Here is a 72,089-nt window from a genome sequence, read left to right as displayed (position 1 = left end):
TTAAATATGGGCTATACATGCATGTGTGCGTATTTATATATGCATAAATATATACAGCACACACACATATATTACGTACACAAAGACTTTTATTTTGGATGCGATTAATGATTGCAAAGCACTAATTATATTATATTATATTATATTATGTAGCTACTATAAGGCCTACGTTTCAAATGAAAAAAAAAAAATCGCACTTTCCAGCAGAAATGTTCGCATATTCTTCACACTCGTAGCAATGGCAACAGTGTGTTGCTCGAACAAGTTCATTTCGGATCAGTATCGAGCGTTATGTCGACAAAACATATCGGCTATTGCCATTATGTATCACTTTATTAGATATTCAGATATGAGATAAACTGTAGTAAATTCACTTTAAGGATAGAGGTGTTGCTTTGCGCAGGAAAAACTTAAACTCCAAGACCTACCATTAGAAATTCCCCCCAAAGACACTGTAGCCTATAACTTTAATATTTTTCTTGTTATTTTGGTTTGTTTTCCTGTTATTTGCATGTTTAAAGATAATCTGCATTGCAAGAGTATTGAGGAATGTGGAAATAATTGTAATGTGTGTGTGTGACATAGTAATATTAATATATTCTATTATTCTATTAATATTAATATAATATTACTATTATATAATTAATAGTAATATTACATATTACATAGGTATTACAATGTGAAGGTGGTTTATGAGGACACTGCCTGTTTCCCCCTAATTCAGAAGGTTAAAAAAACATAGTAAATGGTGTTATTTTGTTTGTTTTTTTGTTTTTAGTATCAAGGGTTAGTTGTGGCAGGTCACATTAGTCAATCTTTCATCAGCTGACTCTCAGCTGATCCACGTCTGCCTATAGGAATACGATGCCCATCTCAGCATTCATAAATAAGGTCCTCCAGTCTTATCAGCAGCTATTTCGTTGCTCAATTGCTAATTACCCTCCTCCATCCCCGGCTACTCCTCTAGTCCAGTCAGGATTCTGCCTTATGATTCTCCTTTGAATCAGACCACTTTCTAAAATGTGTACATTAAATTATTGAACTAATGATATCTGAAATATATTTATCACTACTGATTTATCACTGCTTTCCCTGCTCTGATCCATAGGCTGCATGAATGCACAGGGAGTTCTTGTCCAGAACAGAACCATACCGCCAATTCAAACTGTATGCTATTGTGAATCATCTTTGACGATAGTGGTCTTGTTCTTATTGTGAATTACATGTTTTATTATTATTCATTGGTATATATTATTCAGAAGAAACATTTTTTTTTGTCTGTAATCTTCTTATTTTTCAATTCTTTCCCTGCAATAATCAGCCAAAATGTTCCAAATCTAATCCCTAATGTAAAAGAATAAAGTTCCACCTTATGCTTTGTCTCACACTTTTGGTTTATGACTTTTACTGCCTCCGTCAGATGCTGAAACAGCTTCTGCTACTGTACAATGTTCATGAATATTTTACAAAGTATTGTTTTGTTTGTCTGTTACAAAACAGCTCACCAGAACATTGTGGAGTCACATTATTTCTCATTGCACTGACAGCAATTCAGGGTCAGCTCACCCCCTTTGAAAATTACACGCTTCCTAACTCAAGTTGCTTTTACTCAGGGTTAAAAAACCAGCTAAACCCAGAATTATGCACAGCATGAAAACCCCTATGCAGTTTCAGAGAAAAGGGCACTAAAGTTGTCACTGAAGTAGGCTATAGTATCTTTTCAAAAGGTACTAAAATGTACCATATATAGTTTAAGGTACTAAAACGTACTGTTTAGGGGTAAATACCTTTTTGCTTAGCGCATGGAGTCTTTGATAGTGACATTGTACATCGCTTAAGTGTAAATGATGAGTTGTGCCCTCTGTAACACCCTCTTCAGCTGACCAACACTCTCTTAAACACCTCGAAAGAAACAGTAGCGTTAGTTGATCTGGTGCTGCAGTTCATGGAGGTTTAGAGCATCAGAATGTGAAGCAGAGAACTTAATTTTAAGAAATGTAATTTCTTGCTGCATTACTATCGACATGACAGCACTTCCACTCAAGCCAAGGCTCATAAATGTTTTAACAAACCAATAAAAGTTGGAGTTTTACAGAGTCTCCTCGTTGTAATGTAGAAAATGTTTTAAACTCTATTTTTATATACCTTTTGTCCCCAAGGGCATTAGTTTTCACATTTATTTGTGATTGTAGATCAAATTCGGAGCAGACAGCAACCAGACTTCACTATCAAATAATTACTTTGAAAGGTCATAAAAGGTGAAAGGAGTTTCAAATGCGGCTGTTGGGTGTAAGAGAATTTCCCGAATTGTGTGTGTTTGGCTCATGTCTTTTGAATTATAGACTTAAACTCACAATTGCTTACCTATTTTTAAACAAACTAACACATTCATACATCAAAATGAGTGATGACTCCCATTTGGAACTCGTTCAGTCAGGAACACAGAGTCCTTAAAGTGTGTTCAGGTCAAAACGGTGAAGCTGATAGTTTATCAATTTGAGACATAAATGTCTACTTCTGAAGAACAACTAGAGAAATGTATAACCTTACAGCAGCCGTGTGCATGTTTCTCAATTCCCTCACCCAAACACACAGTCCAATCACAGGAGGTGATGTTTACGGTGCTCCAAAAATATCAGTGCATTTCCCAGTACAACCTCCTCTACGGGAAAACAATAGGCATGTTCAAGATCCATGGGACTTTTAGAACGTGTTTCTCTCTGCTGACTAGCTCCAGAAGAGATGTACCGTCATCAGAGTAACAGACAGGCATTTTGGTTTAGACTATTTCTTTAAAGATACCAAAGTACCAAAGCTCATTAGATGAAAATAATAGTCAAAAACTAGTCTGTGAAATGTATTTACAGTAGGTTTATATTAACTTGTCAAGTTGCCAAAAGTTATAAAAGGGTGTTTTCGAGGTGATGCCGTTTTTGGCTCCCCATGAAAATTTCAGAGAACAGTTCTTAAAAGAACCATTTTTTTTATCAGTGTGAAGAACCTAATTAAACCTTTTTCCACTGTAAAGAAGCTTTTGTGCAATGGAAGATTCTATGGATGTTAAAGGGTCTTCATGGAATCAATGCCAATAAGGACCTTTATTTTTAAGAGTGCATATAGTTTTGAATTTTGTATTGTTTGTTTGTTTTGAATGAAAAATTATTTAAAATGATGCACAATTATATTATGCAGAAGAAATAAATGCATACAGCAGGGCTATTACATTTAACTAAATAAAAAAAATTACTGAAATGAAATATCAACTTTCTCATTTTCATGCTTATATACTGTATATACACACACACACACACACACACACTCAAAAACACAACAAAATATATAAAAATAAAGACTAAATATATTAATATTAATAATAATACTCATAATCATAAATTAAAATATGAATAGAAACTAATAGTATCTCAGTGATAAAATAACACTGGGATACAGGTTTGTAACAAAATAATGGCAAAAAATTGGGGTGAACTGTTCATTTAGGGGTTTGTTAAAATCTCCAGGCATAAATACTGTATGAGTCATAATGAACTTTATAAAGCTCCATTTGATTAAGTAATCCACCACCTTCAAACGCATTTTTTAAATCGCTGTCACGGTTATAATAAGCAGCTCGTCACCTGCACCACCGCCTGTCATCTAATGCAGCCAAGCATAAAACCTTCTACCGAGGACGACGGCTGAAAATGCTAAACAGCATCACTCAGTGGGTAGAAGCCCAGTATGGCGCCAGGTTCGGTCTCAGAGGGCGATGTGATTATTATATACGGTTACACAGACAGATATTGGGACTATAAAAGTGGTTCATAAAAACATGGTTTGTAGGACAAGCAGATGGACAGGCAGGAAGTGAGAGGAGAAAGAAGAGGAACTAGAGGGACATGCTCTCTGTGTCTTCTTTGAGCGCCGCTCATTAGTCTTTTTCAAGCTTGGCGTTTAGCCCAGGCACGCTGAGACACGCTCACGTCTTACCTGTAGATTCGTTTAAATGATCTGCTTACTCGTTCGCACACTTGGCAGCATTCTGAGGGAGCAGGAACAGAGGGAAAGAGAGGGGGAAGAGAGTTTGATGTACTTGCTCAGTACACTTCCTTGATCTGCAGAAGAACTTCTTGGCCATGACAGGTTTTAGGTGTGTATACAGATAGATTTCAGGGGGGTGGGGAAGGGGGATGGACATTTTACAAAGACATCAGGACTTCTGAAGGATGGATATGAAAGGCTTGATGCCATGAGAATCTTCAAAGTGCCTTTCCCAGGAGAATGCGTGACTGTAGATTAAGAGTTAAACCAACCAACTCACATCAAGAAAGTGCTGTGAGGGTTGGAGGAAGTAGAAAGGGAAGGAGTGAAGGAATAAAGGATGGGAAGCAATGGATTGACAGACTGGTGGGAAAACTGATGTACAGATAAAGATAAAGTAAGTAACCAAGTCAGAGAGACATTAAAGTTTGGGGTCAGTAAGATTTTTTTAAATTACTTTTATTCAGAAAATATATATATATACTGTGTGTATGTGTGTATATATATATATATATATATATATATATATATATATTATACAGTGGGGGGGGGGGGGGGGGTTATTTGATCCCCTGCTGATTTTGTACATTTGCCCACTGCCAAAGAAATTATCAGTCTATAATTTAAATGGTAGGTTTATTTGAATAGTGAGAGACAGAATAACAAAAAAAAAAAAAAAAATCCAGAGAAATGCATTTCAAAAAAGTTATAAATTGATTTGCATGTTAAAGAGTCAAATAAGTATTTCATCCCCTATCAATCAGCGAGATTTCTGGCTCCCAGGTGTCTTTTATACAGGTAAGGAGTGCTCTTAAAGGGAGTGCTCCTCCTAATCTCAGTTTGTTACCTGTATGAAAGACATCCTTGTCCACAGAAGCAATCAATCAATCAGATTCCAAACTCTCCACCATTTCCAAGAACAAAGACCTGTCCAAGGATATCAGGGACAAGATTGTAGACCTACACAAGGCTGGAATGGGCTACAGGACCGTCGCCAAGCAGCTTGGTGAGAGGGTGACAACAGCTGGTGCGGTTATTCGCAAATGGAAGAAACACAAAATAACTGTCAATCTCCCTCGGGCCTCGGCCTGGGGCTCCATGCAAGATCTCACCTCGTGGAGTTTCAGTGATCATGAGAACGGTGAGGAATCAGCCCAGAAGTACACAGGAGGATCTTGTCAATGATCTCAAGGCAGCTGGGACCATAGTCACCAAGAAAACAATTGGTAATACATTACGCTGTGAAGGACTGAAACCCTGCAGTGCCCGCAAGGTCCCCCTGCTCAAGAAAGCACATGTACAGGCCTGTCTGAAGTTTGCCAGTGATTCAAAGGAGAACTGGGTGAAAGTGTTGTGGTCAGATGAGACCAAAATCGAGCTTTGGCATCAACTCAACTCGCCATGTTTGGAGGAGGAGGAATGCTGCCTAGGACCCCAAGAACACCATCCCCACCGTCAAACATGGAGGTGGAAACATTATGCTTTGGGGGTGTTTTTCTGCTAAGGGGACAGGACAACTGTACCGCATCAAAGGGACTATGAACGGGGCCATGTACAGTCAGAGCCAGGGCATTGAAAATGGGTCGTGGATGGGTATTTAAGCATGACATTGACCCAAGGGGTCAAATACTTATTTGACTCATTAAAATGCAAATCAATTTATAACTTTTTTTAAATGTGTTTTTCTGGATTTTTTGTTGTTATTCTGTCTCTCACTGTTAAAATAAACCTACCATTAAAATTATAGACTAATCATTTCTTTGTTAGTGGGAAAATGTACAAAATCAGATCAAATAATTTTTTTCCACACTGTGTGTGTGTGTGTGTATATATATATATCTTGTTTTCACTATATGATTAAAATAATAATAATAATAATAATAATAAAGGTAATTTTTTATCTCACAATTCTTACTTTTTCCCTCATAGTTCTGAGTTTATATCTCACAATTGTGAGAAACAAAGTCTAGATTGTGAGATAAAACCCCCGAATTCTGACTTTTTTTTCTCACAATTCCATGTTTAAATCTTACAGTTTTGAGTATATATCACAATTCATTTTTCACAGTTCTGCTTTTTGTTTCCACCACAATAATTGTGACCTTTTTATCTCAGAATTCGAATTTTTGTAGCATATTTCTAAGTTTATATTCTGATTATTGTTAGGTATTCTGATACCTACCAATTCTGAGTTTACATCTCGCAGTTGCGAGTAAAAACTCAAAATTGTGGGAAAAAAGTCATAAAACTTTATAAAAAAAAGTCATGGAAATCAAAAAGATGGATAATACTTATCTATCTTTTTTAAAGTAACGTTTTAAACAAAATTAACAATACTTCTGTATTTTTCCTTCCAGTTTGTCCTTCCACTTTACAGATGTCAAGGTTTGATGTCAAATATTAGATTTGAGGAGCTGAGGGGGCTATTTTCAGCATATAAGAACTTAAATTTCAGTCTGTTCATCACACAGAGCTGTTGTATGACTTTAGAAGACTTGGAATATGGCGCATGAGTCATATGGGCTTCATTTACAATACCTTATGGTGCTTTTTTAATTATTAATTTATTTATTTTCTTTTGGAGCTTGACAGCCCCAGCTCTCGTTATATTGCCCTTGACGGATATAAAACGTTTCTGGCCTTAAAAGTTATGAAGCTGCACTGTGATTTAGAAAGCACTGAACAGACATAGAATTTGAGATGGCATTTTCTATATCATTTTGTCATTTTATATATATAGCATTATATCATGTGCATTGTCCAAGGTGCTTTACAGTTGTAAAGTTAAACTAAATAAAAAAAGAGATAAGAGAACAAGACAATGTAACAGCACAAGAAACTAAAAAAATAAAATAAAACAGAGAGAGAGAAATGGTTATGAGATGGTTGTCAGACATTGCTTTTTGTCCATGTGTCTATAGATCTTTCCATGTAATGTTAAAATGCAAGATTTATTATGTATTGATTTACAATAAGCTCTCTTTTGCTCTAGGCTACAACAATATGCTATTTTAGCTAAGCTGCAGTACAGCTTCTAACTGCCCTCATTCGCTTTCTCCATCTCTGATAACACACACACACAAGTTAGACACTGGAATGCTGATAAACAAATGTGTATTGTAGATTACAAATACAAAATATAAATGTGTTGGCTTTGATTTTAATTGATTTGGGAACAATAACTAAAAATAACAAAATAGATCTTTGTAATATTGCAGTTGTTTCTCATGGAAGTCAATGAGATTAAATGGAGAGCAAATGGAGATTTTTCTGAAGTGCGTAAGTGTTTGTCTGAATATTACTTTTGAGAAATAAAATATTCTCTAGAAATCTCAACAATGTTGTAAACAGTGCTTTTCCAAGATACCAAAATCTGAGATCTCAATATGAACTTCTTATCATATTCTCCCAAAGCTAAATTATCTATGGAAACTGTTTTCCTCCTGTTTTTTTTTTTTTCTTAACAAAATAACGAGATATACATTCAGAAATCTGAGAAAAAATGTCTGAATTAGGAGGTATAAATTTGGAAATCTGAGAAAAAAGTCAGAATAGTGAGGTATAAAATCAGAATTCTTAGAAAAAATCTGAATTTTGAGACAAAAAAAAGGCACAATTGCCAGATACAAAGTTAAGATTTCACAATTCAGAATTTTTTCTCAGGATTTCCCAGGATTGCAACTTTTAACGTCACAATTTTGTGCCGTTTATATCTCTTTTTATAATACTTCTTGAATAAGACTGTATAAGTGCTCGTCTATTCATATCCACACATGCACACAGTCTCAGCTAAATATGAATGAACAAAGATGTTTGTGTGTGTGCATGTGTGTGCTGCTGCTGGTTATTTGTCTGTGTCTGGTCTCTTCTCTGATCTTGGGCCATATGGCTATAATACAAAGCTTTCACTGCATTTCAAAGGAAATTTATGCAGGACACCGGCTGGCCAGTCCAAAAACCATACTCATGCATATTTGCATTTTTATTTTTAATTCTTTCATACACTTTCTTTCATGGTCACTGATGGGTTGCCATCTTCATATCCCAACAGTGACTCCACATATATATCGATGAGTTCTCACAACATGTGCTAATATTACACTGTATGTGAATTTGCAAAGCGAGGTATAGGAAAGTATAAACTTATAGATACTGTAAGACAGTGGTTCCCAACCACGTTCCTGGAGGCCCCCCAACACTCACATTTTGCATCTCTCCTTTGTCTAACACACCCATTTCAGGTCTTGGAGTCTCTACTAATGAGCTAATGAACTGAATCAGGTGTGTTTGATTAACGAGAGATGGAAAACATGCAGTGTTGGGGGGCCTCCAGGATCATGGTTGGGAACCAATTGCTGTACTGGTTCCACCAGTTTTTTTTAAATAATTTTTAATCACTTTTTGTAGTTCGCATGAATAGTCCAATAGTCCAAGTTTCTCCAATTTATTTATAATTTTTTAAGTCGTAAAAACCGCATGAATTATAATTATATAAGATTAAACAATAATCACAGTTTCCACCAAAATATTAAGCAGCACAACTGTTTTCAACATTGATAATTATAAGAAATGTTTCTTTAGTAGCAAATCAACATATTAAAATGATTTCTGAAGGATCATGTGACATTGAAAACTGGAGTAATGACTGCTGAAAATTCAGCTTTAATATCACAGGGATAGATTAGATTTAGAATTTTTTTAAAGCAGAATAAGGTTATTTTAAATTGTAATAATATTTCACAAATAAAATTTTTTTTACTGTATTTTTAGGTTTCTTTCAAAAATGGTAGTGAATGGGAATGTCTTGAATGGCAGTGTATAAATGATTAAATTAATAAATATTAAAATGATTAAATTATTAAATATCACATTTTTTAATAATTAATACATATATAATATTACATAATTTAACTCTGAGTGTCAAGGTCTCCATATGAGAGTGGAAGCCTAATACATTAAAACAAGCAACTACAGATTTAAATTTGATATAGACAGACAAATAGAGTTTGAAATTTGTGTGCCTTGACTATTGTCACAATGTGAAACGAGCTACGAAATGAGAGCCGTTATCTGTTCCTGGCCCTTCCTCAGCACTGACAGTGCCCTCTCAACACTTTATTGCAGTTGTGATGCTGTGTACTTTTTTGTATGCATGGTGTGTTCATTCTTGTAATTGCATTTTTTATCACACAGTTGTGATTTTATTTTTCATATTTGCAATGTAATATCCTATCATTTGGACATTTCACAGTTTTGACAAGAGCCAAAGAATCTGGTGCCCAAGGCCTTGCAGCAACATAATCCATCCTTGATGTCACCCTGAATTTTATTCTGTATGGTGTTGAAATCAGAAAGGTTTACTATATTAATGTTTGTTAAGATGGCCACTCATGGCTCTCAAAGACAGGCTTTAGGGTCATTTTAGACTGTAATAAATTAAAGTTGCACAAATGTATCTCAAACTGTTATTCGAGAGAGAGAGAGAGAGAGAGAGAGAGAGAGAGAGAGAAAGACATTTGAAATTATATGAGCCAATGAAAGGAAGTATGGATGAAATGTTCCCCAACTGCAGTTAATTAATTTCCTTCGCTCTTCCAGTTTTCATTCAATGCCATGTAGTGCATGTGCGTGTTTAGTGCTCCAGAAAGTTCTTTTTCTGGCAGACTGGCAGTGAATTTAATGAATAAATGTTTAATTTCATTCCTGGGTAGAGAATGAATAAATGTGACTTGAGGTTACTTTGCGAGAACACGCGCACACTCTTTCATATCTGACCTGTGCCAGAGTGTATCGGCGTGTTGGATTGCCAGTGACACCTAGCTAATTTAAAAAAAGAACACTTGAAAACAAACCCCTAACTTTAAACTTCATTATACATTTCAAAGGATTACGGCATGCTTTACCTTTTGGCAATAACACAGGATACTTTCTCTCCTCACACACACATTGATAGATGCAGTTTTTCTATCTCTTATAGAGTGGATCCTGCTGTATGAGCACATTTTTTGTCTTGGGGTGGATAGCATTTTTCCAGCTCAGTGCCCGATGCTGTGAATGCCCATGTCTCAGCACTGTAGCACGTTTGCAGCCACTATCGGCCAAGGTCAAACTGATTATTCCCACTGGGAAGCAGCTGTCCCATCTGAGACCAACCGTGTGCATGTGTGTACAACATTAAGAGCAGAGAGAACAATGAGAGAATATGAAGGAGGCTCAGATGCTGGTGGCTCTTAAATCATGTCTTTATTAGTGGGATTTGAACATATAGCCCTAAGAATTCAAATCTACCTCTGTGCTAAGAACGTGAATTAATGGTACATTCAAGTCCTCTTGGGAAGTTCATGAGTTGGGAAATCATAATTTCGACATTAGGTGCATTCAAATCACTTTGTGTCAAATTTAACAAGATTTTTAACTCCACATATAAACAATGAAGCACATCAGGTGTGTTTTTCCATTATATTTTATTCAATTCATGCATTACTTACATTGAAGGAGGGATGCAATACTAGAATAGATCAGTATATCAGTCAGCAGCCAACCAGTATCCCAGCTAACAGGGAATCTTCGTTCTGGAAGGGTTCTCTTATCAGCAAATGTTCTTCCAGTAACATTAATGTTGGTTCAAAGTTATTTAAGTCTTTAATAATGTTCTAAAAACATTTGCACAAAAACATTATTTCTGCATTGTTCATGGAAGGTTTTCTCCTGAAACATTTTAGGATGTTCGTTTTTAACTACTTAGCCTACTATTAGTTTCAGAATGTTCAGAGGACATTGAAAAGTAGCATTCGATGTTTGCAAAATGATACAATGGAATGTTTGCAAGAACCAGCATTTCTAAAACAATTAAAAAACTGGATGTTTTGAGCATTCACAGAACATTTAGAAGACAAACGATTTTACAACTTAAAAGGAACGTTAAAAAGTTCTTAGAACATGTTTTTGTTAGCTGGAATAGCATAGCAATCGCATAACAAATGTTATAAAGGCTGGTGAAAATTCTGCAAAATTTTGCAGACAAAGACAATTGTCAATAGAGCACTTTCAATAATGCACTTTCAAACCAAGCAGCTTTCTGTTGTTCAGCACAACGAATTCGCACAACCAACTTAAATATGAGCGAAATCTGCATTTGGAAATTTTTTCGCCTGCATGTGAACCCTTGACCGCGCACATTCCTATCAAAAAGACTGGATTTCATTTCACCAAGCAATGGGCAGGTGATAGCACTTGTGTGCAAGTGATTGAACCAAGCAGATTTATATTGGACGAATTTGAGTGTTGACAGTTCAACAAAAATAAAATGCTTATGTGAAATTTTTTTTCATGATTGCCTGCCGAATTTCCCTGTACAAAGGTGGGCTCTAAATGGGACCAAACCGTAACCACCCCACAGAAACGGCATAGAAACACCACCCACAAGCATCGTTGCCTTAGAATTTAGATTAGATTTGAATCAAGAGGCCTACCATTCAGAACAGCCTTTGGAAAATGCCCATGATGACTGCTTAACCACTGTCACACTATGAGGTTTGGAGCACAGCATATATATATATATATATATATATATATAATGAGCCGGTGTATGTCACATCATACTAGGCCCTTGAGATCACCTTGTGCATGCCTGGGGGAAACTGTTCCGGCTAAAGATGAACATACTGTATTTACGATAGGAACACGGCTCTATAAGCACTATATAGGTGTTCTCATCGCACAGTGCCAGTGGTACTCTGTCGTGGCACTTGTCATCTTGACCTCAAGCTACTGTATAAGCATTTAATGACTGTGGTGGTCAGAGGCCTGCTCTAGGATTTATAGCTAAGAATTATTCAAGTGGGAGAAAAGAACCAAATGATGAAATCGCTTCAAGCATATTATTTCTGTAAAATACTAACAACTTAAGGCTTGCTTGGAAGATGAGCTGGTTTGACAGCTCAAGTTCCTTTTTAATAAAAATAATGAACTTGTTACCATCATTTCTAGATGAATCTACCTTTGTGTTCTACAAGGTTTTGTAAAACATTATATATAAGCTCACACTTTATCCTGAGATCAGTTTAATTTTGACTGGAGGGGTTTGTGTTTTGAGAAAGATTCATGTAAATTAAGGTTGAGAACGGTGAATAATTTGTTCCACCTTTATCATACCAGCAGTAATAGGGCCTCATAACATAGAGATGATCATCTAGCATTAGAGGTAATGCGTGGGCAAACAAGACGATATTCCGACAATTAGGAGGCTTGCGGAGCAAATCCGAATTTGATTTTTTCATTTATCTTGTGGAATCATTTGTAGCGTGGGAGAACTTGGGAGAGGAAGATTATTGTGTCAAATTGTCTAATAACAACACTCGGCTTAGAGCAAATCTCTTAGAATTTATAATTAAAACAACAAAAGCGATCATCTTAGTGCGTGTAGTGCTATCATAATATTGACATTTTACAATCTATTTCTATGTACCTTCAGCATGATTCTAAAGAATCTTCTGCTACAAGATTTCAAGAGTAAAAATGCTATTTTTTTTTGTTTTTCGATGATTTAATAATAATATAGCTCAGAACAAAGACTGGCCTGCCTTTCCTTTGTTGAATCAAACTGAATTCAATCAACATAGATCAACGACAGTGCAATTCGAATCAAAAGAAGACACTTTTCTTGAGCTTCTCATTTTCAAGGCCTCAATACTGTCTGTAGTCTAGATGCTTCAATTTGTTCACCAACAATATATTTTAGGCTATATTATTAGATTATAGCACTCCAGTGTTAGCCTATATATTACATAAATATCTCATTAGTTGCATTTGATGTGGAAACACTTTCCCTCCACATATTAGACTGAGCTGCCATCTGCTGGACTGATATCACGCGCACATGAGAAATAAGCAGAAGTTTTCAACTTTAAAGATGCTAGTAATTTACTTGACTATATAGGTTACAGCTAATTTATCAAATTTAGCATTCTCTCTTAGTTTTTGATCAGGGTTGAATTTTTTTTTAAATGAATGCTTTATCTAATAAGCCAAACTTACCTCCAAGCAAGTAGATGGCAGTACAGGTGCAAGTGTTACACAGTAGAATAATATCAAGAAGGAGTCGTTTTTTGTTTGAACTGGCTCTTTTCGATTGTTCATTTGAACCGATTCGCAAAGTGATGAGGTCTGTGAGAGTACAACTGAATAGGAGGTGAACAGTTTGAAAAATGTCAGACACAACATTTGACATGAAAATGATTTAAAACACACGGAGAATACGGGGGACATGGGGAGTTTTGTTTTTTGTGATGACTTTTAAGTGAATCATTTTTGAGCTCGTTCACTGTAACGATCCGTCTAAAGGAACCGAGTTCCAAAACGAATCGGATTCCAATTTCAACTGCAGGACACACACAACACCAACTTCATAACATACGAAGCACCACGGACGGATATTTACCAAAGCAGAGGATATTCACTGATGAAATGTAGTGTGTGAAATCCTGCATATACCGACCGCGCAAAAAGTAAGTGAATTTAATGTGCAGTTTTTCTCTTGAATGTGCTGTTTGTTTGCTTGATGTTTCTTCCTATAATATTATTATTCTAACGATGTGGCTGTAAAATATAAACCTCATATATATTATTCATTTAAAATGTCGATAAACGCTAGTTTTATGAGTCTTAAGGTCAAAAGATATGCACATGCTGTATATTTTGAAAATGTATTGATATAACTTACCATGGTATTTTATCATGTCACGTGATTAAAAAAAGCAGTATTCTACAAACTGCATTGTGCTGTATTATACTACGGGGCCGTTGAATGCTTGAATCTGATTGGCTGACGAACGTTCTGAGGTGTGCAATTATTTTCAGGGAAACGCACGGCGAACGTAGTTCCAGGCAGCTTTCTTGACCGCATTACAGTTCCATATCACTTCGCATCGTTGTCAGCGCTGCCCTGACGATTTTATCAGTTACGTTAGCCTAGTGTAGCAACTTAAAGGCTACACATGACATTTCTCACTAGCGAGGTAATAACAGCGCTGCATCTTAAAGCAGACTTACAGTTTAGAGACGGTGCTTCAGAACACTGTTGAGGGACACACAGAGGTAGCCTAATTCATACAAGCTCTCTCTCTCTCTCTCTCTCTCTCTCTCTCTGTTTCTCTTTCTCTGTGTCTCTGTCTCTCTCGCTCTCTTTCTAATAACTTCATTATTAACTGCATTAGTCTGCTATCAACGGCTCAAGCCTCCATTGCCAGCTTTAAAATGACGTTTTGGAACTAGCAAAAGAGTCGTTGGATGAGATGCGGAAGAAATAATCCTACTCACAATAGCGATTTAAGTAGAAAAACCGGACGAATCCCTTGAAATATATAATCTGATCGATGTCTTGAGGTGTGGCAACCGTAGTATAAGCGGAATAATTGACTCAGGACCGTTGAATTATTAGAAAAATAATGCACACCCGAGGTGGTGATGCGGCCACGACGCGAAGCGAAGCGTCAATTATTCCTTACTTGTTGTATGGTGTTACATTGGTATCTATCAATTAAGGTCACACGTTTACTCTTGATCAGTCTAACATACTGTATGAAGGTTTGTGTCTGATTTGAATTAGTTTTAAAGCAGTGTTTTCTTGGACTCTGACCTCTACTTCTATCTATCTTGTAAGAGTAGCCTTCCATTCTAATGCTGAGCAGCTCCATGCAATTTCAGAAAATTTGGGCTTTGTTTCAAAATTTGTGAGCTCCCTACATAGATAGCAACTATAGACAAGCTGTGCATTTGCAAATGTAAGAGCTGAACATACCTGGGTAATTGTCCCTCAAACGTTCTTGATTAAAACGCATGTTTTATGGATTAAGAACATAACTTTGTTTTATATGCTTGCTTTTTCATTTTGGAAAAAGATCAAAAATCAAGATCAGTCTTTCAGCAGAAGAGGTACAGTATGAAAATTCCTCTCATTTCTTCACCACTAGGATGCTTTCTGCAACAGCCGCTTCCCTTCCTAGTTCTTCCCCATATCTGCAGCTTTATGTATTTTAGAAAGTGTTCTCCTCTGCGTGACATTTAGTGGGACGTGATATTGGCAAATACATAGCGTCGTTATATACAGAAGCTGAAACACTTGCTGATGCCTGGAATGTGTTTTTATCATTAATGGAAACAAGTTCTGTTACTGGCTTTTATTCTAGTATTATTAAGAAGACCTAAAGATACTTAAAAACAACTTTCAAAAAACTAAAGCCTTACGTTTCGGTCAGTTCACAACAAAACATATGGCTTCAGAAGATTTGGAATATAAAACTTGATATGTAAACTACCATTCGAAGGTTTGGACTCTTTTATGCTCACCAAGTGAAAGTTTGTTTTCTATTTGAATATCAATTAAATATGAATTTATTCCTGTGATTTCTAATTTATTCATAAGAAGAGCAGCATTACATTGAAATAAATCTTTTGAAATATTATAAATGTCTTTACTCTCACTTTTGATCAATTTAATGCGTTCTTGCAAATTAGCAGTATTCATTTATTTAAAAATAAAAAAAACGTACTGATCCTAAATTTATATATAATCAGCTGTTATCAGATATCCTCCAGATATCAGATATATCAGATAATATGTTTAAATCTGTAAGTTTTTAGCAAACACTAATAAATCAATTGCACTGTTAATCTTATAACTGTTGATTATAATGCCAAATTTCACATCTAGCATTTAAAATCATTTATTTAAATTTTTAAAGGTTATACATAGCATAGAATTTAATATTGATGAATATTAGCTTATTGATATTGGCCAGAATATTAATGTCGGTACATCCTTAGAAGAAAGCGTCTTCAGAGCATCATAACATTTTTAATAGCTCCACAGAAGAAAGTTTTTGATTCATTTTCGCAGGAAAGTCTTATACAGTATAATAAAATGAATTGCCAGAATAATTGCTTCTTTGAGAGGTATGAATTAGTCTGATTGCACATGCAGTGTGAGATGAGTTATCCAACAAATTTAATTCTCACATTTAGAGGATATTATTTTAATTATCTTCTCTTGTTTTTATATCTTCTTTATACTCTGAAGTTTGAAATGGTGTCGTACAAGAGACTTACCCCTGAGGAGGTTCATTTCTCAGGAGCTGCTTTATTGGATCCTGATGAGACGACAGACACGGATCTAAAGGATATAAACCCAGAACTGCCCCTGCTGCCCCAGAGCCGTCGCTGCTCCATCACTGTTGCCCTGCTGACCCTTGGGGGACTTATTGTGGTTCTCTCTGGCATCTGGCTGCTAGGAACTATATTTTGGTTACATAAGCCACCCTCCACAGAACCCCATAGACCCCCTCCACCTGCTGTAGCTAAAAGCCCAAATGGGACGTGGCTGCAGCCGGAGTCCTGCTCGCAGATCCCAGAAGCTTGGAGGTTTGACTGTTATCCAGAGAGAGGTGTGGTGGTCACGGAGGAGATGTGCCATGCTCGAAACTGCTGCTTCATACAGGCTAAGACATCACGACGGAGTGGAGTACCGTGGTGTTTCTACACACCTGAGTATCCATCCTACGAGTTGGTGTCCATTACTGACACAGAGATGGGGAAGGTGGGAAAACTGCTCCGGAACAAAAAGACGTATTATCCTAAAGACATAGATGCACTGCAGATGGAGGTGATGTATGAGGAAGACAACAGACTGCGTGTGAAGGTGAGAGAACTTCGGGTCTTCATGTTACAGGCTGGTTATGTTTGTGATCTCGACTCTCTTTATCAAGCAATAATTTTAGTCATTAATGCGGATGTTTTAAAAAGTTAGGTAAATTTCAGAGGTGAAATTGTCTGTTAGCTTGTATCCCCTCAAAGACCACAAAAATTCTGGACCGAAAATAGGGATGCTCAGTATATTGGTATCAGATTGGTTATTGGCTAATATTAGACTTTTTTAAATAGATTTTTTAAATATCAGTGTCCGTTGATATTGAATATGTACAGTTAGTTAGATAATAAATTATGTAATAATTTTAATTATTAATTGAAAACTATCTTTTAATGTTTTAATAATTTTAAAATGTAGCATTTAAGAATTAAATAATTTTTATCCATTCAAAAGTTTGGGTCAGTATAATTTTTTAAAATTATATTGAAAGAAGTTTCTTATTCTCACCAAGGCTACATTTATAAACTAATATTATGAAATATTATTGGTCAATTTTTCATATTATGTAATATTATTGCATTTGGTGGCAAAACTGAATTTTCATTACTCCAGTCTTCAATGTCCTATCAAACTTTAAAACATTTTTGCTGCTTAATATTTTTTTTGGGAAAACAGTTATTTATCTGTAATATAAAAATTTTGTCGCATTATACATGTCTTTACTGTCACTTTTGGTTAATTTAATGCATCCTTGCAAAATAAATGCATTGTTACATTAATTTAAAATAAAATATTTACTGACCCCAAACTTTTGAATGGTGGTGTGTACTTTGTATACATTATAAGGTATTATTGTAAATTTAACTTTCGATTAAAATTAATCTTAACCAGCACTAATAATTTAGTTACACTGATAAATGTGGCAGACCTCTAATGAAAAATCCATTTTTTATATTGTACATTATAACTGTGGCTTGTAATTATAATGCCTAATTTTACTTGTAGGATTTAAAGGAATTGTTTTTAAATATTTGTATTTTAGATTTTAATTTAATATAGAGTTTGATTGTTGATTATTGATTCAGCTTATTGATGTTGTCCAGAATATTATCATTATCGGTACATCCTGAATAAAAAAAAATGTCTTCAGAGTGTCATAGCCTACCATATTTTTTGTTGTTTCATAATATTCCTGTGTCAAATACAGATAACAGACCCGGCTGAAAAGAGGTATGAGGTGCCTATAGATGTTCCTGTGGTTCAGAAAAAAGCATCAAATCCCTCTTATACCGTAGACTTCATCAAAGAACCTTTTGGGCTGATTGTTAAGAGAACACAGACAGGAACTGTACTGTAAGTACTATTTACTGTCAACTAGCATGAAAACAGACCTGCTTAAAAAAACAACACTAACAATTGAATGATTTAGTTTCTTTTACCATTAAAAGTAATGAGCAGAAAACTCTCCAGGAAGGAGATCTGTAATATTTGGCATGTCTCAGTACCAGTATTGAGTTCTTAACATCCGTTCACATCCCGTCAGGTTGAATACATCCATAGCTCCTCTCTTCTACGCGGATCAGTTCCTGCAGATGTCTACATCATTACCTTCACGTTTCATATATGGACTGGGTGAACATCGCTCCAACTTTCTGCATGACGTCCAGTGGAACACTCTAACCATGTGGGCTCGAGATGTCCCACCAATGGTAACTTAACATTCGTCTTCTGATTTAAGAATCTGTCAGTTCTGTTTCAAATCTAATAACAAGGCTTAAAGGAGTAGTTTACCCAAAAATGTCCTGAAGATGTACATACCCTCAGACCATCCAAGTTGTTTGTTCCTTCATCAGATTTGGAGGAATTTAGCATTACATCACTTGTTCACCAATGGATCCTCTGCAGTGAATGGGTGCCGTCAGAATGAGAGTCCAAACAGCTGATGAAAACATCACAGTAATCCACAACTAATCCACATGACTACAGTCCCTCAATTAATTTCTTGTGAAGAGAAAAGCTGCGTGTTTAAGAAACAATAAAACAAAAAGACCATTTTAATTTCAAACTGTCACCTCTGGTCAAAATATGAGTCCTTAATCCATAATAGCTCCTCCTCCAGGGAAAAATGATGTCCTCTCACATCTCACATCAAAAACCAGCAACATATATTTTTAGAACTGTTTTTGCTTGTAAACAGTGCTTGATCTGTGCATATTTCTCTCCTGATTCAGACACAACAAATTTTTCACTGGAGGAAGTAATATTATGGATAGAGGATTCGTATTTTAGCCAAAACCATTGTGGTTTCAAGTAAAAAAGCCTTAATCCTGGATTTGTTTCTTACAAACACACAGCTTTTCACTTTAAAAAAAACAGTCAATTTTGGAGTGGAGTCATATGGATTACTAGTGAATTATTCCACCCATTCACTGCAGAGGATCCATTCATTGGTGAGCATATTACATTGTACATTATAACATGACCCCTTTAACAGCACTACAAACATCAATCCAGATTAATAAATGTTCCAGATGGCACTAACTGCTGTGTTTTCTTGATTGTTGGTTCTTTCAGGAGCTGACCAACCTCTATGGCGTCCATCCCTTTTATCTTTCTATGGAATCTGATGGAATGGCACATGGGTTTTTCATGCTCAACAGCAATGCAATGGGTGAGTTCATCGCACACATCAACATCTACATTTTATATTCCAAAAACAATGCATACCACTTTACAAGCCAGGACATTCACTGAGCTAGATTGCTCATCCTCAGAGTGCATAACACCATGTTATTTTGGCACTGACCCTTGTTTGATTGTCGTGTTCATAATAAGCCTTGTTTTTGATCATGATAATACACCCAGTTATAAGATTAATATTTTGTGTTGTCAGAGATAATTATGTCATATTTGATAAGTTCATGCATGAGAAAAAAGGGAAAAAGACAATCTTATCAGCTTCTCACACAATACTTTGAACTTTCAATTGTTGATTTGTAAATCATTATAACACGCAGTTTATTTTAATAATAAGATCTTTTTTATCCTAATGTGCTTTCATATGCTTCTGAAATGTTCACAGCATTTTCCTGTGAATCTTTGTTGCATTTATGGCCATTGGTTCTGCAGATTAAAATCGCAAATTGCCAAAAGTTTTCTTCTTTGTGAAGTATGTCTGAGTGAAACGGCTTCTCGAACTGATAGAATAGAAAAATGCAGAGCAGGATGTTGTAAATTTTGTTTAATTCAATGTGCCATTCGTGGTAAATAATTATGAAATTTTACTAGCAATGTTTGAGGGAAAATCGTTTCTACCTACATTTTTTTTTTTTCAATGTACCATATTTGTAAATCATTTACATGGTACTTCAAGGCATTACATGCAAAAAAAGGGTATTAAAATGCTAATTATGGTTTTAAATGATGGTAATGCCTTATGATGTCTGAACTTTGTCATAACGTGTGTAATTAATCTCTGATGTAGATGTGGCTCTGCAGCCTGCTCCTGCTCTCACCTGGCGTATGATTGGTGGGATCCTCGACTTTTACATTTTCCTAGGCCCGGATCCCAGCTCTGTGATTGCACAGTACTTGGATGTTGTAGGTCAGCAAGCATCATAAGCAGTATTTGATAAGCATTTTCACATGAAGAATCAGAAGTTCAAGAACTAATCATTGAATCTTCTCTTTTTCACATTAGGGAAGCCAGCATTGCCCATCTTTTGGGCTCTGGGTTATCATCTTTGCCGATGGGGCTACAAGTCAAGCGACAAAACCTGGAACGTTGTAAAAGAAATGCGGAATTATGGGATACCTCAGGTACTGTAGTTGTCAGATCATTTTCATTTAGTGTTTGATTCGGCGTAAGTAATTCTGATTGGTTGGAATTCAATTCTGCTCCACAAGATTTACACTGGTAAAAGACATCAAGAAATATGATAAGTATTTCAGCCCTGAAAATAAAGCAAAAAACATTTAACTTACATTCTGTCTCCATCAGTATTGCTATTGTTAACAAACTATTTTCCTTTTGTTTTTGGTCATTTTAAATAAAGATTAAATAAAATATAAATATTTTATTAAATAAATTATTGCCTTGGCTACTAGCTGAAAAAAATATGTTGAAGTAATAAAATTAAAATATGCATTTAGCATATGCTTTTATCCAAAGGGACTAATTAAAAAGAGAAACAAAAGCAAAAATTAATAAAACTATAGCTGAAATAAAATTAAAGTAAAAAATAAAATTAAAGCTATATAGAAATTAAGTAAATAAATATATATATATATATAAGCACATAAAATAACCTAAATTAATACATGCTGTACTATAATAATATATAAAAAAATGAAATAAAATGGGTCTCTATCGGCGTTTTTAGTTTATTGCCAAAGAAAGCACTAACGCAAAGAGAATCACATCGGAAGTCTGATTTCTACTGAACCACAGAAAAACACTGACTTGGCATTATGCATTTAGCATAATGAGAAATTATGTTTGCAATAATTCCAAATTGTACAAATAACAACATTTTCTGATCTTTCAGGATGTTCAGTGGAATGACATTGACTACATGGATCATGCCTTAGACTTCACTTATGACACTGTGAACTTTTCCAGCCTCCCTGACCTTGTGAAAGACCTTCATAGACATGATCAACACTACGTCATGATCCTGGTACACACACACTTCGATTGACACAAAAACATGGCCATTTGTGAATTTAATGAACTAGACCTGGTTTCTCTGCTAGAACACCTATATGTTCTTGACAGGGAACTGACTTCATACAGTACATCCAATAAATTTCACCTTCACAGTTCAGACCAGTTGAAGATGTCACTTGGTTTGATACGCAGTGACATTCAATCAGGTTCAGTGTGGCTTAAACGGTGTTGGGAAGGTTACTTTGGAAATGTAATAGGTTACAGATTACAAGTTACCCTACTTAAAATGTAATAAGTAGTGTAACTTTTTAATTACTTTATTAAAGTAATGTAACTGATTACATTTGATTACTTGATTACTTTTTAATGTTTTCAACTTTTAATCATTTTCAAAACATGTAAACCAGGCAGGGTAAACCTTACAGAAGTACTCAACACTGATTACTGTCACACTTTCTGAATCCTTCAATTAAGATTTTTTTAAAGTAGATATTGGATGCAAAATTCACTTTTACATGGTGTTTGCATGTAAATGTATCTTAGCAGTGTGTGGACACAACCACCCTACAATGATAAAAATCCATGCACTCCTTGTTTTAATCTCCCAAAATCCTAAAGAGTCTCAATTATCAAGCTGTTTTGATTTTCTGAGCAGTATGATGTCATATTGCTCAGGCCTCGCCCTCAACCGCTGAAGTACTGTCCAATATTAGCATATTTTCGTGATTTCGTGATATTTTTTGTGATTTAGAAGAACATAAGAATCTTAATTTTCTCCTGACGTCAGAGCCACAGAGGACGCTGTGCATTAGTTTTGTTTTTAATGATAATGCGCCACCGAATACACCTAAATTCGTTTATATCTGCACAAATAATTTTACTCCAGACTGCTTTCTGAACAAGGGACAATTCAAGGCAAGTTTTGTTAAAAAGTTAAAACTCAAGGATAGATCAGTACCCATTGTTCGTGATCCAGCTGCATCTCCAGAAGTAGTAAGTTTGACACTTTATATTTTTTTAAGATTATTTGCAAATTGCCTTTGCTCTTCCATGGAAGAGAGGGGCGAATGAGCAGAGCTCATTAGCATTCAAAGGGACATGCCCCAAAATGAGTCGAAGTGAACAGAGCAAAGTAAAAAGGGTGTTGTTTTACACAACCACTGAGGAATTGTAACCAAAGTATGTTGCAGACCGTTCATGAAGACCCTAAAGAATCATACCAACTTGTGGAAGATTAATGTCCCCTTTGAGCACAGCCACCACAAAATCAGACTTACTTTGAGGTCATTCTAAAGTTAAATACATATTTAAAATCATAAGAGAAATGTTATTAGCTATTATACTGTTTTTTAAATCAAATCTTTGCATAGCTATGACAGGAAACACTGGAATCTAACAATGCCTGGGAAAAAAACAAAAACAGTTAATCTTAAAAAAATGAAGCATAGCTATATGTCACGGTGCACACACGAGGAGGATACAGGAACACACAGACGAGGATGTAAACTCAGATAACAGTCTTTAATAACTCCAAACAAGGCAAGGCAAGGCTGAAACAGACAGGAACACCGGGGAGTAATGAGTAGACCAGACGACACAAAACTGAACAGGCAGGAACTAAAATACACAGGCTAATTACACAAACACAGCTGGACAAGAATTAACTAATAATCACACTAAACAAGGACAGGAAACAAACCAAATATGGACACAAGAGGCGGGAATACGTGACTCACGACAGAGGACTGACATTATACATAAACCCATATAGGAAATAAGAGTTATCAAATAAGCATGTTCTAAACTCCTGAAACATTGGTGTTTCATATTTTAGAGCAGTCACTGCAATTTATGACAGAAATCGATTAAATCTATATGTGGGAGTGTGTGTGTGAAAGAAATCAGATGTAACCCCCTTTGTAATCGTTAACATTTTCATAAGTAACTGTAATTTAATTAAAAAAAAAATTCTCAGTAACTGTAACTGATTACAATTAGTTTTATTTTGTAATTAAATTACGTAATTCCGTTGCATGTAACTAGTTACTCCCCAACACTGGGCTTAAATAATTTTTGGAGACTGTCAATAGATTTATTTGCAGAAAGCAGATAAACTAAATATCAAAATAAGAGGAACGTCTGTGTTCTGTGGGTTTAAATATGCTTCTCCTGCAAAAACATCCATATGACATGCTTCCTCATTTGCCTCTCATCTCATTTGTGGATCAGTAGAATCACACTGACAGTCATGAGGCTGTTTTGGCAGCTGAATGTTTCACATGACTGCAGTTGAATCCCTCACTAAAGCGTTTGAATGTGTCACTGTGGATTTAGCTGAAGTGTGCTTGATGTAAACTGCAGCTTGTGAGGTTGTCTCTTTTGCACTTCCTCATCAGGATCCCGGTATCAGTAACTCTCAGCTGCCTGGCTCCTACTGGCCATTTGATGAGGGGATGAAGAGGGGCATCTTCATCAATGATTCGAATGGAGACGTCCTTATCGGGAAGGTACACTGAAGACATGCATATTAAGTTATTTAAAATTTGGGGTGGGCCCTTTTTTTTGCTTTTTTTTTTTTTGAAAGAAGTCTGTTATGCTTACCAAGGCCGTATTTATTTGATAAAAAATACAGTAAAAATAGTAATATCATAAAATATTACAAATTAAAATAATCAGCACCATTAATCCAGTCTTCAGTGTCACATGATCCTTCAGAAATCTTTCTAATATGCTGATTTGTTGCTCAAGAAACATTTCTTACTATCATTGAAAATAGTGAAATTTTGTTATTAATACAACAGAAAGTGATTTTTTTTTTTTTTACTTTTATGAATAGTTTAAAAGAACAGCTTTTATTTTATTTTTTTTGTACTTTGTCTTTGAAACTAAATGAATATAAATGTCATAATTATGAATATTATAATATATTCATTATATGTGACTGAAGTTTTGTTTTTTGTTTCCTAGGTCTGGCCAGGACTCACAGCTTTTCCAGATTTCTCCAATCCAGACACACATGAATGGTGGTACCAGAATCTGAAGCGTTTCCATGAAAAAGTGGCTTTTGATGGCGTGTGGATTGTATGTTGTGCATTTGTATTATTGACTATTTGATGGTTCATTATTTGCATTTACCCAAATATTGATCATGTTCAGTTCTTTTATATATCTCCTTCAAGGACATGAATGAGCCATCTAATTTCTTAGATGGATCACTGAATGGTTGCCCAGACAATGAACTGGAAAATCCTCCCTACACACCAGGTATTGGTGTATTATGTGCAGATCTACATTATGCATGCTGCCTTTTTTTCCAACAATAAGGCATGGTATTGTCTGCTGTAGGTATTCTGGGTGGTACATTAAAGGCCAAGACTGTGTGTGCATCTGCACATCAGAAAATCTCCACTCACTACAACATACACAGCCTGTATGGACTCATGGAAGCTAAGGCTACTGAAAGGTATGCACAATCATACAAAAATACATAAAATAAAATATACAGTGCCCTCCAAAATTATTGGAACAGCAAAGACAAAATTGCTCTGTTAGCTGTGGAGTCAAGACATTTGCAAATATGATTAAAAGATGAATATGAGACAAAACTACAGAATGTCACATTTTATTATTAGCCATTTCAACACACACATGATTTACCAAATAAAAAGAGCAGCACTATTAGAGTTCATCCCACTCATTGATGTGAGCATAAGTATTGGGACAGTTGAAAATAAGGCAGATATAAAAGATTAAAAGCTATTATTTAGTTGCAGATCCCTTGCGCACAATCACAGCAGTGAGTCTGTGACCCATAGACATCACCAGACTCTTGGTCTCATCCTTTGAAATACTTTTCCCAGCCTTTAATGCAGCCAATCCCAATTGTTGCTTGTTTTGGGGAGTTTCTGCCTTTACTCTCCTCTCCAGCTGGTGAAATTCATGTTCAATCGGATTTAAATCTGGAGATTGACTTGGGCAATCTGAGACTTGCCATTTCTTCAAATTCCTTGACTGAACTGGCAGGGTGTTTTGGGTCATTGTCCTGATGCAATATGAAGCACTTCCCAATGAATCTGGTGGCATTTTCTTGAATATTGGTAGGCAAGATGGTTTTGTACCCTTCCAAATTCATTCTGCTACTATCATCATACATTAAGTCATCAGTAAAGTTGAGAGGGCCTGTTCCAGAGACAGCCATGCATGCTCATGCCATGACACCACCTCCACCATGCTTTACAGATGAGGCTGTATGCTTGGGATCATTTGCAGTTCCCTTTTTTTCTCCACATTTTTGCTTTCCCATCACTTAGATAAAGGTTCATCTTTGTCTCATCGGTCCATAAACACAGTTCCAAAACTCTTCTGGCTCACCTTTGTGCTTTTTTGCAAACTCTAATCTTGACTTTCTATTTTTGGTGCTGGTCAGAGGTTTGCATCTTGCTGTGTAGCATCTGTAATTCTGTGTCAAAGTCTCCTGAGGACAGTAGATTGTCAGAGCATCACCCCAGCTTTCTGGAAGTTGTTGGTCATTTTACAGACACTTCTTTTAGGATTCATTTTCACAGCTTTTATGATTTGTCTGTCATCAACTACTGTTGTTTTCTCAGCCGATTGGGTAGTTGTTGGTTGCTGGTGTCGCTGGTGGTTTCCAAACTCTTGATTTCTCCATGCCCTTTGTTTTTGCTATAGCTCTGATTGACTTCCTCTTTTCTTTTAGCATCCAAATTGCTTGCTTTTCTCTCAAAGTCAGCTCCCTCAACTTCATCCTGGTTTGTGTGTGTCATCATCGAATGCAGGATTCAGAATACAGAAGTAATGGATATAACTGATATGACACATTCCCTGCTTTTAATATCTGAAGAATTAATGCAACAGGACACAGCTGATCACTTAGAAAGACCTGTGAGGCAACTGTTCCAATACTTATGCTCACATCAGATAGGGGGATGAAACTAAAAAACTCTAAAAGTGCTGAATTTCTTAGCTGGTGAAACATCTGTGTTGAATCACCCAATAATAAAATGTGACATTCTGTAGTTTTGTCTGATGTTCATCTTTTAATCATATTTGTAAATGTCTTGACTGTTCCAATACTTTTGGAGGACACTGTATATAAATACACTACAGTTAAAAAGTTTGGGTCAGGTCAGTATTTCTTTTTAACACTTTGAAATTAATACTTTTATTCGGCATGGATGCATTAAATTTATCAAAGAATCATCAAATAAATCACCCGTTTCTAAAAAATGATAAGCAGCACAACGGTTTTCAACACTGATAATAAGAAAATAAGAAGAAACAGAAATGTACATATATCTCCTAAGCCAAGTGTCAAATATTTTAGAGAAAGACAAGGCAAGCACATTTTTCAAGCAAAACATTTCACCAGAAAAAGTTTATTAGGTTTTAAATGATACACAATGCTTAAATTTTTATAGTGCTTGAACACTTTCTGGTTGGATCATGTCTGATCCATCTGTCTCTCTCAGTGCTTTGAGGAAGATCACAAATAAGCGTCCCTTCGTCATTTCCCGCTCTACGTTTCCCAGTCAGGGCAAGTATTCGGGCCACTGGCTCGGAGACAACAGGAGCCAATGGAAAGACCTGGCCACATCCATACCAGGTATAAACACACACACTGTGCTCTGCTGAGGCCAGAGTTAGTCCCATAGAGTTTTGGATTTACTATAGCTCCACTAACCATTTTCTTCCTTTTTCCCAGGTATGCTGACATTTAACATCCTGGGCATTCCTCTTATTGGGGCTGACATCTGTGGCTTTGGAGGCAGCACTACAGAAGACCTGTGTGTCCGATGGACCCAGCTTGGAGCTTTCTACCCCTTTTCAAGAAATCACAACTCTATAGATGAACAGGTGAACTTTCTTTCTTCCAGATTTCATTAGATTTAGACTCCAGCAAAATCTGCAACTGCAGCTGGTCAGTAAAATTATTTAGCTCATAATGCTAAAATATCAAGAGTTTTTAAAGAGTTTTTATCTTATTCAGTGGTGTAAACTTGTCACCTTCCGGCGAAATTTGCCGTTTTCACCTTAAAATAGGTAATTCACGTGAATCGTGAAGATCTGTAAAAAAAAAAAAAGTTTTTGTTTATTTGATTAGTATCCCATCTGTCACTTGCTTTGATAGTACAATGTTGTTTTTATAATGTGTTTTTTTTTTTTTTTTTTTTTTTTTGGCCTTCCAAAGACACTTCTCTGGATTAACAGTTTTGTCATTTCACAACAGGATCAGGAACCAACTGCATTCAGCCCTGCAGCTCGTACAGCAATGAAAGAAGCCATTCTCCTACGTTATTCCCTGTTCCCACATCTCTACACACTCTTCCATCATGCACACATCAGTGGACACACAGTCGCCACACCACTGCTCTTTCAGTAAGATAAACACAAAACCCGACTGACTGTGAATGAATTCTTAAAGGAATCCTTTACTCCCAACCTTGAATTCATTATATTAGCATCTAATGTGTATATATATATATATATATATATATATATATATATATATACACACACACACACACACACATATATGTATATGTGTATATATATGTATGTATATATGTGTGTGTGTGTATTTATATGTATATATCCAGGCACATACTATACATAATTTCAGGAAGATATACGTTTTAACTTCATTACTGTTTGTGCTGTGCTTTTTAGGTTCCCGAACGATGAGAAGACGTACGGGATAGATAAACAGTTCCTATGGGGAAAGAGTTTGCTGGTCACACCGGTTTTGGAGGAAGGGCGAGATTATGTTGTGGGATATTTCCCTAAAGGTCTCTGGTATGATTTCCACACTGTAAGTCACACCTCTCTAGAAACCCTCTTAGAAATTCATAATTATCTTACTGTGGAGTCTCATACAATATTCGTCACACACAGGGCGACTCGTTGGTAAGCAGTGGAGAAGAGATCAATCTTCAGGCTCCAAAAGACAAAATCAACCTGCATCTCAGAGAGGGTTCAGTCATACCTACACAGGTGACAGAGAAGCGCATTATATACTCATACATAATGTAACGGGCAATTTATTTATTATAATAAATGTATTTTTATGCTTAAAAGTTACATATATGCATAAATTCTCAAAGTAGTGATATATAGGTAATGTCTATAATTAAATGTGTGTGTGAGAATATATATATATATATATATTCGTAGCTACAGTTACATATATTAGCATGTTCTTCAGAAAGTCTCAGTTTAGTGATAAATTAAAAGAGAGATCATTTGTATCTGTGTCCATGTTTATTTGAATTTGTTTGTGTTTCAGAGCCCTAACACCACCCTGTGGGTGAGCAGCGGTCAGCCCCTTCATCTGATTGCGAGTCTGAGTGAGGACGGCCTGGCCAAGGGTGATTTGTTTTGGGATGATGGAGAGACCCTTGACACATATGAGAAAGATCAATACGCTTACATCTATTTCACAGTAAAGCAGGTACAGAAAATGGGCAATTCACCTTTACTACAGTAATGATCATTTTGGTTTTTAGTGAGCATTCATTCAGTTCTCATAGAATGGCCACATTATAAAAGCTCATTTCACATCACCTCTATTAACATTTTTTTTATTAATTATTCAGATTATACCCATTTTTATCCAGGGTTATTTTATAAAACGCATCTCTTGCTTGTTTTTAAATATTTCTGTAAACAATCATGCTGTCAACTGCTTTGCATAATTTGCATTAGTTATTATACTGCCTAATATCAGGGATGATTAATAAAATTATCTTCTTTATTAATGATCTTCAGAACACAATGACATCAGAGGTGCTGCATAATCATGAGGAGGCTACTTACATCACAGTGGAAACGGTTTCATTTTATGGAGTGAAGACCGAGCCTGAAAACGTAACCGTGAATTCACAAGAGGCAGCGTTCTCTTACCGTAACAATCAGGTAATATGATTTATAATTTGTTTTAGGTAGCTGCTGGTTATAAAACAGTAACGTTAGTGGGTAAATTTCTGTAATGCATTTAAAAAATCATTAAATATCAAGGTCAAAATATATAGGTTGAAAAAAGGTTCAAAACATTCAGCAGTTGGTATCAATCTTTTTTTATTTTTTTTATTTAGATACTAGCTAAAACAGTAATGCAAGTAAGAAAGACTTTAATTTATGCAAATTGAGAAGTGTATTTATTGTCTTATGTCTGGCTAGGTGCTGACAGTAACAGACTTGGGTCTGAACCTCAGTCATAACTTCACAATCAGTTGGATGTAAAAGTCATCAGTGATAGTTTCTGCAGAAATCATGACCGTAATATCTCAAATGACTTTATCTCAGTACTTGGACAGTGGTGGTTCTGGTTTCAACCTGAAATCGAATATAAACCAGAAAGGATATGACAGATTATTGATTGTATGTTGTTGAATGTCTGTATTATTGACCCAGTTGTGGTCAGTTGCACTCAGGAGGAGCAAAACCGAAGGGAATAATTGTGTATTTTGATTAAGTGTATTTGTTTGATCTGTTAAATATATATTTTACCTCTGCTGTTATATTACTGCCTGTTATTGCTGATATTGTTTCTAGGGCAGAAAGATTCTTATGTCACCGTTTCAAGTATTTTAGTGGTGAATAAAGCTTCTCATTTTAAAGTAGGTTTACATATAATTATATATATTTTTTTTTTTTTTTTACAAGCGTGTTTGCACAGTTCAGGACATTCTGATGCTGCAGAAAAGCATGTTTGAGCTTTAGTTAGCATCCATTATTTCCATGCACGGGCAGGCATGTAATTAAAATGATCCAGTATGTTAAGCCAATCCAAATGTGATAGAAACTGTTTTTGTTCTTATGATTCATTTGTTTTAATGCCCAAAGCAAGTCGTTCTAAAATGTACAACCATGAAAATATTACTCAAGTAAATCACTGTACAGTATTCATTAAGGCTTAAAGAGGCATAATTGTGCAGTATTTTGTAAATTGCTACCACATGCTGTCAATCATTTAACATTGTGCCTTATATTTCATCAAAGCTGTTATTCAGCATTCAGTGGCTTTGCTGTGAATGTATAATACCCTCTGTTCAAAACACAGGGCTGCTTTACAAAAATTCAAATGTATAGACCTGTGCTCCTAAAGCTGAAGCTAAACAATACATCTATGAGAGTACAAATGACCTTCAAATTCCTTCAAATGACCCTGAACAAACTGCTGTACGGCCTTTCATGAGACTTACAGGGTAGTGTGCAATAAAAATTCTAAGTTTATCTTTTTTCTTGTGTTTTTTCTTTTGACTTTATATGCACACTAGCAATCACCATAGAAACCAGTCGGAATACCCTAGCAACTCTGAAAACCTTAGCAAATGTTTGCATAAAATTTCATTTGTGTTTCTTTCCATTATGTAATTCCTCTTAGTTTGTCCTCTTAGTGTCCAGTAAAATATGAACTTTCAAACGACAGCATTTGCTCAGAGGAAATAAAAATGATCTTTATACCTCGAACCTAAAAAATCGGATTATTTTATGTCTCAAAGTCAGAGCTATAGTTCTGATGTGGCCAGGTTATTGCTACATGTAACTGGATTTAGAGGCCCTTCCTTCACTTTCTTATAGGAAATGGCTTTTTTTTTTTCAGCTCAGTGCAGTGACCTGAGGCAAAGTCGGGTATCTTTTTAAACTAAACCCATTTTCTGCTATTATAAAGTTATATGCTGTTATAAGATTCATTAATGAAGACTTTAAGTTTTTTTTTTTTTTAATTATAGACAGATTTTAGTGTTAAGCATTTTAAAGAGCACAAAAATATCAGACCATGAAAGCAATTGCCAACAAGATTTAGTTTCGACCTTGAGCATGCCTGACATTGTCATTTTAAGCAAAATGTGTTTGTCTCCTGTCGTTTTAAGAAGCATTGTTGTAAACCCAGCGCTAATAGTCACGCGGCTTCCTCTGGGAGGGTATCTGCACGTCTGAACCTTCAGCTTTCATCTCACACTGACACATGACCTGTTTGAAGATCAAAGCCAGACTTGTGCTTCCACATCCAGCATGATATGACAGCGAGTTTAAAGCATGGCTTCTGTACGGGCCGATGCAAGCAGAAAGAAATAAAAACCAAAAGAATCAAGAAAAAAGAGGGACGAAGATGGAATTAAGTATGGGGCAGGACTTTGATTGTCTTGATTGGTTATTAATTAAGCAATTAAAAATGATTCAACTTTAAGAACATCCTGCATGTAGAAAAGTGCTTTTTAAAACATTTAAGAATACAAGAGATTGTTTATTAACAAAACAGCCATCATAATTATTTTTAAAACATGGCAAAATACAGCAACCCTAGACATGTTATAATTATTACTACAGTGCAAATGTGTTAATAAATCTGAAAAATGTCAAAGCTAGCTCATTATCCACTCGATTCCTCTTGTAATAGTGAGAAAACCTCTAGTTCTAGAGCACTGTTAAAAGTCAAATGAAGACCCTTCAGCTAGAGGCCTTGTGTTCCACAGTATTAATTGGCATTCCGATACAAAATATGACATACCCATGGGACGATTTTGGCTATTTACAGTTTTAATTGTGTACAGTGGGAAAATATACTACTGTTCAGAAGTTCAAGAGTCGGTAGGATTTTGTAAATGTTTTTGAAAGAAGCCTCTTATGATCAAGGCTGAATTTATTTGATCAAAACTAAAGTAAAAACAGAAATATTGTGAAATTATTAAACTGATTTCTATTGTAATATATATTTAAATGTCATTTATTCTTGTGATGGCAAAGCTGAATTTTCAGCATCATTACTCCAGTCTTCAGAGTCACACAATCCTTCAGAAATCATTTTAATATGATGTATTGCTGCTCAAGAAACACTTCGTACTATTACCGATGTTAAATACGATAATTGTGAAAACTGATCAAATAAGAGTTAGTCACTTTGCATCAATTTAATGCTTCCTTGCTGAATAAATGTTTTAATTTCTTAAAAAAAACCAAAGGTAAATCATATGATAGTTGAAGTCATAATATATAATATAAAAATACATATTAAAATTAAGTGCTTAAGAGTCCATTGGACAAATGATTTAAACTAGTTTAAAAGGTTGCCTTTTATGCTTGTATTTGAAGTCTGTTTAATGACTCCAAAAACTTAATTTCAACAAAATCAGTTCTAACTACATAAAGTATTCATAAAGTAAGCTATTGAAATGAACCAGACCTACCAAATAACCAAACTTAATGAAAAACAAACACATTGTGCAGTAGACAAAAATGTCATGTTGCATAATTTACTCCACATCAGATACAATTTATACAGTGTAGCTCCAGTTTAATCCGTAATTAGAAATTATTCCCACTATTTTTTTATCTCACAATGAAATAGTTTATTTTGGCTGTAAAAATATTGGCCTAGAAGAAAACAATACACAATATCACACACTCCCCCTCATTCTCTCTCCATACTGAGGGCTTCAGAGATAACAGCTTCCAGATGTTCCACATTCTCACTCCGTCATTGCCTTGCTTTACTTTTAGCTGGCAAAGATGTGACATTATGCCATGAACTGTTGTATCACGGGGCGCCGTGAAAAGCACCGTGGAAAGACGAGGTCAGGGTCCAAGTGCAGGTAAGGTGCTTTTAATAAGCAACAAAAAGGCCAACACGGCACAAAAAACAAAACATAAAAGGACTGGGATACATAAACGGCAGCACAGTGCAGGTATCCCACACCACAGCAGACACTAGAAACAAAACAACCACGCATTTGCAAATCACAAATTAATGAACCCAGGCAGAGTGGTGAGAGAGGGGTGACTATATGGTCCGTGGCAATGGGGAACAGCTGCGGGTGTAATGAGTGTGTAATGGGACAGGTGTGTGTGATGTGGCAGGTGTGTGTGATTACATGAGATGAGTCCGGGAGGAAGGGAGATGGTGACCTCTGGTGGCGACAGGGAGAAGCGCAGGGCCCGGACTCGTGACATGTTGTCTTTACGTCAGTTACTGTTCGTCACCATGCTTAGGTAACTCAGAGGGTTTTGGGAAGGCAGAAACATTTTCACACACATTCAGTGCAAGAGTTTGTGGGAAATGGTCGAGTCACACCACATCCTCTTTTAATGAGTTTTTTAAACATCTTTTGGCTGGCTCAGCATTTCCTAACTAAATTGATTTCTTGTTTGCTCTAAGTCCCAATTAAGATCTATGGGCTGCTGCAAGCAATTAATCAGGACTGTTTATACACCATACCACATAAATTTTAGAACAAAATGTGGCCATAGATTTCTTATCAAACACTGTACAATGGTTTTTCTATGATTTTTGGTGTTCTGTGGTAGCCTACTGTTCACCAAGTAGCTTAATAACATGCCACATGAATATGGTATCATTCCAATACCAATAGGGCTTTTCACACTTGAATTAGTTAACCCTGGTTCATTCTGAACCCTAGGTGAACTGAATACTGGGTTGTCTTGCTTCATGTTTCACACTGCTCTTACTGGGTGTTCATAAACTGACATTTCACACTGAAGCTACATTATATCAAAGCACCTTGGTATTGCCTTCATTTTAAATATCCATGTTCTTTGTCACCTAACTAAGATTTGGTCTATTACTGACATCTATTGGTCATATAAAGAATGACAACTAGTTTTTTAGTTTAAATGACCAAGTCCTCTCCAAATGTTTGACACATTCTATATTCACATATATATTCTATATTCTGCATTGTTTATTGTAAAAGTTTATTGATCATTTATTTTCTACAACTAATGACTACTAAACATAGTCACGTTATATATACACGCGTTAAATATGAACAAATTAGTGGGGGGAAAAAAGCTAAAAATGTATATGTTTTTATATTGAAATAGGTTTATATATTGAAATAGGTCAGCCATGCATGTCTAAAGCATATGCCTGGAGTTGTTGTTTCCTTCAGTGACTCAGCGAGATTAGACAAGTCCAACTACACTTAGAGCAACACAGACACATACATAAGAACATATAAAGAACACCACCTGCATGAACTCTTACCTGCCTTTATGAAAATGCTACTTTACCACTGGCTGCAGAACAGGGCTGTAACAGGATTATATGAAAATATAAAGTATGCACACTACCATTTCAATTTTACTCTTGCATTGTGCATTTTTTCAAACAATATTTTATGATCTGAAATGTTCTTAAAGGCACGGTAGGTGAACCAAAAAAATAATAATTATGCTGGTTGAAGTCACTTCACATCCAGATAGCAATCACCAAGTAGTCTGAATGTATTTATATCATCTGTGGAAGGCATAGGACCATAAAATGGTCATCCAATCATATCCCTCGGTCCGAAGATTACCACGTCCTACCTGCCTGTCAACGTATGTATTTGCATACCTCTGCGCACCCTGTTTGCGCACACATGATGCATCATTGCAGAGATAACGAGAATGGAAGGCGTTGTCATTGTAATATTATGAGCTTTGCACTGTAATGTTTTCTCACTGGTAAATGAGACATGAGGTAATCTGACAGTGCTGCATTCAACCCTCCACCAATGCCATCTCTCCTCGTGTCGCTGGTTGGCCTCTGGTATGCCTGTGTGCATTCATGTGTTTGGAGGAGGTGTGACTTTGGAGAGTGATTTGCAGGGAGGGTGGGATCTTATGCTTTCAAAGCTACCTTGCTATTGCTAGCCTCTCAGAAATGGCCTATCCTACTTTTAAAGGTATAGTTTAAAAGTAGGACCAAAAAATTAAAAGTAATTTACTGAAGTTGTACCAAGCCTGTATGAATTTCATTCTTCCACTGAACACAAATATATATATATATATATATATATATATATATATATATATTTTAAAGAATATGGGTAAACAAACAGTTGCTGGTCCCCATTGACATCCATAATAATGTTTTTTCATACTATGTAAATCAATTTAGGTTATCCATTTATCCATAATATTAAAGACAGACAGACGGACGGATGGATGGATGGATAGATAGATAGCTAGATTGATTGATACGAGTTTTGACATTTTATAAATACTGGATTAACATTTTGTAACTACTGAAATGTTTATTTAGATTTTATATTATTCTAATATAGCTATTACAAACATTTTCAATAGGCTAATAATAATAATAATAATAATAAAAAAACAACATTATATTTATATTAAGACTTTACCTCGCTAATAACGCCTCAGTCAGGTAAAATACATGTTTTATTAGTTGCTTTTCACACATCGTCTGATACAAAACACTCAAAAAGTCTCCATAGAGAGAGAGAGAGAGAGAGCGCTCTTATAACGGAATGGATGGTAGCCTGTGTCTTTAGCCATTAGGACTATATCTCCAGGGATTTCACTTGCATATGAATAACACACACAAAAAATTAATAAAAATAAAAATCTAATAACATGAAAACTCTGGACATTTTTCATACTTAGTTTTAGTGACAATGACATAAATGATATACCATGATAACTTTTCTGAACACATTTAAATTTTGTTTCACTGAAAAAAGGGGGAGGGGGGCGTTATAAAAATATAAATATAAAAAAAGGTGTTTGGTTTATTTGGTATTTAAGTGCTTAGTCTTAGTACACGAATCATTCAGTACCATGAAATTATTATCTGGTTCAATTTACAATTGAAGTCTTTATAAAACGTTTACCTAAAACTCCACCCATGAAGACGTCATAAGTTCTCAGGAGTTTCAGGGGTTTCTTCAGTGGGACAGCTGACGGTCAGATCACTTGAGTGGGTAAGTGAAACTCAAAAGTGTTCCGTTTGCGTGTAACGTTACGCCGCATTGGAAGGGAGCAATTTCAGATTCAGTGTTCGGTTTAAAGCGCTCCTCTCGGGTTCAATCGCTTTGGCACCATGGCTGCTGTGAAGGCGCTTCAACAGTGGTGCAAAATCCAGTGTGAAGGATACCGGGACGTGTCGATCACCAACATGACCACATCTTTCCGGGACGGTCTGGCTTTCTGCGCTCTAATTCACAAACACAGACCGGACTTGATGTAAGTAACAACCCCCATACAGCAAACGAGAGCGCGGGTTAGTGCTGCATTGTGCTCAAAGAAACCGCGTATGAACTTTAGACGACAATTTAAAATGCTCAGCATTCAAACGTAGCGCTTGTTTACAGTTTATAGCTCGTTTTAGAACATTTAGAACTATGGTTCAAAACAAAATAAACTTTTGAACTTCTAGCACGAGGACATTAGATCTTTCAGTAATTCAGAACGTGTAGAGCGTCGGATGGTATTATAGTAAAAGTTTCAATAGGCTTCTTAGAAACATGAGGAGAACATTCTAACTTTTAGAAATTAAGAGTTAAGAAATGTGCAACTTGTATATAATTTGTCAAGAACATATTAACTTTTAGAAATTCGAGCTAGAAGTTGGAACTTTTAGACGAAACTATTAAAACTATTTTAGATTTCAGCCAACAGATTTTGTTGTTGTTGTTGTTGTTGCTTGATATAAGTTACTCCAGTAACACCATTACTCTAACATTCTAGTTGTTACTCCAGTAACACAATTACTCTAACATTCTAGTTGTTTCAAGTGAAGTTCTGGAGCTTGAGTGTTGACATGTGTTTGTATTAGTGTCAGATTTATATTGTTAATATTTGGCATGGGAAAATACCTTTTCTGTTCACTCATGTGTGCTTGTGTCATTGTTTGCTCTCTTGCAGAGACTTTGACTCTTTGAGCAAGGAGAATATCTATGAAAACAATAAACGGGTAAGATTGTTAAATTTATAAAATGGTCTCTTTGCTAACTTTCATCACTTTTTTTCTATTGTTGCTGTTACCATAATGTTTTACATTTCATTTATCCATTTCGTTGTAAAAACAACTTCAATTTAATTAATTTTGTATACCTGTCTTTGGTATCTTCTGATATCATAACTGTCCCAACAATAGTTAACAATACACTTTTCCTCATATAACACTTCTTGGAGGTTAAAAAAGCATTATAGGTTCTACAGAGTAGGATTTTGGTGTATGGGTGGTCTAAAGCATTTATACATACCCCCCCCCCCCCCCCCCCCCCCCCCCCCCTTAAGGTAAAATTTGCTTTGTTTAATGTAAGAATGCACCCCTAGGCCTTAACATGCAAGTTTTTGGTCTTGACAGTAGAGCAAAACTGAATCTGCTTTAAGTTTTCTGGGAAATGCCTTCATTCCATAAAGATCACAACCCTGTCATGTTAACAGTTAGCAAGTTTCCTAGACCTCTCATAGAGCTATTTGACCTATGTGTGGTTGACCAGGGTTAAGATGTGACACAGCCACATACTCCAGGCCTATTTTTGTGGTTTTCTTCTGTTTTTGCAACAGCTGAATCACATGCTGTGTTGTTGTTGACCGTAATAAATCATCAACTGCACACTCTTATGTTCCTGTTTCCACGGAAAAGGAATGCTGTCCAAAAAGGGTATTGTTGTGAAAAAGAGAATACAAACGCATATAATGAAAAGTACTGCATAAGAAATGCTAATGAACAGCTTTGTGAGCATGACACTCTCTTTCCAAACAGAGCTAGTGTGACAAAGATAGTGAAAATGTAAGTGTTAACTGTTAAGATAAGGTAATACATTGTTTACAGGGTGGAGATTTGGTATCAGGTAAAAGAGAAAGCTGGAACAGACTGAAAGTTCAACGTTTCATTTGTCAAATTACGCAGTGGTGCAAAGGCAATGAAATGTTTTGTCCCCTCTCATTGCAATGCTCTGTTATGTGAGAGAAAATGTCACTGGGTACAAAAAATAAATCTTAACATTCAGTTATTAGCTAACAGTAACTTTGGCATGAAAGTTTTAGTTATGATCTGTAGTGATTTCCGGTTTGTGGTCTTTGAATCACATTACCTGTTGTGTGTTTTTTTTTTTTTTTTTTTAATGAATCTTTACAGAGAAATCCGCCCCCCCCCCCCCCCCCCCCCCTTTAATTCTCTTGATTTTATCTTGTTAGTTTTCTCATTCTCTCTCTCGTTGTTCATGTCTGTGCTTGTTTATTTTTGATGGAAGCTTTTTTTCTCCCAAAGAAATTCAGGCCAAGTTGACATTTTTGTGTGTGTGTAATGGTCATGGAGGAATTATAGTTTTGCCACTCAATGCCTCTGGATGGAAAATCACCACAAATTACAAACTTTTGCCCAACTGTTCATCATTGTAACATTGTGAACTATACATGAGCTAAAAGCTGATCTATATTCACACTATTATAAATGGAGTAATAGTGACCAGACATTCTACAAAGAAAATAAACTTCCTCAGTTTTAGTATAGCTCTTTAATTGTCTAGTTCCTTGTCTATTCCAAGTTAATATTTATCAACAGCTTGTTTAATTCAAGTTCTTCCTTATTTGCAGCCTGTAGATAGCAAATATCTCTTAAAATCTGGAATGATTTTCACAGTTCTAGCACTTGATCCAAATATAAGTATAAATAAACAAAAATAATGTTTTTTTACCAGGCATTTGAGTTGGCAGAGAAGGAGTTGGGTATACCTGCCTTGCTGGATGCCGAAGACATGGTGGCTTTAAAAGTGCCTGATCGCCTCAGCATCCTGACCTATGTGTCCCAGTACTACAATTATTTCCATGGACGCTCTCCTAGTAAGACATGCACACGCCCCCCCCCAAAAAAAATTATAGTACTGTCACTGCATAGCTGTGTATCCACCCAATTTACAAACGTTATGATTGTTTTCAGACATACCGATATCCAGAGGCCATAATGCATATTCTTGATATAAATGTACAGTATAAATAAATGGTAGTATAATGTGAAACCGTAGGAGTTTTATAACCCTGCAAACAGTAGTAAACTACATTTTTGCAATTCCATTTCGTACCACTAGTGGTGCAGAAACTACACCCTTCACTTTTAAACTTAATTAGGACTCTCACTTTTTAACATTGCTAAAAACATTTCACTGTGTGGATGTGCAGTTGGAGGTATGGCAGGGATTAAAAGACCAGCTGAAGAGTCTAATGAAGCGCCGTCTGAGAAGAAGAACCAACCTGTCACGGCTAAAGTTTTTCCCTCCCCAAAACCAACCACAGAGAACAAGACGCCTAAACCGGCAAACGAAATCAAGGTACACTACGTAACTCATCTGACACCTGTCAGCTCACATAGGAACTTTGGTAGTTCTGTATTTCTGGTGGAGTGTGTGTAATGCAAACTCATGGGTACATAACAAACCTTGTTTTAGGTTACATACTTCTGATATGATAACTTAAGTTAAATATTGTTTTAAACAAATCTTATATTGAGGTATTGTTTGTACAGTGCTTCATGACTAACTGATCTTTTGTTTTTTCTTATCATTTCCAGAGAGAAGTTTTGGCAGAACGTGCCAATAAAACAACTCTGAGCAGCAGTTGTAACGTGTGCAACCAACATGTTCATCTTGTGCAGCGCCACCTAGTAGATGGGAAACTGTACCACAGGAACTGCTTTAAGTAAGTCAGTTCTGTTTTTTTTTTTTTACTATTGGCCCTTTTATTCATTTATTTTAAACTAAAAATAAGGGGGGGAAATATAGTAATAAATATTAATATATAAGTGAAGTAAAATGGCACTACTGGTTTAAAATAAGTTTAAAATACTTTAGATTTTTTTAAAAATGTTTTTGAAAGAAGTCTCTTATGCTCACCAAAGCTCCAAGCTTATTTGGAGGCTTATACAGTAAAAACAGTTATATTGTGAAATTTTCATTATATTATCAAAAGTGATAGTAAATACTTTAAAATGTTAACAAAATATTTATTTTTAAAGGGTTAGTTCACTTAAAAATGAAAATTATGTCATTAATTACTCACCCTAATGTCGTTCCAAACCTGTTAGACCTTTGTTAATCTTTGGAACACAAATTAAGATATTTTTTATGAAATCCGAGAGCTCTCTGACCCTCCATAGACAGCAATGCAACTGAAATGTTCCCAGGCTCAGAAATGCGCAAAGAAAACTAAAATAATGACTTTATTTAACAATTCTCCTCCTCCAAATCACATCTTCCACCATTATCAAGAGTACCTCTGAACGTAAACAATACATGCGCGTGATGCTGCTGATGTAGAACATGCATGAGCTAAGCCTTGTTTACGTGCAAAGGAACATATGTGCATGCATCGTGATACTCTCTAGAATGGTACACTAGGGTGACGCGAAGGAGAAGAATTGTTGAATAAAGTTGTTTGGGTTTTTTTTTTTTGCACAAAAAATGTTCTCGCTTCGTAAAAATTACGGTTGAACCACTGATGTCACATGGACTGTTTTACCGATGTCCTTGCTACGTTTCTGGGTCTGGCAACATTTCAGTTGCATTGCTGTCTATGAAGGGTCAGAGAGCTCCGGATTTTATCAAAAATATCTTAAGTTGTGTTGTGAAGATGAACAGAGGTCTCAAGGGTTTGGAACGACATGAGGGTGAGTAACTAATGACAGAATTGTCATTTTTGGGTGAACTTTGAATTTTCTATTTCTCAAAGTATCCTAAAAAAAATTTATCACATTTCCAAAAAAATATTAAGCAGCAAAAGGATTCCAACATTGATACTAAGAACCAATGTTAGTAACTGTGCACCAATAATAACTGAGGAAATCAGTATATTAGAATGATTTCTGAAGGATCGGGTTATGCTGAAGACTGGTGTAATGATGTTAAAAAATTAAGCTTTGCCATCACAGGAATAAATTACATTTTAAGATGTATTAAAATAGAAGAAAGTTGTTTACAATTGTAGTGAAATTTCTCATATTTTTGATCACATAAATGTAGCCTTGGTGAGCATAAAAAAAAAAAAAAAAAAAGTCTTATTCCAAACTTTTGACAGGTTGTGTATGTAAATGCATCCATCGCACATGACTAGTGAATCATGTATATAATGCTTAAATTGTCATCATAAAGATTTAATTTTAGCAGTGTAATGTGGGAAACAAATTTGTAATAGCTGCCTATCAGTTAAAATTATATAAATTCCTTTCATTGTTTGCTGTATGGCAGCTATTATAGGGTTTATGGTTTTGTTTTTTGTTTTCAGTCAGCTGATCATTTAGCATAATAGCAGTGAAATGTTTATTGCCATGTCAAAAAGGGAGTGAAGATCATCCATCATCTGATGTTTTTAGAAAGTCTTTTCATGATCGGATCCATCCAGTGTAAATGCCTTAAGTGTAAGTATATTATATTTTTTCTGTTTTGTTAACTATGATCTCTCTATTCAACAGATGCAAAGAGTGTTCCACTATTCTTCTCTCTGGCACATACAAGCCTGGAAAAGAATCGGGAACTTTTATCTGCAAGACACACACAAGCACAGAGAAGCCTGTAACTGTCCCAACTACACGCATCACAATGACTTCCCCGAAGACACCATCCACATTTATAAGCAAGACTGACCAGAATGCATCAAGAGATACTGGAAAATCTGGTTTAACACCTAATGCATCTAAACTAAGCTGGCTAGCCAATAAAAGTGACCGTGCACCCATTCGTGAGTTAGCTGCCACACCTACTCCAGCGGTTCGGCTCACACCAGCACCAAAAACTACTCCAGCACCAGGGGCTACAACTGTGAAGACCTCCTTTAGCCCCCGAATGCCCACGGAGCCTCTTAAACCAGTAGGCAACAGTGTGCAGAAGAACCAAGAAGCCAGAAAGAGGTGAATGTCTTTCAGTTCAGTATTCTGATATTTTGTTGGATCAGTGTTGTTATTGTCAAGTAAAGCTATTAAAAAACATGGCAAGTTATTGAAATAAAGCTGAAATAAAATATAAATATTAGATTAAAAAAAAAACTTAAAATTTTAAAGGAAATGGGAAATGTTGCCATGGAAACTAACTGACATCAATCAAAAATTTTCAATCTTAATTTTTTTTTAAATAAAGCTAAAATAAAAATTTGAAAAGAGAAATAAGTTAAATATATTATATAATATAATAAATGAATAAATCATATAATGGTATATAAATAATTCTAGAATAAGACTGCTTTCAATCAGGAAATGGGTCCATATTAGACTGGTGAAGGGTTAATCGTGTCCTAGCTGGCTAAATTACATAAAATATGGTTTCTAAAAATGTAATGTTGTATTTTAGATCGTTGGAGTGTATTTCAAAGATTATTTTTGTGCATGATGCAAGATATATTGGTACTGTGTCGGTGGATATTACATCTTTTATTTTATTGGTATTGGTCAAAACTGCATGTATACAATATTGAAAATAATTTATTATTTTTTGAATATTTAATTCCCTTTACCATCATCTAACATTCCCTTTAACAATTTAATAGCACTGCAAATCTCAGAATTAATATTCATTTTCATCCTGTACTTTATAATGTTGTGATTCACTTTAGCATTTATACAATTTTTTTTTTTCAGATTATTATATAATTTTAATAATAATCTGAAAAAAATATATTTTTAGATAATAATAATAATAATAATAATAATAATTAAAACATTATTTTTTTATTAAATATTTTAAAATTAGTAGTAGTAGACAGTAGTTGTAGTATCAATAATAATATTTTATTATTATTTACTTATACATTTATTTAGACAAAATTAAATTTGAACATTAGCCATTATGGTTATTGACCATAACATGACAATGGCAGGCTTATTGAATTGACTAGAACCTTAAAATTGTGTGGGGGGGGTTTCTTGGATAGATTCTTTGAGTCCAACAGCAATCCCAGCAGTATTGTGCCTGCCAGCAAGAGCACCCCATCAAACACCTCAACTATATCTGTGAGTACAGCAAGTGTTAAAACTCCTACACCAGAAAGCACAGCACCTAGAGCCACTGCAGGAGCCGCACCTAGTAAAGGTAGAGTCGTGCTGCGGGTGGGAGACTGGACAAAAACACAGGACACAGAAAAAGAGAAGGAGAACGAAAAGGAGAAAGCCAAAGCTGTGATCGGCAAGATAGTGACGGTGGAAAAAAATAACAGCAACTCTTCTCTGAGTCCAGCTGGGCTGAAAGCAAACAACAGGTGAGCTACATTCACCTACTAAGAGTGCATTATATAGTTGGCATATATTTTATGACTTGTTATCACAGGATGGTGGCGTACAAGGGTCATAAATGAAACAGAATTATAGCCTTTATATAATCAAGCTTGTCTAGGATTGTTTAAACTCGTGTTTTGTTGACATGTTTGTGTAAAAGGGCACATCCATCTTTAACGCAATCTCTTCTCACTTTGGTTTCTGTAGTAATGTTTCCCCTGTGGAATCGGGTGCTAAAGGCCCCTCAGGTAGGGTGCGTCTCAAAGCACTGGAACCTATTGCCCCGGCTGCTGCAGCGCCATCCTGGATCAAAGACAAAACCTTGAATAAAACCTCCAGGCCTGCGAGCACGCTGTCGTCCAACAGCAAGGGTGAGGAAGACACCTGATGCATTGATAACATACAGAGCTTGCTCGTAGTCGTTGTTTTGCTTGATGGATTTTTCTCTGGCTTTTCACAACTTTGAATGTAGATTTGCTCAATATCAAACGGCTTTTGTTGGTCCTTCAATTCCGGTCAAACAAATGTCTCAGTGGCATGTGGTGGAATTTTTAAAAAATATATATTTTAAATGTAAATTCATTTCACTTTTTCATTTCAGGTTTACAGTATAACTTTACATTTATGATCAATTATGTTCCATTTACTTAGAAACTCCAAGCAACCAATATGTTCATATTTTTGTACGTTTATATTTACATTCCTTTTGAATCAAAATATAGTCAAGGTTACAGTTTTAAACCTTTTCTTACATTGCTTCAGTAATATCTACGATAATAAAAGCATATTTGCATATATAACCTAACCTACCTCTAAAACCAAAATAAGTGTAACTTAAGATTGTTGTTCAGTTTCCTGGTTTGGTGATCAAAAACATTTCTTAACATCAATATTGAAACAATTGTGCTGCTTAATATTTTTGTGGAAACTGTGATAGATTTTTTTCAGGAATTTATTGAATAGAAAGTCCAAAAGAACAGCATTTATTTGTAATCGAAATTTTTAAAGACATTACAAATGTCTTTACTATTCATTTTTATACATTGTGTGCATACTGGCTGAATAAAAGTATTAATTTCTTTCAAACAAAAATCTTACCCCAGACGTTTGAACAGTAATGTAGTTGTAAGCCAAAAATCTGATTTAATTTAATAAAAATGTTCTTCCAAAACCAAAAAGGAATGATGTAGGAACATTTTCTTGCTAAATCACGATAATAACGATAACAAAATTATTGTCAATTTTAAAATATCTATGTCTGAATGAAAATCTTTTGATGTAATTTCAGAAAACGATACAGCTCCATCTGATTGGAGGTCCATGCTCAAGCCTGTAAAGTAAGTTATGCTCGTTTCTCTAAATCAAACCTGCTTTTGATCTTTACTAATACTTTCTTGTTCTTTAATATTTTTTTAATCAGACAGACGAATCATTTTCTGTTATGTTCTTTCTCAGTAAAATCAATTAATAACATCATCTCTATATGATTTCCCTAACCAAATCATCCTGCTCTTCATTGATTAACTGGTTCATTCTCCAGACAGTCTGTCCCTCGCATTCCTTCACGCTCTCTTGTGATTGGTTCTCTTGATGGGCGTGTAAACCCGCTGCGCCCAGTAAGACCAGCAGTGGGTCGTATCTGAAAGCCCCCAGAGCGATAGAGCTCAGTGCACAAGCACTTCCCCCCCCTGAAGATCTTTCACCTGTAACTGCCCCTTTAACATGCCTCACCCATCTTTCACCTGTCAGAGGTGAGCGAAGCCATGCTGAACATTTAGTTGCTCAGAAACAAAACACAAAAGTTTAATATCATCTCATCTCTTTTCCTTTTTATAGAACTGTTGGTTCCACAGAAAACACTGGCTCACCCTCTAAGAAGCCAGAAGCAGCTTCCTCTCCACGGACATCAGGTCTGGGAATCTCCCAGACATCTGTTCCTGTACCATCTACCACAAGCATCTCCATTAGCATCAACTCACCCAAAGCTCCCTCACCTAGACCTAAATCTAGTGGTAAGATCTTAGGAAAATGTGTAGAAATAGTCTTCTTGTTAAATATTATTTTATTCAGAATGGAGGTCACATAAGAACAAATACAAAGTGAAAGGTTTGGACACATCTAACACACAAAAAAATTGTGGTGTGTATGTATGTGTGTGTGTGTGTGTGTGTGTGTGTGTGTGTATATGTATATATATATATATATATATATATATATATATATAATATATATATATATATATATATATATATATATATATATATTATATATATATGCACCTTTGTCAAATGGTGCTATGTAGAACCACAAGAGGTGCATATTGCATTATATACAGTGGTTCTTTGGCTCGTAAAGAACCTTAAGGAGCTTAACAGGTTCTTTGTAAGGCAGTGGTGCTATATAGCACCTTAATCACCCCAAAGAACCACTGAAGCACCAAGATTTGGTGCTATACAGCACCAAAAGTGGTTCCCCTATGATTACGAGCCAAATAACCACTTTTATGCTATATATCACTTTTTTGGAGTGAATGAATTAACTTATTAGAAAATATTACGAACTGTGTGGGATGTGCCTAAAACAAGTTGTAAATGGGAAACGGAATAATACGTTTAGATTTATGCTAAAATACACACCACCAGTCAAAATGAAATGCGTTAAATATATTTTCTCTGAAAACCATTTTTTTTTTCTTCTATTAATTAACATACTATTATAGTATTTAATTTTAATTAAGTAAAATATAATAACAAGCTGTAATTTTTTATTTTAGTCATTTTGTGTGCTTTTGTCATTTAGTATTATTATTGTTTTCATTAATTTTTTCAGTTTTAGTAATTTTAGCGCTTCAACTTATTTCAATCAAGGTAGGATTAATGATTTTTGTGGAAGTATCAGCTGTAAGGTGTTTTTTTTATTTTATTTTATTTATTTATTTTTTATTTTTTTCCATCTAATGTTTTTTTCATTTCAGTTGTATTTCAATTACCGAAAAATTATTTTTAATAGTTTTAGATAACAATAACAACACTCCAAAAAATTTATACAAATTTAGAAGTTTCTTGTGTACATATATCATGTTTTAATGATGTTAAAATGTTATTACTGTGAAACAAGATCAAGATACTGATTTGATTTTTGTTCTTCTGTCACAAATACCTTGATTTATTTGTATTTTTTTCCCCATTGTACCATGTTCATAATCTATGATAATACAGTTATACTTTCTGTAAGGGTCCCAAGTACAGCCAAACATGAATTATGATAACATGAACAGTTACATTAACATTGTAATGCATTATATACAATTGTTTCTTAGTTTCTCTGTTCATCTCTGTCTGTCTTCCAGACTCCAGGAGTGGCAGCATCGTATCTCCTGTTAGTTCCTCCGAGACTGAAGCGCACAAATTGCCCAAGGTGTGTGTCAAAACAATAATTATGTGTGTTATCTGTTGTCTTGTGCATTTCTGTCTGCACTGATGTGTGTGAGTGTTGAGGGAATATTAACTTATGTCAAGGGGCCTATTTAGACTGTTTTGGAGAGTCAAAAGGACCTTTGGGGCACAGTTATCTTTGAATAGACTGTTAGGATCAAAATAGAGTGACTTCATAGTAAGCCCAGACTTCTGAACAGTCTTTCACTCCTCTGATAGACTAGAAAAGTCGTTTGTTACAAAGTCGTTTGTGCAGAAAGTTCATGTTTGACGTATTGTGTGTCTGTTTGCATTAGCCGGGTTACATTCCTAAGGATGACATTCAAAAAGAACTGAAGGAAATCGAGATCCATATGAACGAGTTGGAGAAAAGAGGAGTAGAGCTGGAAAAACAACTCCGGCAATGTGATGAGGGTCTGTACACACACACTCTTTAAAAAAAAAGTCTCTCTTACAAATGATGAAAGAATGAATCTCCTTTTGTCAGATCCACTGACAAATTCCAGACAGATCCACAAAAATGTCTCTCTTTTGTGTGTGTGCATATATATATATATATATATATATATATATATATATATATATATATATATATATATATATATATATATATGTATATATATATATATATATATATATATATATATATATGTATATGTATGTGTATATATGTATATATATGTATATATATGTGTATGTGTATATGTATGTATATGTGTATATATATATGTATGCACACATACAAAGATTTTTTTTTTAAGTATATACATGTATGTATTGTAAGAAAAAGTGAAGAGGACTTTGAAGATCTTGATGAAGAAGTTTATTGCAGCATAGCAGTGACAAAGTACATGTAGTACCTTGGGTTCAACGGAGTCGGAATGAGCCCAGAACATCATAAGTTCAAGCCTTTTATACATTTCAAGTTTACTACCCTACATGTAAATGAAGGTGCTCCTTTTTGTAACGGCTGTAGTCTGTATGTTAATTAAGTTCTGACACCTCTTTGTCTGAGGTGGTTCTCAGTGTCCCACACCTGCTCCTATTTTACAATTGGTCACCTTTTGCTCAGGATGTGATCATCCCAAATAGTCTACAAACAACTGTTGACTTTCTTATTCTCTATAATAATTAAGCCATTTTGGGAAATGAGCATGATCAAATATATTGTGGAGTGGAATCTGGGTCGAGGCAGACTATAGATTCTTACAGTATGCACACATACAAAGATAATTTTTTTTTTTTTTAAGTATATATATGTACACTCACCTAAAGGATTATTAGGAACACCCTACTAATACTGTGTTTGACCGCCTTTCGCCTTCAGAACTGCCTTAATTCTACGTGGCGTTGATTCAACAAGGTGCTGAAAGCATTCTTTAGAAATGTTGGCCCATATTGATAGGATAGCATCTTGCAGTTGATGGAGATTTGTGGGATGCACATCCAGGGCACGAAGCTCCCGTTCCACCACATCCCAAAGATGCTCTATTGGGTTGAGATCTGGTGACTGTGGGGGCCATTTTAGTACAGTGAACTCATTGTCATGTTCAAGAAACAAATTTGAAATGATTCGAGCTTTGTGACATGGTGCATTATCCTGCTGGAAGTAGCCATCAGAGGATGGGTACATGGTGGTCATAAAGGGATGGACATGGTCAGAAACAATGCTCAGGTAGGCCGTGGCATTTAAACGATGCCCAATTGGCACTAAGGGGCCTAAAGTGTGCCAAGAAAACATCCCCCACACCATTACACCACCACCACCACCAGCCTGCACAGTGGTAACAAGGCATGATGGATCCATGTTCTCATTCTGTTTACGCCAAATTCTGACTCTACCATCTGAATGTCTCAACAGAAATCGAGACTCATCAGACCAGGCAACATTTTTCAAGTCCTCAACCGTCCAATTTTGGTGAGCTCGTGCAAATTGTAGCCTCTTTTTCCTATTTGTAGTGGAGATGAGTGGTACCCGGTGGGGTCTTCTGCTGTTGTAGCCTATCCGCCTCAAGGTTGTGCATGTTGTGGCTTCACAAATGCTTTGCTGCATACCTCGGCTGTAACGAGTGGTTATTTCAGTCAAAGTTGCTCTTCTATCAGCTTGAATCAGTCGGCCCATTCTCCTCTGACCTCTAGCATCAACGAGGCATTTTCGCCCACAGGACTGCCGCATACTGGATGTTTTTCCCTTTTCACACCATTCTTTGTAAACCCTAGAAATGGTTGTGCGTGAAAATCCCAGTAACTGAGCAGATTGTGAAATACTCAGACCGGCCCGTCTGGCACCAACAACCATGCCACGCTCAAAATTGCTTAAATCACCTTTTATTTCCTATTCTGACATTCAGTTTGGAGTTCAGGAGATTGTCTTGACCAGGACCACACCCCTAAATGCATTGAAGCAACTGCCATGTGATTGGTTGATTAGATAATTGCATTAATGAGAAATTGAACAGGTGTTCCTAATAATCCTTTAGGTGAGTGTATGTGTATGTATGTAAAACCTGTACTGGTTTAAGCATTATTTAAAAATGCTTATGTTGCAAAGTGTAGATGTTGTCTTCTGATGCTCCAGCAGGTGGAGACAAATATTACAAATGTCGATTCTCAACTCTTAACGTGCACTATTAGATTAGCCTAAACAAATGCAATAATGTTTAAAGGAATCTTGCATTTCTTGTTTTGTTTTTTTGTTTTTTCTTCAGAAGGAAAAGAGGACACATTAATGAACGACTTAATGGTGGACTGGTTCACCCTCATCAGAAACAAACAGCTCTACATGAGACGTGAATCTGAGCTTGTGTACATGTATGTGTAAACTGTTGACTTACTGGAAAACTGACAGTGAATATCTTCTATTTCTAAATTTGCATTAAACCGTTTTATTATCTGTGATTGTGTTCTGATAGTGCCAAGACACAGGATCTAGAGGAAGAGCAGCCCAGTGTTGAGGCCGAACTCCGGAAACTGCTGGACAAACCAGGTTGGTATGACACTGAAAAAGTCAAGCATCATTAGTTTCATTGATCAAACATTTTTATTTGTGTAGTGCAATGGCATTCATACTTTATGGGGTTACTATATCACAGGATGACGATGACACTTTGTGTAGACATTTGTAAACTGATTGTATGATTTGGTTAATTTAAAAGATCTACTTTTGTTTAAAAGCTTAAAAGCTTCATATCACTTTTGTGTAATCCAATCTAGCTCTTAAATGATGTTTCTATCCTGTAGAGCATCTGAAGACCTCTTTGGATCGTAAACGAGAGGAAGAGCTGATGGCCAAACTTGTGGGGATTGTGAACGACCGGAGCGCCATAGTGGAGGGGCTGGATGAAGACAGACTGAGGTGTGCAACACGTATCACATTCTACCGTCCTTGCCCAAACATACTTGGTTACATCAGCAGAGGAGAGAATTTACTATATTTTGATGAAGAAAAAAATAGAAACTTTTAAGATTTGTAATATATGCACAATATGACTAGGTACATTCATTAAAGTAAATAGGCTATTTATTTATCTTATTTTATTTTTGTGTGTTTAGAGTAATATGCGCAATTTAACTAGGAGTATTTATTTATTCTGCATTTTGTATTTTATTTGTATCTATTTGTATTTTTGCTTAATACATTCCAATCATTCTTTGAAGAGTGCTGTTTAATACCTAAAACTGTATTACTTAATTTGTGAATCTTTGTACGCTTCTATCTACAGGGAGGAAGAGGAGGATGAGCAGCTGAATAAGATGATGCAGGATCTTGGTAAGTATGACTTTGTATTATGTAGCATTAAAACCTGAGATTAAAAATATTTTTTTCCATTGTGAAAGAAATATTTAGCCTTTAAAAATAATGTTTAAAAGAATTTAACATTTTAAGGTTTCTCAAAAACATGACAATTTCTTATTTTACAACAAATTACGTTTCTATTCTACAAATTACGTTTCAAATTACGCTAGAAACTGATTACTCTGCACCAGCTGGCTCTGATTTTAAAGAGGCAGAAATTTGCAGCCAACTCTATTATGGTCCATTGGATGTCTGTTGGATGATTTAAAATGAACATCCCTTCCTGTTTGCAAATAATAAGAGGCTGGCAGTGAAGAGACAATTGTTTATTGTCACCATTTGTTCGCTGATGGCAGAGAGAATTATTATTGGTAAGGTTTAGTGTCTGTTTCTAGTCAACATAACAATATAAACTGATATATTTAGTTTAGTATGGTAAAGCTGACTGCACATGAGATTTCTACTCAAGGCCAACATTGTAATTAAGGCACTGGAATCTAATGTGCTAAATACAGAGAAGTTCTATTAATACTTGCACAATATTGTTTGCACTTTTAACTAAGCAGTTCAGAGGTTGGGCAGTTCAGGGTTTTTTTTTTTTTTTTTTTTTTTTTTTTTTTACATTTCTATCTCTGATGTTAAAACTAAAGTTTTCTTTTTGGAATAACTGCCACCTGTGCAACTCTCCACCCACCGACTCAAAGTGCTATGAATTTTGGGAGTAATTGCTCAGTGCATGTTTATATATTCCACGATTTGAAAGGCCAAACAGGAAAAGTAATACAACCCATTTTGATTTAATGATCACTAATGGAATCCATAGGTATCTAGCCTTGGCTAATGATCTGTCAAATCTAAAATGACTTATAATAAAATGTATAATTTACTAACCCAATTAAACAATGCATAAATGTATGCAAAAGTCATAACCATTTGCAATTCATGACATAAAAACTGCCGGAAAGCCCTGGAAGCTGTTACTGATGTTCTGTGGTCACCATCAGTAAATGACCTCTTGGTTTCTCTTGAAATGAACTTTATGTACCTTGCAGCTAAGTATGGGTTATGCTTTACCATTTGCAGATATGAAGAAAGAAAAAGTGCATCCAAAGAGAAAATCCATTTCCCGGTGGTTTAGTCTGAAAAGTAAACGGCCGTCCGCAGAGGACTGATCCTCATGAAAGGTGTGTGTGTGTGTGTTGTCCCAGACCAAATGTTTCAGCTGCAGTTTGAGGTCAGATCACTAAATCTTAATGGCAGTTACACAGCCTTCAACAAATGGTGTTTTTTTGTGAAGTCACATCATTATGTATTTTCACTTTTTTTTTTTTTTTTTCTCTTTTTTTTTTCACATACTTTTGCATTTTTTTTCTGTTGTGATCTGTCTCCTGTCATTATGGGTGTGATTTGTGCATTTGTTAGCAAACGTTTTGCACTTGAATCCTTTGTATAATGTTGACTGTATCTCTCAGTCAGTGTTCCATTGGGGAATTGGACAGTTTTGAGAGAAAGGAGGTCTTTAAGTTATACTGATTCATATTGGATCAAAGTTGAATGGACGGGTTAAGGAACTGAATTCACTTTCTTACACTTGACTTTTTACAATGTATTTTAAGTTGAGAATATCACTCCTTTTTGCTGGAAAATATCCTGTTTAATCATTTGAATGGTGTATTATCTTGGCATACTTCTACTGTCTCAACAGCAGGGGGCAGACAGCGACTGATTTCAGCCATAGGACACTGTATGCCATAATTTCTCTACAACCTGTGAGAGGACTGATTTAATAGGGTCTTTTTAAGAAATGATTTAGGATTCATCATTTATTGATCACTAGGATCATGCTTTTAACCACTCTCCAGGTAGATTTTTTATTGATTTTCCATAAATATGAATTGTCTTCATATGATCTGCACTTTTTGTTTTAAATGTTCTTGCTTTCTTTTCACTGTATTTGATCAAAGGTACATCTTAAACATGTGTAACAAACTGTTTAAATATTTGTACCAAAGTAGTTGCCTAACTGTTTGTAATTTAAGCTAAAAGGTCTTTTTTTTTACCCAGTGCCCAGCATTTAATTTGAAACCTTTATATTGTGTACAATAAATTTTAATAGTCAAAATGAATGCCTTATTTTTAGTCCATCTGCAGTTAAATAGGTTTACACCTTCTACAGTAGTTACTTTTTCTTTTCCATTAACAAAGCACAAATTTGTTTGCAACTTTTCACCAGAATTGCTGCGTAAGCACTACAAATGACTGTAATGAATGCAAAAAAAGACCTTTAACTTGGAAATGTAGGTGTGCTAAAATGCCACCTTTTATTCTTTTCATATAATTGTAAAATGCATTTTAAGGTGAGTTTATTTATATATATTATGCATGCGGTTTATTTTCATGTTCTGATTTTTTATTTTTTTTTAAATATTGAATGAAGACACCAAATATTTCTGATCAAAAATACAGTACTATTGTGAAATGCTATTATAATTTAAATTCACTTTTTTTCTATTTTAATATATTTTAAAATGTAATTTATTCCTGTGAGGGTAAAGCTGAATTTTCAGCATCATTACTCCAGTCATGCTCAAAAGTATTCAATCCTTTAAAAAAAGGACTTTTGGACTTTCTTTAGGTAAAATAACATACTTTATGTCTCGTGTGGGTGACCCAACGTTTTAAAATGTCTGAACAACTAAGTAAACACTCTTGGAAAACACCTAGCAGTGGAAGAATCTTATAATAAACTGAATGCTTGGACTTGTTTTGGGGATTCCCTATGAAACTGACACACTGTGTCTGGACACACTTACCTGACCAAGATTCATCTTAATAATGTTTGCATTTGTGTGTCTTGCAGCATGTGTTTGTGGGCTTCTAATGCATACAAATGTATTCCAGTTCTGTCTGTTTGGCTTTGTCGTTCAGTGAAACATCTGCTGCGACACAGATTATAGAGCATGTGAGACCACAAGAATAGGAATGCTAACATATGCTAATGTATGTGTTGACTCTGTCAGCGCTGATATGGCGAGTGGATTACCTGTGTTTCCTTCCATCTGATCCACTGAAAGTGTCTACAGCCGAGGACACCCCATTGAGCTTTACACGAGCAGCTGCTTTTGATATGCATTTATGCTGAGAGTGTTTGTTTGCTGCTGCTTGAATCGAGTGATGAATATAGGTTTGCTCCGGTGCTCCTGTATAGTATATTTAAGGCCTGTTTATACCAATGATTGTAATTGAAAAGATGTTATATTTTTTCGAATTATGCAAGAATATGGATATCCATTTATTATGTGGAGGTAAACATTGTTGGAATACAGAAAAAAAAAAAAATTCCAGCTGATGAACTAAAACACTCACAGCCAATCAACATTCATCTTGCCTTAAAGAGATAGTTCACCCAAAAATGAAAATTCTGCCATTAATTACTCGCCCTCATGTCGTTCCAAACCCCATCTTCAGAACAATTGTTGAATAAAGTCATTCTTTTTGGTTTCTTTGTGCAAAAAACAGTGTTCTCGTAGTTTAATAGAATTACGATTGAACCACTGATGTCGTATGAACTATTTTAACGATACCCTTACTACGTTTCTGTGGCTTGGTCGTGGTAGTATCCTCTCTGTCTATGGAGGGTCAGACAGCTCTTGGATTTCATCAGAAATATCTTATCTTGTGTTCCAAAGATGAACGGAGGTTTGGAACAACATGAGGGTGAGTAATTAATGACAGAATTTTCATTTTTGGGTGAACTATCCCTTTAATGAGCTAGCTGGACCGTTTAAAGTGTCAGAAGACAAAACTGTAGCACGTGCTTATAGAGTTATTCTCTGCTGGTGTGGATGCTAATATTAGGATTTTATATTATGGCTAATATCATGGATTAAAAAATTGGATTTCTGCTAAAAAATGAAAATTCTGTAATTTATTCACTCTTATTGTTACTCACTTGTATTGTTTTTCTGTGAAACACAGAAGATGTTTAGCAGAATGTCCATGCTGCTCTTCTTTTTACATATAGTGAAAGTAAATGATGAACAGGGGTTCTCAAGGTCTAAAAAGATTAAACGAACATGACATTTTTGAAAGCTTTGAGCTCTTAGAGCTGTAACAGAAGGGAACGTTTTTAGTTTGTCACTTTTATGCCATTTTTTTCCTCGTCCTTGGTCACTATTCACTTTCATTGTAAGGTAAAGATCTTCTGTGTTCCAGGAAAGAAAGAAAATCATGTGATTTGTGAGAGAAGTGAGTGTATGATAATACAATTTATTGAAGGTTAAAAGGTTGTACAGTCCTTTATTGTGACTTGTAATTTTATAAACACTTTTATATTGGAGGTTATATTTGTGAAAGGCATAATAGAGAATTTCTCTGCAGGTGCTTTAATTTCAAAACGCTGAATGAATATGTGTAATTGTTTTCTTTCAGTAGGTTCACTGTGCTGCGCCATGTAATTTATCGTCATAAATGCCCTCGGTTAAATGAATTTAAGCGCACACATATACGTACGTAGGCCAGAATATAAGCCCTTCATTGTGTGTGGGGAGATTTCTGGGAAAGACATTAGAGATGGAAAAGCTATCTACACTGACCTGAAGAGATAGCCCGTGTCAGACTCAGCCACCATGTGCAGAGCTCTGCACAAATACACACACACACGCTGAGAGAGCTTCATGAGTGCACACACACGTATTTGAGTCAGGTTTGAGCTCAATTACACAAATACACGTTGTAGTTGATGGCTCAATAAAACTGTAAATACCCATGAAGGTCATGAGCAATGCATTTTAAATGCATTTAAATTAAATATATTTTATTTATTTGATGTTTTCCACACACACACACACACACAAAATCCTTATTTGTGGTAAAATCATTTTAATGCACGGCCTCTCATATTGCTTAATTTTGCCATATTGATAAAAGTTGAGTACAAATATTTAGAAAAATTTAGTTTATGACTCATTGATTCAATGTTGCAAGTATGTAAAAGTATCTCTAAGTCTTCACAAGCAAGCTGTTGTTGCTATCGCTGTAAGAGAAAAAGACAGAAACATTTCCACAGCTGGCCTGAAGTCACTCCATACTCAAAACACGAAGCGAAGAATCATTACAAGAATCAAATCTTCATTGTCTTGCATATTTTATCAGATAACGCCTCTTCTTTCTTTGCTATTATTGAATGTTTATCATGATAGAATGCCTTTTGTTCTCTGTGATGATGTTTGCATGCACACTCTATTTGAATTCATTCTCTGGTTTAATTTAGCTCGCAAGGACCATTGTAATTGCGTCTGACTTTGTAATTGAAGCTAGTTAGGGTTTGGCAAAAATGTACTACACATGTAGTGATACTACATGTGTAGTATGTAATATTAGTATTATTTACGACCTAGATGCGTAATTTTTTTGCAGAGTAAATGACCGTAACCAAACAGACCATTGACTTCCATAGTATAATGTCGTTTTGCAGAGAATATGTTGAAGTAGCATCATTCCAGTGTGTCTTGAACAAATCATAAATGCAAAGCAACTTTAAAGGGGGGGAAACTAGAACTGTCTTGTCAGAGATGTGGCCCAGTGGTCAGTGCACAAGCTTTGACTTGTTGAACCATTTTCATTTCCAATTTTCCCACTTATCTTTCCTGTCATTCTCACCACTCTTAAGTGGCCAAAAAGTACTAATAAAAACTAAATTTTCTGAAGAAAATAAGAGTTGTGGATGCTAAAGTTGCCGGCCTGATGCTAGGGTGTTAAGATTGGTTGCTTGGGCATTGCTATAGGGTGTAAATAGGCCCGAATCAAAAGAGTCCACCAAGTTTTTGCCCATTTTATCAACTGAAAATCATAAGTCTGATTGCCTAGTTAAAATGCTATGTATAATATAGAGAGAGAGCTGGGTAATAACTGATTACATAACTTGAAATTAATTAAATTACATTTTAAAATACTCATAATCAGACTACAGTTACTTTTTTATGGATTACATGATTTCATATCAATATGGTACAAGACTATTCTATTTAAATCAATGTGAAAAATTAGATCAAAAGAAGGATCAAAAAGGTCTGAAAATCTAAAAGTAGTCTAATTATATTACCTAAAATATGTAATGTAATGGATTACGTTACTAACTACGATTTTTGTCATGTCATTTGGAATCAGTAATGGATTACAGTTTGTAAGTAATCTACCCAGCTCTTACTGTGTATATATATATTAATAGTTATTATAATAATTATTATTATTAGCCGTAATGATATTAATTAGATTTTTGTTTCCCCAAACTGTGCAGCTCTATACTTTAAGGTTTCATTCATGTTAGTAGAAAACACCAGTTACAGTATTCTTGTTAACTCTTGTTATAATTAATGAATTTGTCTCAAGTACTAAAAGCATACACACTGTAAAAAAAAATGTTGAGCCAACTTAGAATTTTAAGGCAACCAGCTTCAGCAGATTTTGAGTTCTCTCAATTTATTTTTGTAGGAGATTCTCAACTTTTTGTTGTATAAACTTAAAAATCAACTTTTGGCTCAATTTTTTAAATTTTAAATTTTTTAAATTTTTTTTTTTTTTTTTTTTACAGTGCGGTATACTGTCACTCATTCTCAGCGTTGTCTTGATTAAAGCCATTTTCTTGAGAGATGGAGATTTGTGTGTGTGTGTGTGTGTGTCGCTCAGCTTCACTTGATCTCTCTTGAGGCAGCTGACTACATTGAAGGATATGAGAGAGAGTGAGACAAGTTAAATTATCTCACCTCTTCTCTTGCTTTCAGGCTTCTTGCCCTATGATACTCAGTTTCCACTCATATTAGACGTGTGTGTAGACTCTGTTGTCTAATTCAAAACATTTCTGCTTTTTCGCTCTAAAAGGTTGTGAATCACCCCCATTGACGTGAGTGTCAGAGTGCATGAACAATTTGTCATTTGTCTCTCTCTGCCGCTCACACATTTATAGACTCTCCAAACCGATAACTCAAAATCATGGTGAAGAAGGACCGGTTGCCAAGCCTAACATGGCGCTGGCATAATTATCGCTTAAAAGACGTGTGTGTTTGTGCGCAAACTGACGTCAGTAGCAAGTGAAGTTTCTCTCTTGGTATTTTTGTTTTGTGTGTGATTGAATGTTGTGGCTCATGTGCGGTTTCATCCAGCACTTTGCAGTCTGTCTGTCTGAACACAGGCGACTGTGACCCGAATGCTGCTGACATGTGAAGCCAGGTCTGATTTTGGCCCTGTCCATCATCGTAACTATCATTCTCTGCTGACGTTTATTACTTTATGACTAAACATCTCCCAAAATCATACACACTGGCGTCACCAAACCAACAAGGCCTGGCCCAAAATGTGACAACGTATTCAAGAATTATTCCATCCTGTATTATTCCAGTTTATGATGTATTGTCCCATAAGTCTGCTAAATATTGAAAAGAAATGAAAATCCGTCCGGATTTTTCCAGTAGGCATTTTAATTGAGCAAAATGAAGCCGATTGTCTTCTTTTTGGAAGATTTTAAATTCACAGCAGTATGTCAATGAATGAAAGAAAGTTACTTTTTTTTTTTTTTACTCTACACTACAAGCTACTACAAAAAGCTACTACAAAAAGTTACTACAATAGATCTTTCAACCAAAAATTAAAACTCACCCTCTTGTTCCAAACTTGCATGATTTTCTATGCAAAACAAAAAATAAGATACTTTGAAGAATGTTTGTAACCAAACAGACCAAGCATAGGACAAAAACATAAAACCCAAATAAATAAGCAAACGCTTTATTTATAAATAATGTATTTATTTTTTTATCACAGTTAGTGAAGTGTGTGAATGTGTTGAATTCATACTAAATTATATGAATGAGTTAAAAACGTATTGATAAATGGAATATTTAGCTATTAAGAAGCATTTCATTAAATGCTATGTTGGGAATCGGATCTGTAATTTTGACACACCACATATGGACCAATGTGAGTTGAATTTTATTTGATCATGTTATACACTGGCTTTCTTTTTTATTATTATTTTGTATGTGTTAGAGGACATTTCACACAGAAACGTTTAACGGAATGGTGGGTGACCCTCATGGGCAAAACGTTGCAAAGACGTCCGTCTAAATGTTTAGGCTGCATAAATAAACAACTGAAAAGCACTGCAATATACCGCAAAAACGCTGTGTGAACCGACCTGTAAAAAGATTTCGATTAAAGGAGTGATTGATTCTAATTGAACTATAGTGTAACTTTGATATTGTTATCAATAAAAGTGTAGTAGGCCAAAAAACACATACCGACATCTGCCCATTCATTTCTCGTATGTCCCATCTATCCTCTTCATTACACTATTTCTCCCATTACCTCCTCTCTCATTTCTTCCCCTTTATTTTTCTCCTCTCATTACACATCCTCTCCTCTTTCTCCTCTTGCGTTCCCTCGTCTTGTTTCTAAGCTAACCTGATTTCAGCTCATGTAGTCTGCACAGATAAAGACAGATCCTACTCCGTTTAGTGGATTAGATAGTTAATCACAGTATATTACAACCTCTCTGTTGGCTTGCCATTGAAGAAGAGACACCTCTCTCAGCCAAAGCACATTAGACGGCCTAATCAGATCTCCCCTCCCTCTATTACAAATTGAATGATATAATATTCCTCAGTTTTCAATATTAAAAAAGCCCCCGACCTTTTAGTTTTGCCTTTCCAACGGGCGTGTAGAACTTCATCATGCCCCTATGATAGAATTAGCTGATATCTGAGCTTCCCATTCCAGCATGTCTTCATGGCATGTAAGCTTCCTCTAAGGCTGGCTGATTGAATTTGAGGGAGGCTACATCAACCACTTAAGGATTTCTGCACGCTCCTGATTGATTATGCCCTTATCGTATCATCTTGCCTTGAGTCGTTTGATAGGCCTGCTCTCCATACGTCCCACACTCTCTTCTTCTCTTCGCAAATAATTTTGCATCTTTTTTATGCCTTCCAGGCGCGTTTCGGACCTATTTCTCATGGTCTGTGCGAGAGATAGCAAAGGATAGCTTGCATCCTTTTATGAATAGAGTTATGTATTGGCTATAGCTATGATTGGAGATCGAATCTTAAGATATTGCATATATTTGGGATGTACTATCTCGTGTAGTTTAGATCAATCTTGGATGGTCATGTTGATTGTTTGATAATGAGAGACTTTAGAGTTTCATACATTGGTAAGTCTAGCTCAGAATTATTAAACAATATTAAACATCAGTGCATAACTTGTACTGCATGGTTTTGTGCTACAGGACCTGATATTAGTGATGCACCAAAATTCATTTTTCACTGAAACTGAAAATATAATTTGGGTTAATTGGGTATTGGAACTCTTCATACTGTAGTAAAGTTCTTAAGCAACAAACCACACAGGAATAGGAACAGTTAAAGGGCACGTCAGAAGCAAAATTCACTTTTACTAGGTGTTTGGATATAAATGTGTCTTAGCAGTGTGAAGACACAACCACCCTACAATGATAAAAGTCTTTTTAATCCCCAAAAACCTAAACGGTCTCGATTATCAAGCCGTTTTGATTTGTTGAGCAGTATGACGTCATATTGCTCAGGCCCTGCCCACGTCCGTTGACAGACTGTCTCATATTTGCATATTTCTGCCCTCAGCCAGTTGTACGCTGTTAGCCATTTTCTCTGTGCTCCACAAGATGTAGCAACAACGTCTCATATGCACTGCAGGTTTTCTGGCCTTCCATAAGTATTCTAATCTTTTTATCTGCAAGTCTCAGAACTCCTGTAGTAACAGTCGCCTCTGCAGAAATTTAATATTTTTTAAAATTTAAAAAAATAACACCTTTTCTAAAGGTATTTTATTATTTTTCTAGACAATCAGATTTACCTGGCAGAAGATAAAATGAAAAAATAAAAATCAAATAGACTTGCATTGAAGGACAAACCTTTGTGGGCTTTTTGACTCTAGTTTAGTACATAACCACCTAGAACACCTTAGCAAATGAATAGCATCATACCTAGCATTTAGCACTGTTTTGCATTGGTAAAACATTCACTTTTTCTTAAAAAAAAAGTGAAAATCTAGTTCATCGCATTCAGAAGGCTTTACCTTCATGTCAACCTTGAGAGCATGTGTGTGTATGTTTGGTCATGAACTCATCAGTGACCGGGGTGTGTAATGTGGTGTGAATTTTGCACGTACCTGCATGTGCATGCATGTGTGTATTTCATGGGGTTGAGACAGACCCTCTCTCCTCGCCTCGGCCCGGGCGTTAATTAGTACACAGATAATCCAAAACCCACTCAGCATGTGAACAGACCGATTTGGAGCCTGTCACTACAAGCACACTAATACACACAGGTATACAGTCTTAAACACACATATACACACATGTAGACTTAAAACACAGTTCTAATCTGACTATTTCAAATTTAATATAAGGTCTAATAGTTTGAATGATTCATTGTATTGTATTTTTGTAGGAATTCTGGGTTTAGTACATCAGACATGGCTTATCGTGAAAAGGTCACTACTTTTCTGTCTGGTCAGGGACTAGCTTAAAGTCAATATGTAAATGACATTCATATTCCGTCTTACTTTTGTAATATGTATTTGAGAGTGAAACAGGATGATTTCCCCTTCTAATGGAGTTTTTTTGACCACGTTGTGGAGGATGAAGGTCAAGTTCTCCATCGTGAGTGTTAACGTGCACTACCTTTCAAGATTTCTTAATGTTTTGAAAGAAGTCTTATGTTCACCAAGGCTGCATATTTGATCAAAAACACTGAAAAAAGTAATATTGTGAATATATTACAGCATTTTTTATTTTAACATATAATTTATTCCTGTGATGGTAAAACTGAATTTTCAGCAGCCGTTAGCCAATCTTCAGTGTCACGTGATCCTTCAGAAATCATTCTAATACACTGATTTGCTGCTCAAGAAACATTTCTTATTAATATCACTACTGAAAACAGTTGTACTGCTTTACATATTTGTGGAAACTGTGATACATTTTTCTCTTTAATGTCACTTTCGATCAGTTTAATCCATCCTTGCTGAATAAAAGTATTAATTTCTTTCAAAAAAAGAAAAACTGAGTTGGGTTCTGACTGAACCCAAATTTTAACTCATTAGTTAGGTGTGTTGCATATGCCAGTTCACATTGACTGTATATAGATAGGCTGCATTACCTACAACAGTAGCCTAAAAGTATGCCTGAATGGGGTTAACAATATATTTGGTTTTTAGAGGCAGAGAAAGTCATTCCATTTAGCTTACAAGACAACTGTTTTTTTTTTTTTGTTTTTTTTTTTACACAGATGAATCATTCACGGTAAGACCAGGATGCATTGAGAAAGTACACTGGGTCAATTTTGTCTTCATGATGACTTTAATAAGACGTGGCAGGATGGTAGAGAGTGAGCGGAGAGAGGTCAGAGCAGAATAAGAAAACAGTAGTGAATTATAGGACCTTTCAAACTCACTGGCCAAGTTACACACAGTTATTTGCATGTATAATGAATGAATGAGGCATAATTCATTCCACTGTTTGGACAGTGATTATTATAGCAGATAGACTTAACTGTTTTAGCTAAAACAGCATCCTCCTTTAAATGGATCTTTTAGTCCACTCTTACTGCTAGAGTTTTCATTGAGCACAGACTGTAGCTGTGTTCCAAAATGTAGTGAGCTGTCTGCCTAGGCAGTATTTTTAGGCAAGTTACTGTTAGCAAAATTATGCTGACATATATGCTCGGTATAAGAAGTTGTAATGTTTTTGAAAGAAGTATCTTAGGCTCACCGAGGTTGCATTTATTTGATCAAAAATACAATAAAACAGTTTTCTATTTTAATATATTTGAAAATGTATTAAAATGGATACATAATGGATAGAAAAATTAACAGAAAACCAAAGCCAATGGAATCAAGAAGGTGTAAGAAAAAAAAAAAAAAAACGAAATAGAAATATTAAGTCTTTACCGCCACATTTAATCAATTTAATGCATCTTTGCTGAATAGAAGTATCAATTTCTTTAAATAAAAAATACCCGCAAATTTTAAACAGTACTGTATTTTAAACGAATTTTCAGGCAGCATTGCAAAAAAAGCTCAACATTAATTTAAGCTGATTTTAAATTATATATGTAATTTAATTCTGAAATTGTCAATAACAGCTAGTCAAAACTAATTCAAAATATGCTACTTTGTGCAATATTTGTGTGTACAGTGTATTTTATACTTATATCACGTTGTTAGCAACATTCTATGCAACACATTTTTGAATTCAGTTGTGTTACTGTTTGAATTGTGCATTACAGAATGCTGCCTATGTAGACAACAAGTTAAACCTATTGCATTATGGTATACAGTATTGCACACAGTGTTGTTTTATACATTTTGACAGTATACAGAAAAATGTAATTAATATGCTGAGCCATACTGACTTCTAATTAATAGTCTACTCAAAAGCTCTGTATCAATTAGGTGAGTTGAAGATTAAGTAAAGAGTGTTAAAAATGCGATCTTTGCAAAATATCCCCTCATAGTTCACACCATGGGATCAAAGGTTATTTATTTTTGTCCTTTGAAAGAACACATTCTCCGCCACAAAAACATGACAATATCAATGCATAGTAAACCCCTTATCTGTGCCCATCTTTATCGCCGCCACAGATCTAATGACAAAAGCAATTACCCACCAAGTCGCTATTCACAAGCAAATTATGTCACACACACACACACACACACATTTGCTGACACTGATGATGTATATACACACGCTCACACACACACAAGTCACAGTGCCATCCCGGCCTTAATGAAGTCCTCTGAGTTTAATTAAGTAGCTAAATTATCAGCAGTAATGTTAGCATTAATTATGCCAAATTACAGCACCGGAGAGGCGGAGGGTGAGAGAAAACGAGGGAGGAAAATGTCAATTCAGCTTAGCTCACCTGCAGGGTGAACATGAGATGGATGGGAGGTGAGTGTGAGGAAAGAAAATGTTGGAGTAGTAACGTCATTTTAAATACAGGACCAGATATTGAAAAAATGGCAGAACTGCATCTTCTTTTCTTCAAATATGTCAAATACGGTTGTACATTTTTCCCTTGTTACACACTCAGCTTCAGCATTTAATTTTCAGATTTTTATTTTTATTTTCCAGCAGCAACGCTCTACAATACATTGTGAAAAAATGTATCCAATATGGCGTATGGAGCTGATTTCAAAATATATTTAATCTCTCTAATATGTATTCTCTATTAAAAATAGTCAAATCTAAAACAGTACTATGGTACTACCGTTTTTTTATATTTGGTGTTATAGTTACACTTAAAAAACGTTTTGTTTGTTTGTTTTTTGGACATTTTCTATGGTACTACTCTGGTAATTTTGACATGTACATCAGTATTGTTTTTGATGGTAATGGGCCACAGAATACACAAAAAAAAAAAAATGGAAAAGAAGTGTTGGATAAGCAGTAGCTCATTATCATTTAAAGAGACATGCACCGAAACGTACCATACAAAAAAACATGATATATGGATGTCAGTATCAAAAAATATGATACATTGATGGTACTGGATAATAATTGGCATTCAGGAGCACCATGGTACTTTCATATGGAAATGATTACCATATATTTCCCAACTGTACTGTGGTACTTTCACAGTACATGTAAAACCCTTACAAAATCATATACTGTGGCAGTACCATGTTATAGTGATAGTATCACATTGTAATATTATGGTACTTTAAAATATACCAAGATATTACAATTAAGAACTGTACCATGGCACATAAATATATGGTAATCTTTAAGTGCAAAAGCATATGTCCAAGTTTATGTTGCAGTATTACCAATTGATATCTTCATTGCACCTTTAAATGGTCTTGCTGCAGTAAATCATAATTTTACGCTTGTTTCATTAGGATATGCACACTTATGAATATATTTCACCACTAAAAATGTAAACAACAGTTTTATGTAAATATAATGCATGATTCTTGAAATAAATTATCAACACAGGCCTTGTGTGAACAGACCGTGTCTGTGTGTGTTTTCGCCCGCCCTGTCTATGAATGTCACAGTTCTTTATCTCATAAATGCTCCCTCTGCGGACAGCCTCAAATGCTGCGTTATTAAATTATGAATATTAATAAAAATCAGACATGAAAAAGGTAATAATTCTGCTGGCGCACAGAAATAATGAACCTAATTTTGATAAATGGGGTGATAGCACAGCAGCAGAATATGGAGGTGAATTTATCTTAATTAATATCGCAGCCCTGAACACTGTACTAGGTAAATGGGGCCGTTGGGGCTGGGAGCAGTCGATGGAGCACACACACACTCGTCTGTCAACATACATTTTTCATTCTTTCCCTGCACAGTACAGACGATAAAGGTGCTAAACTTAAAAGACTTTGTTGGTGCCGTGCGTGTCTGACATTATGAATGCAAAGATTGTGTTTTAAAGGGATAGTTCACCCAAAAATGAAAAGTCTATCACCCTTGTGTTGGCTTTCATTGTTCTGTGGAACACAAAAGGAGATATTTCGAAGAATGTACTGGTTGCTTTTTTATATGTAATTATCCATAGTGACTGGCGATTAAAGCATTCAAGCAAGGACAGAAAAGCATCATAAAAGTAATCCATACGGCTATATTTCAGGTTTTCTGAAGTCATACAGTAATTATAATAATGAGTAATAATAATATAATAATAATCTGTGAGAAACAAATTGACATTTTTAAACTGGTGCATTCATGGAGGTTATGAAGTGATTCATGAGTTTTTTTAGATCTTTTCAAAGAATCATGTGAACTGGTTGTTCATAAAACCAGTCTGAATAATTTGTTCATGAAATCTGATCCAGTTCTCAGGTTCAGCTCAACTTTTCTGTTACATAGTTAACAGCCCACTGAATAGAAAGATCATCAGAAATGTATTTCCCTCTTTTTGAAGCATGAAAGCGTCGCTTGCCAATAACTGTAGTTCAAAATGTATCATTTGTGTTCCACATAAGAAAGAAAATCATGCATAATGACAGATTTGATTGATTTATTTTTGTTTGTTTTGGGTGACCTGTCCCTTTAATAATTTTTTTTTTTCTGTGTATGTTAACCATGTTAAATGGTATCAAAGCATGGGTGTGTATTTGCAACCTCTCTCTCTTTCTCTTTAAAGCGTTTGCCTCAAGCAGGCTCAATATAACGCAACTTAAGAGAAAATAGTGCAACAGCAAAAAAAATGGAAATGACATGGATTTGCCCTGTGGTCAACTTTATGAAGAACAACAAAGAGGTTAGAAAAAAAAAGATAAATGAGGCTAAAGTGAAATGACTACAAAGTATCCATTTATTAGAAAGTGGGACAAATGTAGTCAGAATAAATTAATTAATCAGACGCTTTTAATTGATTCGTTTGGAGTCCTGGCGCGTTGTGTGATTATGCTCAAGTGTTTAATTACGAATATAGATGAGATGATGCTGTTTAATTAGTCTGGCCAGCGAATGAGCTTTCACACTCTTTGCCGTAATTAGCATTTTGAGTATGCATGTGCTGTGGTAAGTCTGTAAGTCTGTGGTTTGCATGCTTATCAGTTTACTTCAGTGTGTTGTTTTTGTGTTTGTAGCCTGACAAAATAATTGTTTTTTTCTTCTTCTTTTTTCAGTTTTTTATTTTTATAAACGTGGGGATGGTCGTCTCATGGGGTTCATGGTAAAGATCACATGATCAGCTGAGCTGGGAGGTGGGGCATCTTACCTCAAGGGTCTCACTTTAACATTTCACTTCATCCAGTAAATGTATTATTAAAAAGTAAGAAATAAATAAGTACTATCCAACATAATTTATCATGTTACAACCACAGTACTTTGTTTTATGATAAAGTAAAAAAAAAAAAAAAGACCTTTTTGTATAGGTAACATATATGTTTTTATATATAGTATGGTAAATAGTACTATGGTAGTAGCATGGTATTCTTTGTATAACAGAATTCATGTATACAGTGGTATTTACACTACTGTTGTAAAGTTTGGGATCAGTAAGAATTTTATTAATTTATTTTTAAAGCTGCAGCGTAAGTTTTGCCTCTTTGTCGCCATCTCTGTTTGAAAACCTGGAATTGCAGTTCTGTGCGGAATTATCTTCCGTGCATGGGGTTGTGTTCCAGCACGGCTCCAGCGCTGATGAATCTTATGTTTTGAGGAGTATGTGTAGCTGTCAGTCACTGCACCGGTGTGGATACTGTACTGAGGAATCACAGATTCTAGCCTACATCCTGGAATATATTCCATGGATATATTCCATTCCATATATTACCAATGGTGATTAAATCTAACGATCGGTTAGCTCATATCACATCAAACCGTGCAAATTATTATTATTGTTATACTTTATTCTCAAATGATTAATGTTAACAACATCAGCATTGCGTGACAATGTGTATAGTGTGTATTAGCGTGTAGAGTTCGATTTCTGTACAGTCTAATCTCTAATTGTCATGCCAGAAATTCTTTTAACCCAAAAAGCAAACTATGCTCCCTTCGAATTGGTTTTCTTTCAAATACAAATCTTTAGTAATCCCAGGCTATCTGTAATCAGAAGCACATTTAAAACTGGAATATAGTTTAATTTCATTCATGTGTTTCATAAACACATAATCTTTTCTGGATTACAATCCGCCATCAAAATGATACATTTAATTATTCTGCTGTGAGAAAAGGCTATAAACGTTCCTCCACCTGCAGGATCCTCACATGCGATAGCCTAGTAGCTGGGACAACTTCTTTATGTTTACAGACGTGACGTATTGATGCAGCAGCATGCTCAAATTTCCAGCGAAAACGTACCCATACCACTCAAATTAGAAAACATTAATATAAGATAACTGTTGTCAATCGGGCTAAAGTAAGGTGATAGTTTTGAACACTGGCTGGTTATGTACTTGCTCAAATATTGATTTCGGATCAATTTTAACCCAAAAAAGTTACGGACTGCAGCTTTAAATTAATTGTTATATTTACCATTGTTATATATGATGCATTAAAGGTGCCATAGAATGAAAAACTGTCTTTACCCTGGCATATTTAAATAATAACAGTTCTGTACATGGAAATGACATACAGTGAGCCTCAAACACCATAGTTTCCTCCTTCATATGTAAATCTCGTGATTAAAAAAGACCACTGAAAAACAGGCGAATCAGAACATAACACCGACTGTGACGCAACAGTCGGGATCACTACGCCCCCAACATTTGCATAAACCCACCCTTGTTCTAAGCCGGCCGAACCATCAGAAGCTCTGCAGGTATTGTAAATAAACAAGCGCGGACAACAGCGAAAATAACAAAATAAATGTTATGTTCCAGGCCGTGCAGGGGGTGTGAAGTGCAGGGATGGGTTGGTGTCTGTATTCAGAAAGGCACAGAAAGCAAATAACGCGAGCCACTAAAGGGACATGGTTAGCTCCTTGCTAGCGGTAGCCTGTTACAGTACATAAGATTTCACTCTCAGTAAGGAGAGATGAGGATGATGGCGAATGACTTACAGATCCTGAGCACCACTGACAAGCATCTGATCTTGTGAAATGTGTGGTAAGTACTGTTGCTCCATAATGTAAACATAGTTTGTGTGATCGCGTCTCTTTAAAGTGAAACTATAACGCGATCGATGGATCGTTCAAAAGCAGTTTCAATGCCTCGCATATTAATAACGGCTCCCTGATGCCCGCGTTTTATATACAGTATAATTACCCGACGATATAACTGCGAGAGAAAGTATTTAAATATATATTTTCCTCCCTGTGCTTCCTTCTTGCTGATGAGCCGTACTGTGAAACAGCCAATCAGAGCAGAGCTCAACATTGAGCAGCACTGTGAAACAGCCAATCAGAGCAGAGCTCATTATTATTCATGACCCTGCCAAATAAGCCAATAACAGACCGTTTCATTCTAGGGAGAAATCCTAGGGTTGTAAATGGACATGTAAAATCGTTTCTGGAGATTTTTTGCCCTTACTTAAGCCACGTACCTTCTGTGTAGATATCAGAGAACAATTTAAAATACTGTATCAATGCATTCTATGGCACCTTTAATTTGATCAAAAGTGACTTAAATAAAATTAATAAAATAAATGACATTTATATGTTTTAAAATATATTAAAGTTATTTAGAATATATTAGTTATTTTAAATTGTAATAATATTTCACAGTGGTTTGTACTGTAGTCAAATAAATCAAATCAAATAAATTCAGCCCTGGTTAGCATAACATACTTCTTTTAAAAACATAAAAAATCTTAAGTTTTAAAATAATAGTGTACACGATAATCCACATTACTTCAAATAATATAATGGTATTATTATATAATCATAGTGTTTTCTAAAAAACATTATTATCATAAAAAACAAAATTGTAATAATAGTAAAAATAAAGTCTTTAAAAAATAATGGTACCGTGGTACTTTTTAGTTAATTAGTACTTTTTGCTAACCATTTCTATCAGTCAGTCCTCCGATATAGTCCTTCAGGACCTAATCAGAAGCTGCACGGTGTCTATATGAAAGAGTTTCACCCACTACTTTTCTGTCTGTCACAGCCTGCAGTGGAATCGGGCCCCGCAGTGAGGGGCCTGTAAGCCAATCATCGCAAGTTCTTTCTATTCCATGCCTTTCAATGCAGGGGAAATGTGTGAAACACACCATTCAAATATCCTTTATGAGTGAGGCCTGCTCAAAAAATCCTGAGCGTATGTTCTGAGAGAATCGATTGTGTGTGTGTGTTTGTCGCGTGTGCAAAATAATCTGGTGTGTCTGGTTTTCTTGTGATCCTACAATGCTACTGTGTCGATTTTATTTACAATTATGCTATATGTGTGAGTTTGTGTATTCATACACACGCTGGATCTCAAAGCAATGGAAAAATGACTTTTATTAGTTCTAGGTTTGGCACGCACAAAGCATTTCATGCTTTCCATGAAACACATTTTCTGTGTGTTTACAAGCGGATCAGACTCGGACATCCTCGATTGGATAAGGGTGCTACACCAGAGCGGTGGAAATGTGCAGGTACTTTTTTGTACAAAATGTTGTACAGCAAAATTCAATGGCGCAAATTATATCCATATAGGAGATTTTCAGACCCTGGAAGGCATTTTATGTATCTAAAAGTTTTTCCAGAGTTTTCGGTACGCTGTGTTTGTATCTTTCTGAAACGGATTAGAGTTTGGGCCGAGGGGATTACAGGACGACAAAAGAGTGCTTGAAGACGTGAAGAATGAGAAGAAAAGCCGTCATCAGACTGATTTAATTTAAGTCCCCTTTTAAAGAGATTCAGAGACAATGCTCCCAGTATAGCAATTGTATGCTAATGATGAGCTTCTTGGCTGTAGCACTCGTGTGTGTGTGTTTGCGCAAGACACTCTTGTCGAACATGAAACATCTTGTTGAATAACCTCAGTGTTGTGATAACCTCATTATATCCGTTTAATACATCCTCTGAAAGCATTCTGGTTTCAAAAGCGTCAGAATTAGGGTGACCAATATCACTCTTGTTGCACAGAAACAAAGCGTAATTGTTTGGAAATCCTCGGAAATGGAGGGCCTCGTCACTCACGGTTCTTTCTTTTGCACCTTGAAAGGTTCTTTTATAGGTTCCACAAGGGAGTGTTTTTTCAGAAGATTATCATGATTTATTTCTTTCCTGGCCAAAAAACAGGATGAAGTAATTAACAAGCAATAAGAGACAAACTCCTGTCCGGGGAAAAAGCGTAAGCCTGCTATTGTACGTAGGGTATTTACGTGGATTTTCTGTATGAATATTGCAAGATGAGCGTGTGTTAAATTTGTCCATTTTCTTCGCATTGTTCTTCTAAAGGTTCCAATTTTATAGCAGCCGTTCAAAAAGCTTTTTGTGTTTAAACTAATTTGCATGCAGTCAAGCTTAAAGTGTTTGTGTTGAATAAATGTAGCTGAATGGTGCTAGTAAGGATGAAGAGCCACAGAGCAACTATCAAACAAACTAGACAATTTACAAGACAGTTTGTAGTTGATAATTTAAATAGTAGCAGATTAAGTTTGACCAAGATATTTTAATGTTTAAATTACTTTCTGTTTGTACCTCAATTCGCTTGTTTAGAGTAGCTATATTAAACCACTATAGCTACTTTACATTCATCACTTTCGTTAGAAAGTTTTCACCAACATATAGCGTCGTTATGCTTTGGGCGTCCCGAGTTCAAGTCCCTGCTTGTGGACCTTTCCTAATCCCATCCCTCCTCTCTCCCTCCCACTTTGCCACCTGTCTAAAATACTGTCCTGTCCTAAAAAAAAGGCAAAAACCGCCAAAAATCATTTTAATATATTGATTTTCTTCTTAAAAAAAACAACAACAACATTATCAATGTTGGAGATATGTTGTGCTGCTTAATATTTTTGTAATAAATATTTTTTTTACAAAAATACGTTTTTTAGGATTCTTTGATGAATATAAAGTTCAAAAGAGCAGCATTTTTTAAAAATAGAAATCTTTTCTGCCACTTGATCAATGTAACGCGTCCTTGCTGAAAAAAGTGTTAATTTCTTAAAAAAATTAAACTAAATTACAGACCACAAACTTTAAATAAAGTAATCAATCAAATTTTAATGACATTTATAATTAAGCATTAGATAACGAAATATTATTTGTTAAAATTATTAGTGGAAGTTATTATAAAGAGTTTACATTTCTTCACTTAAACTCTGACACACTTTGTTCTTACAGTAACGACTTTGGTACTCAATGACAGGCAGGTATTGTGTGTGTTTGTTGGTTAAATGTTTGCTAGCAGGCGATCCTGTAGTAAGCAGATGGTGTTTGCAACTAATGCTAGCTCCCAACAGAGAGAGACACCAGGAACACACACACACATGCGCGCACACACAATTAGTCTGTGACTTTGTCCCTCCGTGAATTTAGAAGGTAAAAGAGATGTGCAACAGAAGTGGTTGAAACAGGCTTTCATAGATGTCAGAGGTTGTCAGGGACATTAAATCTCATCACGCCAAACAAATAAACTGGTGTAAGCGAACATGCTGCTAACCAGCCAAACCTTGATCCCTTGTTATGTCCCAAAATTTGTGTACTGTCTACATCTGAAAATCGCCTATACTCTCTGTGTAGGTGCTTTTTTTAAAATAAGTAATTACTTAGCAACGATAAAAAAAATATATATATTCTATGTAGTATGAATGTGTGTAGTATGAACATAGTCCAGATGTACTGTATTCATAGTGTCCTTGTCATGTGACTTTCCAGCATCAGTTGCATCGTTTCCCTGTCATTCCCAAATCCTCTCCCATGCCTCACCGGATAGTACACTCTAAAAAAAATTCTGGGTTAAATACAACCCAGTGCTGGGTAAATATTGGACAGAACACATGCTGAGTTGTTTTCAACCATCAGTTGGGTTAAATGTTTAACCCAACCTTCTGGGCAGTA

The 72,089-nt window shown here is 35.5% G+C and overlaps 2 protein-coding genes across 3 annotated transcripts; both read left to right on the top strand.

The window, feature by feature from the left end:
• Positions 1-13,397: 13,397 nt before the first annotated feature.
• On the top strand, positions 13,398-30,607 carry LOC306872438 (lysosomal alpha-glucosidase-like). 2 transcript variants are annotated; one of them, XM_079420995.1, is made up of 20 exons: positions 13,398-13,544; positions 16,115-16,732; positions 17,889-18,034; positions 18,225-18,390; positions 19,256-19,352; positions 20,166-20,285; positions 20,382-20,500; positions 21,229-21,360; positions 23,747-23,857; positions 24,318-24,431; positions 24,530-24,614; positions 24,696-24,813; positions 26,840-26,973; positions 27,073-27,224; positions 27,598-27,746; positions 28,038-28,179; positions 28,263-28,361; positions 28,654-28,818; positions 29,136-29,282; positions 29,547-30,607. In XM_079420995.1, the coding sequence occupies exons 2-20, from the start codon at positions 16,121-16,123 to the stop codon at positions 29,607-29,609; spliced, it is 2,871 nt and encodes a 956-aa protein (XP_079277121.1). In that variant the 5' UTR covers positions 13,398-13,544; positions 16,115-16,120; the 3' UTR covers positions 29,610-30,607. The 2 variants fall into 2 exon arrangements, with proteins under 2 accessions (XP_079277121.1, XP_079277120.1); XM_079420994.1 differs by lacking the exon at positions 13,398-13,544 and having other exon boundaries at positions 15,892-16,732.
• Positions 30,608-36,042: 5,435 nt separating this feature from the next.
• LOC306872335 (MICAL-like protein 2) lies at positions 36,043-52,725 on the top strand. Its single transcript, XM_079420841.1, has 17 exons — positions 36,043-36,359; positions 37,041-37,089; positions 38,825-38,966; positions 39,303-39,451; positions 39,691-39,818; positions 41,587-42,021; positions 43,038-43,361; positions 43,585-43,748; positions 44,666-44,714; positions 45,214-45,389; positions 46,727-46,794; positions 47,108-47,225; positions 49,520-49,622; positions 49,724-49,797; positions 50,052-50,166; positions 50,534-50,580; positions 51,691-52,725. The coding sequence occupies exons 1-17, from the start codon at positions 36,217-36,219 to the stop codon at positions 51,777-51,779; spliced, it is 2,373 nt and encodes a 790-aa protein (XP_079276967.1). The 5' UTR covers positions 36,043-36,216; the 3' UTR covers positions 51,780-52,725.
• Positions 52,726-72,089: the final 19,364 nt, after the last annotated feature.

The sequence above is a fragment of the Barbus barbus genome, assembly GCF_936440315.1.
Source record: "Barbus barbus genome assembly, chromosome: 7".
NCBI lineage: Eukaryota > Metazoa > Chordata > Actinopteri > Cypriniformes > Cyprinidae > Barbus > Barbus barbus.
The sequence above is the reverse complement of the archived record's forward strand: the minus strand, read 5'-3'. Positions and strand labels throughout refer to the sequence as shown.

Coding starts and splice junctions, on each gene's coding strand:
- LOC306872335 (XM_079420841.1), top strand. CDS start 36,217: ATGGCTGCTGTGAAGGCGCTTCAACAGTGGTGCAAAATCCAGTGTGAA. Junction 39,452..39,690: donor AACCGGCAAACGAAATCAAG/GTACACTACGTA, acceptor TATCATTTCCAG/AGAGAAGTTTTGGCAGAACG. Junction 49,798..50,051: donor GAAACTGCTGGACAAACCAG/GTTGGTATGACA, acceptor TCTATCCTGTAG/AGCATCTGAAGACCTCTTTG.
- LOC306872438 (XM_079420994.1), top strand. CDS start 16,013: ATGCAGTGTGAGATGAGTTATCCAACAAATTTAATTCTCACATTTAGA. Junction 16,733..17,888: donor ACAACAGACTGCGTGTGAAG/GTGAGAGAACTT, acceptor TGTCAAATACAG/ATAACAGACCCGGCTGAAAA. Junction 19,353..20,165: donor GCTCAACAGCAATGCAATGG/GTGAGTTCATCG, acceptor TCTCTGATGTAG/ATGTGGCTCTGCAGCCTGCT.